Raw genomic sequence first — 71,815 nt, 5'->3', positions numbered from 1 at the left:
AAATTTTGTAAAAACCAAGGCTATCCCCTACCGAAACTTGTGAAATTCCGGCCTAATTTCTGCAATTTCATTATGGGTCCGTACTGCGCTGAAAAAAACTCACACAAGCACTTTCGTATGTTGTTTGCACCCAGGCAAGGAGGAACGTGGATCACAGAAAGAAGATACGGGGAAGAAAAGCCAGGACGTTTTGTTTTCGGAAAACCGGTTTTGTTCACTCTCAGTCTGGCACTTACTGCGCCTTACTCCTTGGGTATTTTGGTCTGAAATTTTTACCAGACACTCGTCACTGTGTCTATTGGGTTTTGGCTGAGGTTTGAGCCCCAGATTCGTCCCACAAGATTGGCAATAAATTTTTTATTCGTGACTGCCAGGGCTGAAAGGAAGGTTCGTCTGTGTGTGAAACTGTTTGATTTTTTTCGTGGGTGAATACTCATCCGTTTGACCTGAAATTTGTCCCGTTTTGTCCCAAATTCAGTGGAGATTCTTGGGTGGAATTTCAGGAAAAAACCATTCCGGAAGAATTTTTCAGAAATTTTGTAAAAACCAAGGCTATCCCCTACCGAAACTTGTGAAATTCCGGCCTAATTTCTGCAATTTCATTCTGGGTCCGTACTGCGCTGAAAAAAATTCACAAAAGCACTTTCGTATGTTGTTTGCACCCAGGCAAGGAGGAACATCCATAAACGAACCACTAAATGAAGATACGGGGAAGAAAAGCCAGGACGTTTTGTTTTCGGAAAACCGGTTTTGTTCACTCTCGGTCTGGGACTTACTGCGCCTTACTCCTTGGGTATTTTGGTCTGAAATTTTTACCAGACACTCGTCACTGTGTCTATTGAGTTTTGGCTGAGGTTTGAGCCCCAGATTCGTCCCACAAGATTGGCAATAAATTTTTTATTTGTCACTGCCAGGGCTGAAAGGAAGGTTAGTCTGTGTGTGAAACTTTTTTGTGGGTGAATACTCATCCGTTTGACCTGAAATTTGTCCCGTTTTGTCCCAAATTCAGTGGAGATTCTTGGGTGGAATTTCAGGAAAAAACCATTCCGGAAGAATTTTTCAGAAATTTTGTAAAAACCAAGGCTATCCCCTACCGAAACTTGTGAAATTCCGGCCTAATTTCTGCAATTTCATTATGGGTCCGTACTGCGCTGAAAAAAATTCACAAAAGCACTTTCGTATGTTGTTTGCACCCAGGCAAGGAGGAACGTCCATATACGAACCACTAAATGAAGATACGGGGAAGAAAAGCCAGGACGTTTTGTTTTCGAAAAACCGGTTTTGTTCACTCTCGGTCTGGGACTTACTGCGCCTTACTCCTTGGGTATTTTGGTCTGAAATTTTTACCAGACACTCCTCATTGTGTCTATTGAGTTTTGTCTGAGGTTTGAGCCCCAGATTCATAGCACAAGATTGGCAATAAATTTTTTATTCGTCACTGCCAGGGCTGAAAGGAAGGTTCGTCTGTGTGTGAAACTGTTTGATTTTTTTCTTGGGTGAATACTCATCCGTTTGACCTGAAATTTGTCCCATTTTGTCCCAAATTCAGTGGAGATTCTTGGGAGGAATTTCAGGAAAAAACCATTCCGGAAGAATTTTTCAGAAATTTTGTAAAAACCAAGGCTATGCTCTACCGAAACTTGTGAAATTCCGGCCTAATTTTGCAATTTCATTCTAGGTCCGTACTGCGCTGAAAAAAATTCAAACAAGCACTTTGGTATGTTGTTTCCACCCAGGCAAGGAGGAACGTCCATAAACGAACCACAAAAAGAAGATACGAGGAAGAAAAGCCAGGACGTTTTGTTTTCGGAAAACCGGTTTTGTTCACTCTCGGTCTGGGACTTACTGCGCCTTACTCCTTGGGTATTTTGGTCTGAAATTTTTACCAGACACTCGTCACTGTGTCTATTGAGTTTTGGCTGAGGTTTGAGGCCCAGATTCGTCCCACAAGATTGGCAATAAATTTTTTATTGATCACTGCCACGGCTGAAAGGAAGGTTCGTTTGTGTGCGAAGCTGTTTGATTCTTTTCGTGGGCGAATACTCATCCGTTTGACCTTTTCAGGTCGGTTTCACTTGATCGTGCGGTTATTCCATTTCTCGAGGTGTGACGTGCCCCTGGGGGAGATCAAATAAGTTGGATTGGGGCGGTCGGCCTTTTAATTGTGATTTTAATCGAACAAGAACGGGCGATGTTAATCGAGCAAGCGGGCAATCGGTCGGCCGAGAAGTCGGCCAAGCATTGAGACTTGGTGGCGCAAATTATGTCTCCTATAACCAGAAATAATCTATCTAGTATTATTTTACAAAGGCGCAAATTTACATATTTTCCCAGGACACTTCTCTCACGGAAGAAACTTGTAACTGTAACATACACTAGTTACTATAACCAGTAAACTCAGAAATGCACTGAACTCACAGAGAGAACAAATACCCTATGATTAGACGGATTAAAATTTAACCTAGAAGAATTCTGAGGCAACTTGTGATTGAACGCAAACAAGTTGCAAATAACCTGAAAAGTTTCAATGAGACACTAGTTGAAGGCCAAAATACCCAAAACTTTGATCTCGTTGAGACAAGAATTCATGCCATCGGAATCGGCAGTAGAGAATCGATCACCAACCATGAGTTTGTACTGTTCAAAGTCTCGGCCTCTCGGCCAAGTCTTCTGAGGTCTCCGCCCCTCGGTCGTCTCGGCCAACTCGTGTAAGGTCCCGGCCATACCGGTACACTTGCCCCCCAGGCTCAAGGGCAGATGTGTCCGGTGAGTCATCTAAAAATTCAAAATATTTTATGCTCGTGAAGGTTGCAAACAAATAATAGGTGAGTCATTTGTTCCATGTTCTCAATAAAATATTTGTGCCAGGTTCTTTAAAATTAATAAACCAAGTCTCTTTCATCACCTTTGAGAATACTCGTTGATAATTAATTTACTGTTTTTCCTTATCTTCCTTTTCTTATTACTAACCATGAATATTTTCAATATCCTACCAATCCTTAATCGAAATACTTTGTTGATACTAATATTCACATTCACTGATAACAACCTTTGATAATTATCGCCGTTGTGCTAAAAAGGGGAAAGAAGAAAAAAATTGCTCTAAGAAATAAAATCAGATGGCCACAAAACCAGAAAAATAAAAATAAAAAGCAATTAACTTACTAACTCACGAAGTTACATTTTTCAGACAACTATTCTAACGGATGATACAAGTTAATGGGCTTACATTAAAATATATCAATAAGCCAATGAAATGAGGCTCAAGACAACAGACTTTTCCATTCTCTCGATGATATCAAACTATCACAAAAATACTTCCATTTGTTTTGGTTGGGATGTGAGGAGAGGAAATTACATGATCTTCACTCAGTTTTAGAAGTATTGGTTGGTGCATCACCAACTTCGGCAGAAGAGGTGTCCATATCATTCAGACCTAATTCTTCATTTTGTTCCCATGACCTCTCGTAGTCCTCAACTGGAGAAATACCAATTGCAAAACAGAAAACCACAAAACATGAATATATTTACATGAAAAACTATGCACCATATTTAAACACAGCATTAAACAATCAGAATCATATTTACACATACAGCACATTAGACCGATTCATCACAAATCCAATTATGCAGGCTACTCAGGGCACACTGTAAAGCAAAAGGTTGAAACACGAGTCCCAACAAGGGGAAATGTCTGAAATAAACCTACTTCTGTTTGTTTGTTTATTTACATGATGGTCTATACTGGACTCGGGATCCCCAGCAACTCCGATAGTTGAATCGAATAAGATATTTTAAGGAACAAAAAATTGATGTTTCAACTTTCCATATGTATAGAAAAAGAATTGGCATCATGGAAATGGAATTCAGAATTTCAACTCAGAAAATGTGAACTTTATCTGCTCAAAGTATAGCTTGATGTCTGAGTTGGAAATCTTACAAGCTAATTGATTGTCCTCTTTCAGATCATCAGTTGCAGGTGCTACAAAAGAATTGGCTAATGCATCATCAAGAATTAGAGTCCAAGGTTCTTCCAAGCTAAGAAGCTGCATACAATGAAAGAATGCAGATAAAAAAAGTGGGATCCAAGACCTTGAACCAATAAGTTTAAATAGGTTAAGTCAAATCAAAGCCTTCAAATTCAAAGACACAAAGACCGATGCAGTCTATTAGTTGCTGGTATTAAAGAGGCATAATGTAGCCCAAAAGTAGCATGGAATATGACCACAGGTCTTTGTTGCTCAAAGTGACCCTTCTTGTTACAATGCATTTGGTTAAAATTCCGTGAACCCTATTCTCTTTGTCGTCCATTTCTTTTTTACTAAATTTTTCAAAGTGAGGTGTCGAAAGAGGTACAAAACGGGACAACATATCCTCCTAAAAGAGAACAAGAAATAAAGACAAGATTATTTTAGAAATACAAAAGAATATACAATGCCTGAAGTTATGTATTGCTCCTCTTCCCTCTTTTCCCAGTCAGCCACAAAACATTGTGTAAAGAATAAATATAAAAAATTGCAATAATAACCTGATAAATAGAATTATATAGTAAACATATATGGAGAAATTTAAACCAACTCTCATAAAATAGTCACGTATTACCTTGTTTAGCCTTGCTTTAAAGTCTATCCACTTGCTTCTACTATTTTCATCAAGACTGTCTCCAAAAGTAAAGCCATGGACCCTCTCAAGGCCTGTACATACAAATCACATAAAATTATATTCTACATTGATACATTCTAGCAAAAATAAATAGATTATATTAAAAATTAAATCACACCACGGGATCAGGAACATCATAAACATGACAAAAGAGAACAGTTTAAACTCCACCCATCCAAAACAGATACAAATTTGGCATTTAGAAGACTTTTAAAACATATTTGAGATAGATTATTTGGAATGAAAGAAATAAATAATGATGCTCAAGTGGTTGAAAATTGAAAGATCTATTGAAAAGAAAAATGTTTTCATCATTTTGTTACAATTGAAGCTGAACAAAGTGTATGGGTACTACGATGTCCTTTCCTTCCTCCTGTCTCATTAGGATGCTGCCTATATAGTTTGTGTGACTGATAGAAGGATACTTACTTTCACTAATTCTTGTAATTAAACCTTCAACAGTTGTAACTATTCCTCCAAGGGTTCCGCTTGCCAGCTCCAAGTCAACTTCCGGAACTTTTACACTTGCAGTATCAGACTAATCAAACCAAACTACTCAGTCAATAGATATAAAATGTATAGATCTCAGATTGCATAAAATAATGTTTAAATGGTCAGGCCTATATGGGTACCATCAGGACATATTTCACAGGTTAACTTAGCAAGACTGTGTGTGTATCATTACAACTTTTGATATATCATTGAAAACAGTACATGTTGGTGTTAACGTTTCTAGGTTATCTCTTGATGAAAAAATCATTTCAGGCTTATAAAAACCCCAAAATGCGAATTTGATTCCTTAAAATGCTATAGCTTCATGCAAGGGAGATGTCAAAATAAATTGCAAAACTTTAAAGTGGCACTGAAAGAGTACTCATGATTAGTTTTTATCCTTAGTTACTTTACACTTTCTGCAAAACAGGTTTGGAAGCTTACATTTTTCCCTACATTTGAGTAGCTCAATAACCAAAGTCCAAACTACCTTCTTTTCTAATGAGATTTCTTTTACTGATCCCAATTTGTAGTAATTACATACTAGAAACAAGAAAAAATATATGCTCTCTAAATGCAAGGATAAACTACAAGATCCATGATTCATCACTAAACATATACAAATTAAGAAACTGATGGGTTGAAATTAGTTAAGATCACAAAGAATTACAGACCTTTATTACATCACGGCTCAGGTCATTGACATTTTTCACAGAAAGAGTAATTATTTTTCCTTTTTCAGGAATTCGTCCACCAGGTTTCAACTGCAAGATGGAAAATTAATGTTTATTCCAGCCCTAAAAAGACAGAGCTACACTCAAGAAATCAGCATACCTCAGAGTTGCGGTAGCCACAAGCATCACATGTGGATGCCATAACAATTACTTCTTGGAAGTAAGGAATATCTGTCCATTGTTAAGATCAACAGCTTGTGGAAGAAATGCCGGAAATTGCTAAGCAATAATATAGAATATAAAATTGGCACATGGCATATTTTGAAGAGTATGACCGTTATCAAGCAAGCAAATAAATATTATCTAGTTTTTACCCTATCAGCAATCAGAATACATGCAACACTGTAGACAGATGTTTCATTTGAAATTAATGTTGTGTAGCTAGCATAAATCCATAGTCAAGTTTCTGAAATTTGAAAGTAGATCATGTTCAGGATTTTTAATAGAACACATGGTTATCCAAAAACTATTCAGCACCAAGTAGATGACACTAAGCTTCAAGTTTCAACTGAAATACATGAAACATAGAATCACAACGGAAGTTGAAATAAAGAAAAACTATCCCCTATTTTATGTAATTTCACTTTTTGCAGATCAAAAAGGTGCTAAAGCTCCAAATTTCAACTGAAATACAAACATGGAATAAAAAAAAATAAGCCCCAATAGTTTATATAATTTTATTTTACCCCACAAAGCTATGTACTCTTGCATACACAATATAAATCTTCTTTAACCCAATAAATTTTACATCGAGCTTAAAATGACAGAATCCTTCTAAAGAAATGTAACATAATCAAACAATATCCCAAGGGAAGTATGAAAAATGCTAAGAGGATACTGGTGACAAACATTCGAGTCTCACAACTAGCAGCACAGGCACCACAAGTAGAAGGGAAAGTCATCACCTGTCAAAAAAAGGCAGCAACTTGACATTGAATAAACAAACACATAAGGCCAAAGCTCAGTACACAGAACTATATAGTTCAGCAATTGTACCTCTTCTGGTGCAGTATATCGAAACAAGGCTTCAGCAATTTCTGCACTGTTACTCTGTGCAATGGCACGATGGCCAGCTGTTGCCCCTACTGATCCATGTGGTTCTCTCCTCACTTGATCAGTAGTCACAGCTTCTCCGCCTCCCGGGGCATCAACATGAGTTCCTTCAGCCTGTGCAGAATCAACAAGGTATCCCAATGATGCTTGCTGCTCAGGAGTTCTCTCATAAAACTTGATCGTCAACGATGGATCAGATGATGGTGCAAACCTATTCAATGTGTTCTGCATTTACTTAAAATAGTACTAGCTAAAACATTGGACTAATATTACCAAGTACCAAATGAAGGTACAAGTTTGCCTCACCAACAAATACATGTTTGTCTTGACCAATTTAAAATAAGTTAAAAGGTACAATATGGTGTGATTCATAAAAGAATGTATCCAATCCAAAGTCAAGCACAAGCACAATGTGACTAAATTTTAGCCCATACAGAGATCAGCACTTTACATACTAAACCACACTCCACTCTTGAGCAACAAATCCAGGAGGTTGCTAATTCATATGCTATCACTGAATACCTTTTGTCATTTACTTGTATGTGAGGATACCTTAGCCTCTATTGTTATAATCTCTTCTCTAATAAAAATACTTTTACTCATTTAAAAAAAATACTTCTACAAGGTATAATCTCTTACGGGTTTTCAATAAAGCTGTTTCCGACAGGATCATCAAGAATAAATGTGATGCATGATTCTCCTGTTGCACAGGCTCGCAGTTTCACCAAGAACTGATCAATTGCTCCAGCTGTCTCCGGAGCCACTTTCTAGAGGGTAGAAAGCATAACATTAATTAAGTTATTTAAAGAAGAATGCATGCATCAAATAAAAATATAGCGCAGAAACAAATAGTACTTTGCGTTCCTCTTGAAGGGCTTGAAGTTCATCAGTTGCTCTCATAAGTATCCCTTCCACCTATAATTACACAACAAAAGATATTGTTGAATCATTTGATTACAAATTTTCAACTGTTCAATGTTCATGAATTTTCACAAAAGAAAGTTAAGAGTTCTCTGATGCCCACGATTTACATTCCTTGTTGTTAGTAGGATATTAAATGTACTAGTAGAAGCTTCATGTTAGTAGGATATTAATGTACTGCTAGAAGTTGTTAGAAGTTGTAGAAGATTCTAGATATCTCTTTGTAATAATTACTCTAGGGTTAAAGTTTTCTATATATAAAGGTTGATGTCTTGTTTCAATTAATATAATTGAATAAAAATCTTCTTTCATTCATATTATTTCATTTAAGTTAGTATTAGAGCTCACAATGTTGGGGCCTATTTCTACGACCTTTCACTGTCACTGAAGTTTTTTGTGTTAATGTTTCATTATACTTACAAGGGAGACTAAGAAATTCTTACTATTTATCTTATCACGGCAACTCTACTAAGTAATGATGATCTTCCTTCATCCTCTTCAATTGACAATGGAATGCCTGCATTACATGCTGAAATTGAACGTTTAAAATCTCTCATGGAGTCTATCAGTAAGCCACCTTGTGGTACTTGCTTCGTAACCATGACTGGTAAGAACTCTAATTCCTCTTTTGATGTTTCTTAAAATTTATGCAAGGACTCTTGAGTTCTAGACTTTGGTGCGACAGACCATATGACACCTCACTCATCTCTTTTAATGTCATGTGTTTCTTTTCCTGGTAATTACATTACTCTTGCCAATGGGACTCGTATCCCAATAGTTGGACATGGTAATATTTATCTTATGTTTCTAACTATCCGACTCTTCTTCAATATTATCCAATGGGGCATATCCCCCGTCTTCCCCTTCAGAGAAACTCTAGTCAAAGTTAAGTAATTATTCAAACTCAAAATCAAAGCTATCATGCAATTCATTCCCAACCCCGATTTGAATCTTCCCTTTGCCCCTCCTTGTTGGGGATGGAGTTGCAGCTAGACCTTTCTTAGAAGCATGAGAAGATCCAATGACAATACCACAACCACTTGATGGTTGCTTTCTTTTACTGGTTACTTGTCTTGTGTAAATTATTAGTTCTCCAACATCTAAAGCTTCATAAGCAGTTGCCTAATTTAGAGTGGAATCATCATCAAAAACCAACTCATTTCCCCCCTCTTCATTATCATTATCATCATCATCATCTACTTGCCCCACTAACCACTCATCAATGTTATCGATATTGAATAACGGATCATATCGGAGACCCCATAAATCCTTTATAAAGTTATAACAGAAACCATAACGGGTTATGGCGGAAGGTGTTGTGGCGGAGATAAAAAAAATGTATTGTGGATTGCAATAAGTATAATGTTTTAAATGGGTCAAAAATGGGCCCAAAAAAAACTAATTTTAGGTAGGTTTTGAACTCTTAATTAGGTTTAACAGCTCATGTAGCCGCAACACATTCAAATTTTATTTGAATAATTAAGGTTTTATTAGTAGATGATTATACACATGCGGAGTAAATTTAGCCATCTTAAATAGAAATACAATGTTGAGACTCGAGATTTTCACTGACAAATGAAATAATGGGTAACCCCCTGCCCTACCCAGAAAAAAAAATTGAACAAGCAAACTTGTCATTGCCAGGAATGGGAAACAACAAAGTAAATTGAAATATGTATTAGAAGTACCGTTGACAAACTACCACGTTGAGCCTCTGGTGGAATCTCAAAATCCAGTTCAGGTATCTGCACAATCATATACATATAAGGTTGCCTTTTGAATAAATTTATTACAAAGCAGACTATAAATTTTTAATAATAGAAGCAGATTAGTCATTAAAATTTATAAGCAACATCTTAAATTACTTCTTTCATAAAAATATCTATCTTTCTAACTATCTATGTAAACAAATAGACATACAGATAAATAGGTATGTAGGTATGTAGGTAGATAATATCAGCTCAACTAAGACTATGTGGCTTAGCCCTAGACTTCAAAGAGACAAGAACCAAGGTGTTAATGAACTAAAGAATTTTGAAGATTACAATCTAAATAGGAAATAGGGTACACAAGTTTATATAAATATGAAGAAAATAAACAAAACAAATTTGAGTACCTTAATGGTAGCAGATTCTGATTTAACCACTTGACGATTTAGCATCTACATTCATTAAACTTGTTAGACACTTGTATAAACAAATCATCATAACGGCAAACCACAAAGACAAGTTTACAAATCAAAATAAGATAATCCCAAATAATCATACATTCACCATAACAAGTATTAGAGATAATATTTTATTTCTTAATTATTTGATGTAGTTTAAACTTATTTAGTAGAAATGTATTATTGACAACCCGAGATGCTTTACTTTTGTAGTTGACTGTATTGTTTTATTGCCAAGTTTTTGTTTTAACAATTGTTTTATTATGGAGTTCAAATGTATAATTACTATGTTATTTATTGTTAATATTTTTTATGGTAAGTAAACTCTTACAAGTTTGAGTCAAGTTTACAAAAGCCTTCACAAGTTTCTATGAACTCTCAAGTTTTACAATCTTGATTGCATGCATTTTGCTTCAAATAGTTTTATATCATTACATGATAGATGTCCTTTACAATGCTAAACTCAATATTCTACCTAGGATAAGGAGATTAAAAACTCGTAAATTGGGGATCTTAACTTGGATGGTAAGATCCTATGGTTTTACATAAAATGCAAAACTATACATATATAGTGCATATGCATAAGAATATCATAAACAAAGAAAATAACCTCCAAAATCACTACATTAAAACAAAATTAGATTTAAAAGTTATAACTATAGTAAGTCAGGTATCCAAATAGTATAATCAGAAATGTGAGAAAGAAATTCTTAATTCTATTTGTTTATTAGTTGACTAGAAAATTATGTTGTTGAACTATCTTAGTATTTAGGTTTAGGATTTAACCTAACCACACAATTTTCCAAGTTTTATGCGGGATTTATACTTACCCACTCACCTACCATAATGAAGGTGCACGTGGCTGCAAATTATGGTGGGCAAGGATTGTCCTTAATTAATATGCATTTGAACCAACACCCCCTATGCCAAGGACTATAAGTCTGGAATTGGTCAATGTAGGTGACCCAACAATTGATTTAGGATTGCCTTTGTTACCATCATAGAGTTTGAGCATAGGGTCAAGCTCAATCCCACAAAATTAACTTCTATGGTAAGGATTACTAAACTGAAAATGTTGCTACAGCCAAAGGAAGGTGCAATAATAAAAGTTATAGGTGGCAATACTCTAAGGCAACAATGGAATGACAAAGAAAAGGTTGAACAGTCCAAGATGGAGAAGATCACGAATGGATTGGGAAGGGCTTCATAAATAAGAAGAAAGGGATTTTCCAGGGTGTGTTCAACTCATAGCATAGTATGATCCTACATGGTAAATATTGACTTCAACAACAATGGTCTTCTAGCTAAACATGGATGCAAAAGTATGAAAAACCATCCTTCAAACTAGGTCATTGTTAGGTTCCTAGACAGAAAAACCAGAATTCCCTCCCAAACACAGCAAGAAGAAAGAAAACTCTGTTTTATTACAATGCAGAACAGAACACCCAAAAGGGTTACAAAGGAGAATAGCTCCTTTCACACAGGTTTAATCCTCCTTTCACACAGGTTTAATCCTGTCAACTTCTTACAACAATTCAGATATCCCCTCCCCCACAGCAGGTTGGTCTTTATTTAAAGACCCCCTCACCACAACTAACTAACCCAACAACTAACTAACCCGCTTAACCCTTATTTTTAAATTTCCTTCTATGATACACCCTCCAAGTGCTGTCTTTATTTTCCTGCCTAACATTACTCATTTCTGACAAAACAACCTTGTCCTCAAGGTTGAAATCAGGTCACTGCTCCTTGATGTTCTTTTTCCAAATCTTCCTCAATCTGTCCCCACCCAGAATGATTCACCTCTGTAGGGTCTCCCTCATCTTCTGCAAAAATGATAACCCTCAAATTCTTTTCAGGGCAGCGATGTCCGGGACCGTACGCCCCTCCACAATGGAAACATCTTCCCTCTTCCCTTCTTCTCACATATTCGGGATAGGGAAGGGTCCTGGACCCCCTGTTTCTGGATCCTTCTCCTGGCCGAAACTCTCTATTGGAAGAAGAAGACTCATTCCTTGCTGTGCTAGTCAAACTAGACGAGACTGGCCCACTATTCCCCTTATGCAAATTTGTGTGGCATGTTATCCCGGTGCTTCCTTGATAATGCAGAAAAGACGCATTATTCCTATGCCCAAAACTGCTAATTTTTTCTTCCCTGAAGGACTCCTCAACATCCAGCGCAATCTCCATGGCTCTCATCAATTCTTTGGGGTCATGCGGTCTGATTTGATTACGAATCTTGGACTGTAATCCAGCAAAAAAATACCCCAGCAGCTGTTCCTCCCCTGTCTGTGGTGCTTGTGACACTAACATCTCAAAATCTTGAATGTATTCATCAATTCTTCCATTCTGTTTGATCTTCGCCAGCTTCTCAAAAACAGAACTTCTCTCCTTTCCCCCAAACCTCCTATTCAGCGCCATGGAAAACTCTTCCCAAGAAGGATTCTTGGAGTTCTTTCTCCAAAAACTGAACCAAGGACTGGCGCTTCCCTCCATACTGATGAAGGCCAGTTTTAATCTTTCCCCTGCTATCACATTCTGCACCTCAAAGAATTTTTCAGCTCTGGCCAGCCAACCCATTGGGTCCTCGCCCTCAAACCCCGGTAACTCCACTCTCCTACCCCACGACTTCATCTCTCCTTCCTTCATCTTTTCCCATTGGCTATCCTGCCTTGATGGTTCCTCCACTCTTTCCTCACCATTCACCGAACTCTCTCCCCCTTCCGACCTTCTATCTCCTTTCTTGAGATCCCGCAACATTTCTTTGATTTCTTTTAACTCCAGCATGCCTTCTTTCAACCCCAGAATTTCTGCTCTTATTTCAAAATTCCATTTCAATTGTTCGCTGGTAAATTTCTCTACTGCTGCCATCCTCTGTTCCATCTTTTCTTCCTCACTCTCTGTTTTTTCAGATCCGGCAGGTCGGACCAACTGTTAGGTTCCTAGACAGAAAAACCAGAATTCCCTCCCAAACACAGCAAGAAGAAAGAAAACTCTGTTTTATTACAATGCAGAACAGAACACCCAAAAGGGTTACAAAGGAGAATAGCTCCTTTCACACAGGTTTAATCCTGTCAACTTCTTACAACAATTCAGATATCCCCTCCCCCACAGCAGGTTGGTCTTTATTTAAAGACCCCCTCACCACAACTAACTAACCCAACAACTAACTAACCCGCTTAACCCTTATTTTTAAATTTCCTTCTATGATACACCCTCCAAGTGCTGTCTTTATTTTCCTGCCTAACAGTCAGTCACTAGTGTCAAGAACCTCAGCATGGATGTTAACTGAATGGGAAGAAGATAGCTAATAGAGGCATTGGAGTACCTAGGCGCCATATATGTTTTCTTATGTTATATAAAATAATCATTTGGGGATGGGGAATTGAAATTTGAACAAACCAACCTTTTGCTCGCCTGATGGAATCTTCAAAGTGTAACAACAACCACGTGGTTGAATTTCACCAGCAAACTGTACTTCATTGTTCCTAACAGATAAAATCAATAATTATAAAAGAAAGAAAAATTAAGAGGAAGATCAAAGGAACTAATTATGTTCAACGCACACGGAGAGGGCATAGACTAAAGGGCCGTTTACCTCTCACCACAATGTGGACATTCAAAAGCTGATAACAAAATCTGCAGGAAAGGTAAATGTGACAATGAGTTATATTTCAGAAAACTAATGGACAGACAAAACAAAAGAAACAGCAGATAAAAATAATATGTATTACGATCCATTATGTAATTTGTGAATCAATAATGCTAATTCATTTAATTGAAATATGTAACAAATAACATCAGGGAGAAAAGTGAATGAGGCCTAAACATAAGGAAAGACAGAAATAAAGATGAAATTTAACTACATATATGATATATCCCAATACCTACTAACAGTAACCACTTGCCAATCACAAGAGCAAATGGAGCAATAGACAAGACATACCTTTCTGAAGTGGGGAATTAAAGTCAATAAAAATCTTGTAATCCCCTGACAAACATGACAGAAATTCAAGTCAGATGATAAAATTTAAATATTTTGGATGAAGATACAATATTAAGACTTAGGGTGAATTTGACTCATTTGTTGAGCGATAAATAATTGTTTCCTTGATTTTTAACATGGCCCTGGATAGAACAACACAAAAGACGAAACACACAAAAAATGTAAATATTCATTACTCAATTACTCGGGTAATAATGTTGCTTGTAAATAAAATAGTAAAAGAATGGAGAATTGAATCCCTGAATTAACCACGCCAAAGGTGCGCGAAAAAGTAGAAAGTGAATTCATTGAAAAGCCAAAGGAAAAGGAAAAGGTGGCGGAGAATGGGGAGAAGCTTACGTTTTCACCACATCGCATGCAAAGACTTTCGAGGCTGTAGAGAGGAGCATCACCGTCATCGGCTGAAACGGCCTCCACTACCGATCCTACATCCACGATTTGGTCGCTTTTCGCATTCCCTTCCATTACTCAATTCAACAAGTTTTACTGTGAGAACCTTCAATTTCAACCAGAGTGCAAAAGAAGTAGAATGCTGATTTCTATTAGCCTGTTTTGTGTTGGGGAAGACGCTGGAAGAAACTAGGGTACACGTCATCGGGTAAAGTTATTCTGGTCGGGTCATTGTATGGGTCCATTGCCCAAGTACTTGTTGGATTCAAAAAATCGAATTTATGCCGGACGAGGCATAAATAATTCTGATGCCGAACGAGACATAAATAATTCTGATTACATTAGTAATAAGATAATTTTGATGCCGAACGAGGCATAAATAATTCGGATTACATTAAAGTAATAAGATAATTCTGATGCCGAACGAGGCATAAATAATTCTGATTACATTAAATAAGATAACTCCGATGCCGAACGAGGCATAAATAATTCTGATTACATTAAAGTAATAAGATAATTCTGATGTTGAACGAGGCATAAATAATTCTGATTACATTAAAGTAATAAGATAATTCTGATGCCGAACGAGGCATAAATAATTCTGATTACATTATAGTAATAAGATAATTCTGATGCCGAACGAGGAATAAATAATTCTGATTACGTTAAAGTAATAAGATAATTCAGGTGCCGAACGAGGCATAGATAATTCTGATTACATTAAAGTAATAAGATAATTCCGATGCCGAACGAGGCATCAATATTTCTGATTACATTAAAGTAATAAGATAATTTTGATGCCGAACGAGGCATAAATAATTCAGAATAATTCTGATGCCGAACGAGGCATAAATAATTTCGATTACGTTAAAGTACTAAGATAATTCTGATGCCGGACGAGGCATAAATAATTCTGATTACATTAAAGTAATAAGATAATTCTCATGCCGAACGAGACATAAATAATTCTGATTACATTAGTAAAAAGGTAATTCTGATGCCGAACGAGGCATAAATAATTCTGATTACATTAAAGTAATAAGATAATTCTGATGCCGAAAGATAATTCTGATTCCGAACGAGGCATAAATAATTCTGATTACATTAAAGTAATAAGATAATTCTGATGCCGAACGAGGCAAAAATAATTCTGATTACATAAAAGTAATAAGATAATTCTGATGCCGAACGAGACATAATAAATTCTGATTACGTTAAAGTAATAAGATAATTTTGATGCCGAACGAGGCATAAATAATTCTGATTACATTAAAGTAATAAGATAATTCTGATGCCGAACGAGGCATAATAAATTCTAATTACGTTAAAGAAATAAGATAACTCTGATGCCGAACGAGGCATAAATAATTCTGATTACGTTAAAATAATGTACACGTCATCGGGTAAAGTTATTCCGGTCGGGTCATTGTATGGGTCCATTGCCCAAGTACTTGTTGGATTCAAAAAATCGAATTTACGCGGTTGACATTTAAACTGTTGGATGAGTTTTATTCAATCTAATGTGTTTAAAATAAATTGCATTTTACCTTGCAGGTTACTACGATGAATGTTTAATTTTATTTAATAAAAAAAAACAAGTTATGTTTTAGCATTAGTTTTAATTGTTTTAGGTGAAAAAATATTTAATTTTGTTAATAGTATTTAATAAAAAAAAATTATTAAGAAGGTAAATAAGTTAGATTGGACAAATTCATCGACAACTTAAAAAAAAATCTATCACAACGTTTCTGTATTTTTATTTATCCAACCTAATCCAGTCTTTGTAACAACCCATCCGGTCTTTCTAACAACGTAACTTTTTTAAAAACAAAACAGAAACCCCAGCACATGCTGACGGCCCTGCGTCCGGGGCCCTCTGCCGACAACCTGTGCATGAAGCCGGCCGACCGCCTGGACGAGCTGAGAAAGAGAGCTGCTAAGTACATGCAGCTGGAAGAGCTAGGAGAATTTCGTAACCAGGCCCGTGCCGAGGCCGGTGGGGAGAAAAACAAGGAAGAGAAGGATCGTCAGGGGCGGCCAGGTCAAAGGAACGACCGATCCGGTTCTCAAGGTATACACTCCTGACGACCGATCCGGTTCTCAAGGTATACACCCCTGACGACCGAGCGGGGGAGGATTCTGGACGAAGCCCTCAACGCTGAGCTAATCCCTCCCCCAAGGAAGGTGGCCAGCACAACTAACGCCGACCGGAGGAAGCAATGTCGGTACCACCAAAACACCGGACACTCAACCGACGAGTGTCAGGCCCTTAAGGATAAGATCGAGGAACTTATCCAGGCTGGGCATCTCCGCCGTTTCGTCAGGAATGGCCGAGACCCTCCAGGCCGGGCGGATCCACCCAGGCGGACGAGGTCATAAAAAACTTTTCCAGCAGATACTATTGTGTTTCGGAAATAAAAATCCAGAAAACTCACAATACAAAAAAATGTTTCTAAAAAAAACTGAACATATTCTGCAGAAGGAGTTCGGAAAACATATTCTACAAAAGGAATGTATTCCATTTTATTTAAGGGCATTTTCTTCTTTTTTTATACTGAAATTGGGAAGTAATTTTAAAACGTTTCATTGTAATTCAGTGTGTTGATTTTGTACAAACTATCAGCAACTGGAAGGAGAAGACCATTAAGCTCCATATACATGCATTGATAATGTGGGGCGTGAAGAATTTGCTGGTAAAAGACTAAATCGAGATACCATACATTCCACGCTCTGCATAACCTTGCTAAGACTGGACTTATATATTAGCATGGTTATAATGTTTATAACTACTCCTCTTTTACGAGTACTGGATAATTTTCTTACAGAGCTGGAATTTATGGATTAGTTTTTTGTCGTTATTTTTCTCACAATATCAAATGACAACTAATACATTTTGAATGACAATTATTACAAAACAAAAGTTATAATTATAGATTTAAATAATGGAAATCTTTTTATTCCTACGTGAAAAACATTATATTTGGTTTAAATCACTTTTCATTAAAAGTATTAAAAAAATTAGAACATTAATTTTCCACCAATCATGAGTAGATAGGTATGAGTGAAAAGAGAGAAAAAAAACTTTTGCAGGAAAAAATAAATAAATTAAATACCTTAGGGAAATTATTATTTATCTTTTATGGTAATTTTCCTCTACTACTTAAGAGCAAACGAAAGTTATAGATAAAATTTGAATCCATAATTTTTATAACAAAATAATAAATTTATTTTCATACAAAATTTAAGAAAGAAAAATATAGATACAAAAATGAAATCAACTTCTTAATTTAAGATTAACTTATACAAACTTAAAAATTAATTAAATAAACCATGAGAGCTTTTTAGGTATAATTTAAAGTAATATAATTTTAAGTAAAAAAATTACTTCTATAATTTTTAAAATTTTAATCTTTCAACTATTTCTGTCTAAATAACATTTTATCATAAAATATTTTGATCTTTTTTATGAAGATAAGGTACCCGTTTCATTCAAAATAAATTATCATCTAAAAATTCAAAATATTTTATGCTCGTGAAGGTTGCAAACAAATAATAGGTGAGTCATTTGTTCCATGTTCTCAATAAAATATTTGTGCCAGGTTCTTTAAAATTAATAAACCAAGTCTCTTTCATCACCTTTGAGAATACTCGTTGATAATTAATTTACTGTTTTTCCTTATCTTCCTTTTCTTATTACTAACCATGAATATTTTCAATATCCTACCAATCCTTAATCGAAATACTTTGTTGATACTAATATTCACATTCACTGATAACAACCTTTGATAATTATCGCCGCTGTGCTAAAAAGGGGAAAGAAGAAAAAAATTGCTCTAAGAAATAAAATCAGATGGCCACAAAACCAGAAAAATAAAAATAAAAAGCAATTAACTTACTAACTCACGAAGTTACATTTTTCAGACAACTATTCTAACGGATGATACAAGTTAATGGGCTTACATTAAAATATATCAATAAGCCAATGAAATGAGGCTCAAGACAACAGACTTTTCCATTCTCTCGATGATATCAAACTATCACAAAAATACTTCCATTTGTTTTGGTTGGGGTGTGAGGAGAGGAAATTACATGATCTTCACTCAGTTTTAGAAGTATTGGTTGGTGCATCACCAACTTCGGCAGAAGAGGTGTCCATATCATTCAGACCTAATTCTTCATTTTGTTCCCATGACCTCTCGTAGTCCTCAACTGGAGAAATACCAATTGCAAAACAGAAAACCACAAAACATGAATATATTTACATGAAAAACTATGCACCATATTTAAACACAGCATTAAACAATCAGAATCATATTTACACATACAGCACATTAGACCGATTCATCACAAATCCAATTATGCAGGCTACTCAGGCACACTGTAAAGCAAAAGGTTGAAACACGAGTCCCAACAAGGGGAAATGTCTGAAATAAACCTACTTCTGTTTGTTTGTTTATTTACATGATGGTCTATACTGGACTTGGGATCCCCAGCAACTCCGATAGTTGAATCGAATAAGATATTTTAAGGAACAAAAAATTGATGTTTCAACTTTCCATATGTATAGAAAAAGAATTGGCATCATGGAAATGGAATTCAGAATTTCAACTCAGAAAATGTGAACTTTATCTGCTCAAAGTATAGCTTGATGTCTGAGTTGGAAATCTTACAAGCTAATTGATTGTCCTCTTTCAGATCATCAGTTGCAGGTGCTACAAAAGAATTGGCTAATGCATCATCAAGAATTAGAGTCCAAGGTTCTTCCAAGCTAAGAAGCTGCATACAATGAAAGAATGCAGATAAAAAAAGTGGGATCCAAGACCTTGAACCAATAAGTTTAAATAGGTTAAGTCAAATCAAAGCCTTCAAATTCAAAGACACAAAGACCGATGCAGTCTATTAGTTGCTGGTATTAAAGAGGCATAATGTAGCCCAAAAGTAGCATGGAATATGACCACAGGTCTTTGTTGCTCAAAGTGACCCTTCTTGTTACAATGCATTTGGTTAAAATTCCGTGAACCCTATTCTCTTTGTCGTCCATTTCTTTTTTACTAAATTTTTCAAAGTGAGGTGTCGAAAGAGGTACAAAACGGGACAACATATCCTCCTAAAAGAGAACAAGAAATAAAGACAAGATTATTTTAGAAATACAAAAGAATATACAATGCCTGAAGTTATGTATTGCTCCTCTTCCCTCTTTTCCCAGTCAGCCACAAAACATTGTGTAAAGAATAAATATAAAAAATTGCAATAATAACCTGATAAATAGAATTATATAGTAAACATATATGGAGAAATTTAAACCAACTCTCATAAAATAGTCACGTATTACCTTGTTTAGCCTTGCTTTAAAGTCTATCCACTTGCTTCTACTATTTTCATCAAGACTGTCTCCAAAAGTAAAGCCATGGACCCTCTCAAGGCCTGTACATACAAATCACATAAAATTATATTCTACATTGATACATTCTAGCAAAAATAAATAGATTATATTAAAAATTAAATCACACCACGGGATCAGGAACATCATAAACATGACAAAAGAGAACAGTTTAAACTCCACCCATCCAAAACAGATACAAATTTGGCATTTAGAAGACTTTTAAAACATATTTGAGATAGATTATTTGGAATGAAAGAAATAAATAATGATGCTCAAGTGGTTGAAAATTGAAAGATCTATTGAAAAAAAAAATGTTTTCATCATTTTGTTACAATTGAAGCTGAACAAAGTGTATGGGTACTACGATGTCCTTTCCTTCCTCCTGTCTCATTAGGATGCTGCCTATATAGTTTGTGTGACTGATAGAAGGATACTTACTTTCACTAATTCTTGTAATTAAACCTTCAACAGTTGTAACTATTCCTCCAAGGGTTCCGCTTGCCAGCTCCAAGTCAACTTCCGGAACTTTTACACTTGCAGTATCAGACTAATCAAACCAAACTACTCAGTCAATAGATATAAAATGTATAGATCTCAGATTGCATAAAATAATGTTTAAATGGTCAGGCCTATATGGGTACCATCAGGACATATTTCACAGGTTAACTTAGCAAGACTGTGTGTGTATCATTACAACTTTTGATATATCATTGAAAACAGTACATGTTGGTGTTAACGTTTCTAGGTTATCTCTTGATGAAAAAATCATTTCAGGCTTCTAAAAACCCCAAAATGCGAATTTGATTCCTTAAAATGCTATAGCTTCATGCAAGGGAGATGTCAAAATAAATTGCAAAACTTTAAAGTGGCACTGAAAGAGTACTCATGATTAGTTTTTATCCTTAGTTACTTTACACTTTCTGCAAAACAGGTTTGGAAGCTTACATTTTTCCCTACATTTGAGTAGCTCAATAACCAAAGTCCAAACTACCTTCTTTTCTAATGAGATTTCTTTTACTGATCCCAATTTGTAGTAATTACATACTAGAAACAAGAAAAAATATATGCTCTCTAAATGCAAGGATAAACTACAAGATCCATGATTCATCACTAAACATATACAAATTAAGAAACTGATGGGTTGAAATTAGTTAAGATCACAAAGAATTACAGACCTTTATTACATCACGGCTCAGGTCATTGACATTTTTCACAGAAAGAGTAATTATTTTTCCTTTTTCAGGAATTCGTCCACCAGGTTTCAACTGCAAGATGGAAAATTAATGTTTATTCCAGCCCTAAAAAGACAGAGCTACACTCAAGAAATCAGCATACCTCAGAGTTGCGGTAGCCACAAGCATCACATGTGGATGCCATAACAATTACTTCTTGGAAGTAAGGAATATCTGTCCATTGTTAAGATCAACAGCTTGTGGAAGAAATGCCGGAAATTGCTAAGCAATAATATAGAATATAAAATTGGCACATGGCATATTTTGAAGAGTATGACCGTTATCAAGCAAGCAAATAAATATTATCTAGTTTTTACCCTATCAGCAATCAGAATACATGCAACACTGTAGACAGATGTTTCATTTGAAATTAATGTTGTGTAGCTAGCATAAATCCATAGTCAAGTTTCTGAAATTTGAAAGTAGATCATGTTCAGGATTTTTAATAGAACACATGGTTATCCAAAAACTATTCAGCACCAAGTAGATGACACTAAGCTTCAAGTTTCAACTGAAATACATGAAACATAGAATCACAACGGAAGTTGAAATAAAGAAAAACTATCCCCTATTTTATGTAATTTCACTTTTTGCAGATCAAAAAGGTGCTAAAGCTCCAAATTTCAACTGAAATACAAACATGGAATAAAAAAAAATAAGCCCCAATAGTTTATATAATTTTATTTTACCCCACAAAGCTATGTACTCTTGCATACACAATATAAATCTTCTTTAACCCAATAAATTTTACATCGAGCTTAAAATGACAGAATCCTTCTAAAGAAATGTAACATAATCAAACAATATCCCAAGGGAAGTATGAAAAATGCTAAGAGGATACTGGTGACAAACATTCGAGTCTCACAACTAGCAGCACAGGCACCACAAGTAGAAGGGAAAGTCATCACCTGTCAAAAAAAGGCAGCAACTTGACATTGAATAAACAAACACATAAGGCCAAAGCTCAGTACACAGAACTATATAGTTCAGCAATTGTACCTCTTCTGGTGCAGTATATCGAAACAAGGCTTCAGCAATTTCTGCACTGTTACTCTGTGCAATGGCACGATGGCCAGCTGTTGCCCCTACTGATCCATGTGGTTCTCTCCTCACTTGATCAGTAGTCACAGCTTCTCCGCCTCCCGGGGCATCAACATGAGTTCCTTCAGCCTGTGCAGAATCAACAAGGTATCCCAATGATGCTTGCTGCTCAGGAGTTCTCTCATAAAACTTGATCGTCAACGATGGATCAGATGATGGTGCAAACCTATTCAATGTGTTCTGCATTTACTTAAAATAGTACTAGCTAAAACATTGGACTAATATTACCAAGTACCAAATGAAGGTACAAGTTTGCCTCACCAACAAATACATGTTTGTCTTGACCAATTTAAAATAAGTTAAAAGGTACAATATGGTGTGATTCATAAAAGAATGTATCCAATCCAAAGTCAAGCACAAGCACAATGTGACTAAATTTTAGCCCATACAGAGATCAGCACTTTACATACTAAACCACACTCCACTCTTGAGCAACAAATCCAGGAGGTTGCTAATTCATATGCTATCACTGAATACCTTTTGTCATTTACTTGTATGTGAGGATACCTTAGCCTCTATTGTTATAATCTCTTCTCTAATAAAAATACTTTTACTCATTTAAAAAAAATACTTCTACAAGGTATAATCTCTTACGGGTTTTCAATAAAGCTGTTTCCGACAGGATCATCAAGAATAAATGTGATGCATGATTCTCCTGTTGCACAGGCTCGCAGTTTCACCAAGAACTGATCAATTGCTCCAGCTGTCTCCGGAGCCACTTTCTAGAGGGTAGAAAGCATAACATTAATTAAGTTATTTAAAGAAGAATGCATGCATCAAATAAAAATATAGCGCAGAAACAAATAGTACTTTGCGTTCCTCTTGAAGGGCTTGAAGTTCATCAGTTGCTCTCATAAGTATCCCTTCCACCTATAATTACACAACAAAAGATATTGTTGAATCATTTGATTACAAATTTTCAACTGTTCAATGTTCATGAATTTTCACAAAAGAAAGTTAAGAGTTCTCTGATGCCCACGATTTACATTCCTTGTTGTTAGTAGGATATTAAATGTACTAGTAGAAGCTTCATGTTAGTAGGATATTAATGTACTGCTAGAAGTTGTTAGAAGTTGTAGAAGATTCTAGATATCTCTTTGTAATAATTACTCTAGGGTTAAAGTTTTCTATATATAAAGGTTGATGTCTTGTTTCAATTAATATAATTGAATAAAAATCTTCTTTCATTCATATTATTTCATTTAAGTTAGTATTAGAGCTCACAATGTTGGGGCCTATTTCTACGACCTTTCACTGTCACTGAAGTTTTTTGTGTTAATGTTTCATTATACTTACAAGGGAGACTAAGAAATTCTTACTATTTATCTTATCACGGCAACTCTACTAAGTAATGATGATCTTCCTTCATCCTCTTCAATTGACAATGGAATGCCTGCATTACATGCTGAAATTGAACGTTTAAAATCTCTCATGGAGTCTATCAGTAAGCCACCTTGTGGTACTTGCTTCGTAACCATGACTGGTAAGAACTCTAATTCCTCTTTTGATGTTTCTTAAAATTTATGCAAGGACTCTTGAGTTCTAGACTTTGGTGCGACAGACCATATGACACCTCACTCATCTCTTTTAATGTCATGTGTTTCTTTTCCTGGTAATTACATTACTCTTGCCAATGGGACTCGTATCCCAATAGTTGGACATGGTAATATTTATCTTATGTTTCTAACTATCCGACTCTTCTTCAATATTATCCAATGGGGCATATCCCCCGTCTTCCCCTTCAGAGAAACTCTAGTCAAAGTTAAGTAATTATTCAAACTCAAAATCAAAGCTATCATGCAATTCATTCCCAACCCCGATTTGAATCTTCCCTTTGCCCCTCCTTGTTGGGGATGGAGTTGCAGCTAGACCTTTCTTAGAAGCATGAGAAGATCCAATGACAATACCACAACCACTTGATGGTTGCTTTCTTTTACTGGTTACTTGTCTTGTGTAAATTATTAGTTCTCCAACATCTAAAGCTTCATAAGCAGTTGCCTAATTTAGAGTGGAATCATCATCAAAAACCAACTCATTTCCCCCTTCTTCATTATCATTATCATCATCATCATCTACTTGCCCCACTAACCACTCATCAATGTTATCGATATTGAATAACGGATCATATCGGAGACCCCATAAATCCTTTATAAAGTTATAACAGAAACCATAACGGGTTATGGCGGAAGGTGTTGTGGCGGAGATAAAAAAATGTATTGTGGATTGCAATAAGTATAATGTTTTAAATGGGTCAAAAATGGGCCCAAAAAAAACTAATTTTAGGTAGGTTTTGAACTCTTAATTAGGTTTAACAGCTCATGTAGCCGCAACACATTCAAATTTTATTTGAATAATTAAGGTTTTATTAGTTAACCGTTGGAATGGGCCAAAGGCCCAAACTTAATTTAAGTAGGTTTTGAACTCTTAATTAGGTTAAATAACTGATGCAGCTGCAGCACATTCAAATTTTATTTTAATAATGAGGATTTTAGGGTTTTATTAGTTAAAAGTTGGAATGGGCCAAAGGCCCAAACTTATTAGGGTTTTTTCAAAATTAGGTTTAGGTGTTTTATCTTCTTCATGCGTCGAAGGTCCCTTCTTCATTTTTTGCTATCGTCGCAGCGTGCGCTGCCGCTGTTACTTTCGTCGTCGTTGTCACAGTGTTTTTCTCTGCCTTTTTCGATATTTCCGTTTTTCGTTAGCTTTCTGAGATGCCAAAAGCGACCTCCAAGGGAAAACCGCATCACCACCGCCTTGTTGTGGCGGTGGTCGGAAAATCCGCCACCGTCTTCCGCCATGGCGCCGCCATAACCGAAAAGTGATAACAATGACACTCATTGCACTCATCCATGCCATTGAATACAATAGGGTCTATTTTATCTCTAATATTGTATCTTTGAGCAAGTTGTTGGTTACGTAAACCAAATCATGCAACGTTTTGTACAGCCTATTCCTTTTTTTTCAATGAATCTACAAGTATAATGTGAATTAATTTATTTCTACATTCTACAAAATAATAATGAAATGAGTCATGTTATGAGAAATAATTATTACTTCCTCAAATAAACTCCAATTGCGCTCACATTCCGATGAACTACATATCAAACTTAAAATCGTAATTGCTAGCTTTTATAAGTTGGGAGCTACGTGCCCATAATTCTTCCACCATTGAGCTATAAAAGTAAAAAAACTTAGAATGTAACCATTATATGATATAATTTACATCTTAACCCAATTTAGATAGCGTTTAATTGTCTCACCTGGGGTTGTGGTCTTCCTTGATTCTTTGGCAGAGAACACTTCAACTTTTATAAAGAGGCAAGTCAAATAAATTTTTTTGTGCACATCTTTACTTGGCACCAACCTCTTAATGCAAGCATACAATCCATTTGTATCTTCCAAATCATATTCCATTTTTGGGTTAGGACAATAGAACTTTGGATTCAAAAAGTGACCAATTGCATGCAAGGGGCAACGAAATTGGCATGTCCATCTATTATCAATGATTGTAAATACATCCTTGTATTTACTTTCGTGGTTATTGAATGACTTCATTATTGTTTCCTTGACTTTCTCCATTGCTTCATATTTATAACGCATAGTTGCTTTTCTCTCTCTATCAATCAAACAAAGTACATGAAGAAGAGGAGTCATGACTTTGGCAGTAAATATAACATGATTCCGAAATGAAGGCATAAGAACAATTTGTGTAGGTTCTTTACCCTTAGCTTCCTTAGACAGCTTGTTCTTGCTCCATTCATTTCAAGTGAAAATCTTTCTCAAATTTCCCTTCTTTTGATACAACTTTTGTAATGATAAATAAGAGGTAGAAAACCTTGTAATTGCATGTCTTACCAATTCCCTCTTATTTGTAAATTATCTCAATAAACTCAAGGAACTACAAAGGAATTTTTCCAATGTCTTCAAGCATCAAATCTATACAATAGGCAGCACAAGGAGTCCAATAAAGATTATGTCTTTTTTCTTCCAATAATTTACCAACCAAGACATAATTAATACCATTATCTATGATAACTTCAACCACATTTTCTTCTAAAAATCTCCTCCAAAAGGGCATCAAGCATCTCGGAGAGTTTTTCTCCTGTCTTCACAAATTTAGAATCATCAATCGACTTGGCAAACATTGTCCCTACAAGAGAGCTCACCAAAAAGTTAATCAAACATCGTTGCTTCCAATCAATCCATGCATCTGACATGATAGAACAACCATGCTTAGTCCAGTGCAATTTATGATCTTTCAACAATTCTTCAGTGTACTCAATTTCCTTATTGAGGAGTGGAACTCTAATCTCATGGTAGGTAGGAGCTGGCAAATTAGGTCCATAAGCACCTATAGCAGCAATCATATCTTGAAAACTCTTCAATCTTACAAGATTAAATGACAAGCTTGCTTGATACCAAAATTGAGCAATATATTTATGCCTTTAAGAAGATGATGAACATGAGAAACAAATCTTGAAAAGAAAAGATTGCTACTCAGTTTGAAATGAAGGATCTAGGAAATTAAAGTACTTCCTTGGGATAGAAGTAGCTTACTCAATGTTGTTAAAATCATGATCTAGATCGTAAGATTGTACGATCTTGCAATTTTTTAGAAGAAATCGTGTCGGATCGCACGGTGGATCACTACCTAAATGGATCGGAGCGATCTAACGAGTCGGTAGCCGGATCAAAGAATCAAGGAGTCACGGCTCAGCCTATTGAAAAAAAAACTCTGAAAATGATGTCCGAGAATAACCCTAATATCAAACTCGCACCTCCGTTACCGCGCCTCTCTGCCACTCACCCCTCCATCACGCGCTCCTCCGTTGTTCACCTCTCCGTTGTCGCACCTCTTCGTCGTTGCGCCTCTCCCTCTCCCCACTGCCTTTTATATAGGCATGTTTTGTTCCTTCTTTATTTTCCCTTTCTTCTACTCCCTTGCCTTGTTAAAGGCACCATTGTTTACTAATATAAACACAAACCTAATGTGGAAGCAAGGCACAACAGTTTACTAATATAAAGACCTAACGTAGACAGATTATTTGTATTAAATATTTATTAATTTATTAATTATTTTATGCATTAATCTTGCGAATTATACTATATATGTCTAATTATTTTATATATTCAATATTATTTTTCATATTCACATTATTTTTCATATACCACTAACCCTTTATGGGTCGAGTTACAAAATTTTATCTCTTTTCCGATCCTCTTTCTATCCTCGAGTTTAACAACATTGAGCTTACTCGAAGAAAGGGATCTTTGTCTCCCAAAGAAAGTATGCTCTTAATCTTCTAAAATAAACAAGTAAGATTGATTGCAAGACCACTAGAGTTCCTATAGAACAAAGCCGTAAATTATAAATGATGAAGGCAGAACTACTGTGAATAAAGGTCAATATTAAAGACTTGTGGGGAAGCTCATTTACTTAGGTCACACTAGACCTGACATAGCCTATGTTGTAAGTGTAGTTAGTCAGTTTATGCCTAATCCAAGTGAGAGACATTTACAAGTTGTGAATAGAATCCCTCAATATTTGAAGACAATCCAGGAAGGGGATTATTGTTCAAAAGGAATGGAAAATTAAGAATGGAAGTGTATACTAATGTAAATTTTGAAGGGTGTCACAAATAGGAAATCCACCTTAGGATATTGCATGTTTTTTGCTAGAAATTTGGTGAGTAGAAGTAAGAAACAAAATGTTGTTGCAAGGTCTACTGTAGAGGCTAAATTCTGAGTTATGGCACAAGGGGAATGTGAATTATTATGGTTGAGAATTATTCTAAAAGATCTTAAAGTGGCATGTGAAGAGTATATGATTCTTTATTGTGATAATAAGTCAGCTATTAGCATTGCTCACAATCCAATTCAGCATGATAGGACCAAACATATAGAGATAGATCGACACTTTCTTAAAGAGAAACTAGATAGTGGCCTTATCATTACATCTTATGTGCCATCTTGTTAGCATACTTGTTTACAAAAGGTCTTCCCACTTAACAATTTCATGATCTCACATGCAAACTGGGAATGATAGATATCCATTCGCCAGCTTAAGGGGGAGTGTTGTTAGTAGGATATAAATGTACTACTAGAAGTTGTTAGAAGCTATAGAAGATTCTAGAGATCTCTTTGTAATAATTACTTTAGGGTTATAGTTCTCTATATATAGAAGTTGATGTACTGTTTCAATTAATTTAATTGAATAAAAATCTTCCTGGCTACTAAATAAAGGGTGCATATAGAAATTGCCAAACCTATGATATGATCAAGAGTCGAACCAAAAGCTTAAAAAATCTACACTAAATCAAACAAAAAAAAAAAGACAAAAAGGATAGCAATCTCTTCTTTTTAATTCAACAATTGTTTCGACCAAACAGAAAGGACACTGACATGTTTACTCACTAGATGATTATACACATGCGGAGTAAATTTAGCCATCTTAAATAGAAATACAATGTTGAGACTCGAGATTTTCACTGACAAATGAAATAATGGGTAACCCCCTGCCCTACCCAGAAAAAAAAAATTGAACAAGCAAACTTGTCATTGCCAGGAATGGGAAACAACAAAGTAAATTGAAATATGTATTAGAAGTACCGTTGACAAACTACCACGTTGAGCCTCTGGTGGAATCTCAAAATCCAGTTCAGGTATCTGCACAATCATATACATATAAGGTTGCCTTTTGAATAAATTTATTACAAAGCAGACTATAAATTTTGAATAATAGAACCAGATTAGTCATTAAAATTTATAAGCAACATCTTAAATTACTTCTTTCATAAAAATATCTATCTTTCTAACTATCTATGTAAACAAATAGACATACAGATAAATAGGTATGTAGGTATGTAGGTATGTAGGTAGATAATATCAGCTCAACTAAGACTATGTGGCTTAGCCCTAGACTTCAAAGAGACAAGAACCAAGGTGTTAATGAACTAAAGAATTTTGAAGATTACAATCTAAATAGGAAATAGGGTACACAGGTTTATATAAATATGAAGAAAATAAACAAAACAAATTTGAGTACCTTAATGGTAGCAGATTCTGATTTAACCACTTGACGATTTAGCATCTACATTCATTAAACTTGTTAGACACTTGTATAAACAAATCATCATAACGGCAAACCACAAAGACAAGTTTACAAATCAAAATAAGATAATCCCAAATAATCATACATTCACCATAACAAGTATTAGAGATAATATTTTATTTCTTAATTATTTGATGTAGTTTAAACTTATTTAGTAGAAATGTATTATTGACAACCCGAGATGCTTTACTTTTGTAGTTGACTGTATTGTTTTATTGCCAAGTTTTTGTTTTAACAATTGTTTTATTATGGAGTTCAAATGTATAATTACTATGTTATTTATTGTTAATATTTTTTATGGTAAGTAAACTCTTACAAGTTTGAGTCAAGTTTACAAAAGCCTTCACAAGTTTCTATGAACTCTCAAGTTTTACAATCTTGATTGCATGCATTTTGCTTCAAATAGTTTTATATCATTACATGATAGATGTCCTTTACAATGCTAAACTCAATATTCTACCTAGGATAAGGAGATTAAAAACTCGTAAATTGGGGATCTTAACTTGGATGGTAAGATCCTATGGTTTTACATAAAATGCAAAACTATACATATATAGTGCATATGCATAAGAATATCATAAACAAAGAAAATAACCTCCAAAATCACTACATTAAAACAAAATTAGATTTAAAAGTTATAACTATAGTAAGTCAGGTATCCAAATAGTATAATCAGAAATGTGAGAAAGAAATTCTTAATTCTATTTGTTTATTAGTTGACTAGAAAATTATGTTGTTGAACTATCTTAGTATTTAGGTTTAGGATTTAACCTAACCACACAATTTTCCAAGTTTTATGCGGGATTTATACTTACCCACTCACCTACCATAATGAAGGTGCACGTGGCTGCAAATTATGGTGGGCAAGGATTGTCCTTAATTAATATGCATTTGAACCAACACCCCCTATGCCAAGGACTATAAGTCTGGAATTGGTCAATGTAGGTGACCCAACAATTGATTTAGGATTGCCTTTGTTACCATCATAGAGTTTGAGCATAGGGTCAAGCTCAATCCCACAAAATTAACTTCTATGGTAAGGATTACTAAACTGAAAATGTTGCTACAGCCAAAGGAAGGTGCAATAATAAAAGTTATAGGTGGCAATACTCTAAGGCAACAATGGAATGACAAAGAAAAGGTTGAACAGTCCAAGATGGAGAAGATCACGAATGGATTGGGAAGGGCTTCATAAATAAGAAGAAAGGGATTTTCCAGGGTGTGTTCAACTCATAGCATAGTATGATCCTACATGGTAAATATTGACTTCAACAACAATGGTCTTCTAGCTAAACATGGATGCAAAAGTATGAAAAACCATCCTTCAAACTAGGTCATTGTTAGGTTCCTAGACAGAAAAACCAGAATTCCCTCCCAAACACAGCAAGAAGAAAGAAAACTCTGTTTTATTACAATGCAGAACAGAACACCCAAAAGGGTTACAAAGGAGAATAGCTCCTTTCACACAGGTTTAATCCTCCTTTCACACAGGTTTAATCCTGTCAACTTCTTACAACAATTCAGATATCCCCTCCCCCACAGCAGGTTGGTCTTTATTTAAAGACCCCCTCACCACAACTAACTAACCCAACAACTAACTAACCCGCTTAACCCTTATTTTTAAATTTCCTTCTATGATACACCCTCCAAGTGCTGTCTTTATTTTCCTGCCTAACATTACTCATTTCTGACAAAACAACCTTGTCCTCAAGGTTGAAATCAGGTCACTGCTCCTTGATGTTCTTTTTCCAAATCTTCCTCAATCTGTCCCCACCCAGAATGATTCACCTCTGTAGGGTCTCCCTCATCTTCTGCAAAAATGATAACCCTCAAATTCTTTTCAGGGCAGCGATGTCCGGGACCGTACGCCCCTCCACAATGGAAACATCTTCCCTCTTCCCTTCTTCTCACATATTCGGGATAGGGAAGGGTCCTGGACCCCCTGTTTCTGGATCCTTCTCCTGGCCGAAACTCTCTATTGGAAGAAGAAGACTCATTCCTTGCTGTGCTAGTCAAACTAGACGAGACTGGCCCACTATTCCCCTTATGCAAATTTGTGTGGCATGTTATCCCGGTGCTTCCTTGATAATGCAGAAAAGACGCATTATTCCTATGCCCAAAACTGCTAATTTTTTCTTCCCTGAAGGACTCCTCAACATCCAGCGCAATCTCCATGGCTCTCATCAATTCTTTGGGGTCATGCGGTCTGATTTGATTACGAATCTTGGACTGTAATCCAGCAAAAAAATACCCCAGCAGCTGTTCCTCCCCTGTCTGTGGTGCTTGTGACACTAACATCTCAAAATCTTGAATGTATTCATCAATTCTTCCATTCTGTTTGATCTTCGCCAGCTTCTCAAAAACAGAACTTCTCTCCTTTCCCCCAAACCTCCTATTCAGCGCCATGGAAAACTCTTCCCAAGAAGGATTCTTGGAGTTCTTTCTCCAAAAACTGAACCAAGGACTGGCGCTTCCCTCCATACTGATGAAGGCCAGTTTTAATCTTTCCCCTGCTATCACATTCTGCACCTCAAAGAATTTTTCAGCTCTGGCCAGCCAACCCATTGGGTCCTCGCCCTCAAACCCCGGTAACTCCACTCTCCTACCCCACGACTTCATCTCTCCTTCCTTCATCTTTTCCCATTGGCTATCCTGCCTTGATGGTTCCTCCACTCTTTCCTCACCATTCACCGAACTCTCTCCCCCTTCCGACCTTCTATCTCCTTTCTTGAGATCCCGCAACATTTCTTTGATTTCTTTTAACTCCAGCATGCCTTCTTTCAACCCCAGAATTTCTGCTCTTATTTCAAAATTCCATTTCAATTGTTCGCTGGTAAATTTCTCTACTGCTGCCATCCTCTGTTCCATCTTTTCTTCCTCACTCTCTGTTTTTTCAGATCCGGCAGGTCGGACCAACTGTTAGGTTCCTAGACAGAAAAACCAGAATTCCCTCCCAAACACAGCAAGAAGAAAGAAAACTCTGTTTTATTACAATGCAGAACAGAACACCCAAAAGGGTTACAAAGGAGAATAGCTCCTTTCACACAGGTTTAATCCTGTCAACTTCTTACAACAATTCAGATATCCCCTCCCCCACAGCAGGTTGGTCTTTATTTAAAGACCCCCTCACCACAACTAACTAACCCAACAACTAACTAACCCGCTTAACCCTTATTTTTAAATTTCCTTCTATGATACACCCTCCAAGTGCTGTCTTTATTTTCCTGCCTAACAGTCAGTCACTAGTGTCAAGAACCTCAGCATGGATGTTAACTGAATGGGAAGAAGATAGCTAATAGAGGCATTGGAGTACCTAGGCGCCATATATGTTTTCTTATGTTATATAAAATAATCATTTGGGGATGGGGAATTGAAATTTGAACAAACCAACCTTTTGCTCGCCTGATGGAATCTTCAAAGTGTAACAACAACCACGTGGTTGAATTTCACCAGCAAACTGTACTTCATTGTTCCTAACAGATAAAATCAATAATTATAAAAGAAAGAAAAATTAAGAGGAAGATCAAAGGAACTAATTATGTTCAACGCACACGGAGAGGGCATAGACTAAAGGGCCGTTTACCTCTCACCACAATGTGGACATTCAAAAGCTGATAACAAAATCTGCAGGAAAGGTAAATGTGACAATGAGTTATATTTCAGAAAACTAATGGACAGACAAAACAAAAGAAACAGCAGATAAAAATAATATGTATTACGATCCATTATGTAATTTGTGAATCAATAATGCTAATTCATTTAATTGAAATATGTAACAAATAACATCAGGGAGAAAAGTGAATGAGGCCTAAACATAAGGAAAGACAGAAATAAAGATGAAATTTAACTACATATATGATATATCCCAATACCTACTAACAGTAACCACTTGCCAATCACAAGAGCAAATGGAGCAATAGACAAGACATACCTTTCTGAAGTGGGGAATTAAAGTCAATAAAAATCTTGTAATCCCCTGACAAACATGACAGAAATTCAAGTCAGATGATAAAATTTAAATATTTTGGATGAAGATACAATATTAAGACTTAGGGTGAATTTGACTCATTTGTTGAGCGATAAATAATTGTTTCCTTGATTTTTAACATGGCCCTGGATAGAACAACACAAAAGACGAAACACACAAAAAATGTAAATATTCATTACTCAATTACTCGGGTAATAATGTTGCTTGTAAATAAAATAGTAAAAGAATGGAGAATTGAATCCCTGAATTAACCACGCCAAAGGTGCGCGAAAAAGTAGAAAGTGAATTCATTGAAAAGCCAAAGGAAAAGGAAAAGGTGGCGGAGAATGGGGAGAAGCTTACGTTTTCACCACATCGCATGCAAAGACTTTCGAGGCTGTAGAGAGGAGCATCACCGTCATCGGCTGAAACGGCCTCCACTACCGATCCTACATCCACGATTTGGTCGCTTTTCGCATTCCCTTCCATTACTCAATTCAACAAGTTTTACTGTGAGAACCTTCAATTTCAACCAGAGTGCAAAAGAAGTAGAATGCTGATTTCTATTAGCCTGTTTTGTGTTGGGGAAGACGCTGGAAGAAACTAGGGTACACGTCATCGGGTAAAGTTATTCTGGTCGGGTCATTGTATGGGTCCATTGCCCAAGTACTTGTTGGATTCAAAAAATCGAATTTATGCCGGACGAGGCATAAATAATTCTGATGCCGAACGAGACATAAATAATTCTGATTACATTAGTAATAAGATAATTTTGATGCCGAACGAGGCATAAATAATTCGGATTACATTAAAGTAATAAGATAATTCTGATGCCGAACGAGGCATAAATAATTCTGATTACATTAAATAAGATAACTCCGATGCCGAACGAGGCATAAATAATTCTGATTACATTAAAGTAATAAGATAATTCTGATGTTGAACGAGGCATAAATAATTCTGATTACATTAAAGTAATAAGATAATTCTGATGCCGAACGAGGCATAAATAATTCTGATTACATTATAGTAATAAGATAATTCTGATGCCGAACGAGGAATAAATAATTCTGATTACGTTAAAGTAATAAGATAATTCAGGTGCCGAACGAGGCATAGATAATTCTGATTACATTAAAGTAATAAGATAATTCTGATGCCGAACGAGGCATAAATAATTCTGATTACATTAAAGTAATAAGATAATTTTGATGCCGAACGAGGCATAAATAATTCAGAATAATTATGATGCCGAACGAGGCATAAATAATTTCGATTACGTTAAAGTACTAAGATAATTCTGATGCCGGACGAGGCATAAATAATTCTGATTACATTAAAGTAATAAGATAATTCTGATGCCGAACGAGGCAAAAATAATTCTGATTACATAAAAGTAATAAGATAATTCTGATGCCGAACGAGACATAATAAATTCTGATTACGTTAAAGTAATAAGATAATTTTGATGCCGAACGAGGCATAAATAATTCTGATTACATTAAAGTAATAAGATAATTCTGATTCCGAACGAGGCATAAATAATTCTGATTACATTAAAGTAATAAGATAATTCTGATGCCGAACGAGGCAAAAATAATTCTGATTACATAAAAGTAATAAGATAATTCTGATGCCGAACGAGACATAATAAATTCTGATTACGTTAAAGTAATAAGATAATTTTGATGCCGAACGAGGCATAAATAATTCTGATTACATTAAAGTAATAAGATAATTCTGATGCCGAACGAGGCATAATAAATTCTGATTACGTTAAAGAAATAAGATAACTCTGATGCCGAACGAGGCATAAATAATTCTGATTACGTTAAAATAATGTACACGTCATCGGGTAAAGTTATTCCGGTCGGGTCATTGTATGGGTCCATTGCCCAAGTACTTGTTGGATTCAAAAAATCGAATTTACGCGGTTGACATTTAAACTGTTGGATGAGTTTTATTCAATCTAATGTGTTTAAAATAAATTGCATTTTACCTTGCAGGTTACTACGATGAATGTTTAATTTTATTTAATAAAAAAAAACAAGTTATGTTTTAGCATTAGTTTTAATTGTTTTAGGTGAAAAAATATTTAATTTTGTTAATAGTATTTAATAAAAAAAAATTATTAAGAAGGTAAATAAGTTAGATTGGACAAATTCATCGACAACTTAAAAAAAAATCTATCACAACGTTTCTGTATTTTTATTTATCCAACCTAATCCAGTCTTTGTAACAACCCATCCGGTCTTTCTAACAACGTAACTTTTTTAAAAACAAAACAGAAACCCCAGCACATGCTGACGGCCCTGCGTCCGGGGCCCTTTGCCGACAACCTGTGCATGAAGCCGGCCGACAGCCTGGACGAGCTGAGAAAGAGAGCTGCTAAGTACATGCAGCTGGAAGAGCTAAGAGAATTTCGTAACCAGGCCCGTGCCGAGGCCGGTGGGGAGAAAAACAAGGAAGAGAAGGATCGTCAGGGGCGGCCAGGTCAAAGGAACGACCGATCCGGTTCTCAAGGTATACACCCCTGACGACCGAGCGGGGGAGGATTCTGGACGAAGCCCTCAACGCTGAGCTAATCCCTCCCCCAAGGAAGGTGGCCAGCACAACTAACGCCGACCGGAGGAAGCAATGTCGGTACCACCAAAACACCGGACACTCAACCGACGAGTGTCAGGCCCTTAAGGATAAGATCGAGGAACTTATCCAGGCTGGGCATCTCCGCCGTTTCGTCAGGAATGGCCGAGACCCTCCAGGCCGGGCGGATCCACCCAGGCGGACGAGGTCATAAAAAACTTTTCCAGCAGATACTATTGTGTTTCGGAAATAAAAATCCAGAAAACTCACAATACAAAAAAATGTTTCTAAAAAAAACTGAACATATTCTGCAGAAGGAGTTCGGAAAACATATTCTACAAAAGGAATGTATTCCATTTTATTTAAGGGCATTTTCTTCTTTTTTTATACTGAAATTGGGAAGTAATTTTAAAACGTTTCATTGTAATTCAGTGTGTTGATTTTGTACAAACTATCAGCAACTGGAAGGAGAAGACCATTAAGCTCCATATACATGCATTGATAATGTGGGGCGTGAAGAATTTGCTGGTAAAAGACTAAATCGAGATACCATACATTCCACGCTCTGCATAACCTTGCTAAGACTGGACTTATATATTAGCATGGTTATAATGTTTATAACTACTCCTCTTTTACGAGTACTGGATAATTTTCTTACAGAGCTGGAATTTATGGATTAGTTTTTTGTCGTTATTTTTCTCACAATATCAAATGACAACTAATACATTTTGAATGACAATTATTACAAAACAAAAGTTATAATTATAGATTTAAATAATGGAAATCTTTTTATTCCTACGTGAAAAACATTATATTTGGTTTAAATCACTTTTCATTAAAAGTATTAAAAAAATTAGAACATTAATTTTCCACCAATCATGAGTAGATAGGTATGAGTGAAAAGAGAGAAAAAAAACTTTTGCAGGAAAAAATAAATAAATTAAATACCTTAGGGAAATTATTATTTATCTTTTATGGTAATTTTCCTCTACTACTTAAGAGCAAACGAAAGTTATAGATAAAATTTGAATCCATAATTTTTATAACAAAATAATAAATTTATTTTCATACAAAATTTAAGAAAGAAAAATATAGATACAAAAATGAAATCAACTTCTTAATTTAAGATTAACTTATACAAACTTAAAAATTAATTAAATAAACCATGAGAGCTTTTTAGGTATAATTTAAAGTAATATAATTTTAAGTAAAAAAATTACTTCTATAATTTTTAAAATTTTAATCTTTCAACTATTTCTGTCTAAATAACATTTTATCATAAAATATTTTGATCTTTTTTATGAAGATAAGGTACCCGTTTCATTAAAAATAAATTATCATCTAAAAATTCAAAATATTTTATGCTCGTGAAGGTTGCAAACAAATAATAGGTGAGTCATTTGTTCCATGTTCTCAATAAAATATTTGTGCCAGGTTCTTTAAAATTAATAAACCAAGTCTCTTTCATCACTGTACTAGTAGCCTAAAACCGAGAACTATATGCCGAGAACTACATGTTCAATGAACAAAGTGTTAAACAAAAACTACATGCCGAGAACTATATGCCGAGAACTACATGTTCAATGAACAAAGTGTTAAAAAAAACCGAAAGGTCTGGACCGAAACCTAAAAGGATAATATAAGGAACTTGCACAAGGGGGTGTAAAAATAATAAAAAGGTGTGGGAAGAAAGTCCAAAAGTACTGTAGAAGGCCCATCAACGAAACCCTATAAATAGGAAGTCAACACAAGAAAAAGGTAAGCTTAGTTTTATCTGAAAAAACCATTACATTGTCTCTGACTTTGGCATCGGAGCAACTTGCAGGTACATCCCCCCACTCGTGAGGAACATCAACCGAAAGGAATAGCCGAAAGAAGCAGCCGAGAGGAACACAAGCAGTCCAGCCCAATAGCAAACCGAGAGTATAGCCCGAAATCAAAAGATCAAGAAGGAGGCCATCTTATCGTTTCGGTTCGAGTGTTCTTGGTCCCTTTTTTGTAAGAACATTTTGGCGCCCACCGTGGGGCCCGAGAACTAGTCAGAAGGAAAAGTAGAAGGCAAGATGAGCCAAGAGGGGGAACAGAGTGGAGATCGTGAAGATAATGCTAACATACCAATGACAATGTTGGTTCAACTAGAAAAAGAATTCGAGGCCCTAAAGAAGAGTAACGAAGAAGAGTTAAGTATCTTGAGAGCCGAAAATGCACGCATGAGGAGAAAAATACATGAAGACACGGTTTTGAATACATCCTTCGGAACCGTTCAACTAGGAACACCAGTGAACGAAAGGCTTTACCGCAACGAAAGTTCCCAAACCAAAAAAAAATGGCTTGAGAACTCTGGGGTCTCGGCAGGAACATCTTCTAGAAAACATCCGTTTTATGATGTTATAGTTGATACCCCGTTGCCCGCAATTGGAGGAATTTGACCATTGACAAATATGATGGGAGCATCGATCCCGATGAGCACATCGCAATATATACCACTCAAATTAGCTTGTACACATGGAATGATGCTATCATGTGCAGAGTGTTTCCTACGACTCTGAAGGGGGCAGCGCTGAGCTGGTTCACACGCCTCCCACCTTTGAGTATAGATTGTTTTGATACGCTGATAGAGAAGTTTGGCGCTCAGTTTGCAACTAGTCGTCCTCACCATTTAACATCAATTGCTTTGGTAAACATAAGACAGGAGAACGGAGAGTCCTTAAGGATGTTCATGGAACGTTTCGGGAGAGTTGCCCTAGGAATCCGAAATCTCAGCCCCGAAGTCACCATGCACCATATGATAACAGCATTAAAACCGGGGCCGTTTGCTGACAGCTTGTGCAAGAAACCTGCGACTAGCTTAGACGAATTGAGACAACGAGCGTCAAAGTTCATGCAAATGGAAGAACTGAGAGAGTTTCGGAATCACGTGAGGATTGATGGAAGTGAAAGAAAACAAACAGAGAAAGAAAGTAGACCTATGGTTAGAAGAGCCAGGGAAGAATTCAGAAGCCGGAGATTCCAGCAATACACACCCTTGAATACGAACAGAGCAAGGGTCTTACAAGAAGCCATGTCCACAGAAATTATACCACCACCTAGGAAAGCACGAACACCGGAAAATGCCGACCGTACCAAACATTGTGAGTATCATAAAAATCATGGCCATCATACAGAGGAATGTATCAGATTAAAAGACAGAATAGAGGAGTTGGTTCAAGCAGGGCAATTAAAACGCTTTGTTCAAGGAGGAAACGTAAGACTGAGGATGAGCCCGGGGAGAAGGGTGCAAGGGATAGAAGCAGGAGAAAGAAGGGTAGAGAGAGTCGAAAGAGAAAAAAGAATAGATAAAAAAGATGGCAGAAGAAGTGGGAGATCAGAAGAACGAAACAACAGAGTTTACCAAAACACACAACCAATGAGAAGAAGCAGGGAACGAAGTTTGGGAAGACCCGTCAGGGGGTTTATAAATACTATTTCTGGTGGTTTCTCTGGAAAGGAGTCGTCATCAGCAAGAAAACAACATTGGAGAAGCATCAGGACCATCAATCACATCTTCAAAAAAAGAACTTTGCCACCAATGCTTTTTACAGACGAGGATTTTCAAGACATTGATCCTGACCATGACGATCCCATGGTAATAACAGTCGAAATAGCCGAATACGCCATCATGAAAACCTTGGTCGATCAAGGGAGCTCAGTGGATATTCTGTTTTGGGATACTTTCAAAAGATTACATCTAAAAGAAGAAGACATTGTACCTTTCCGAGAACAAATCATCGGGTTTTCAGACGAAAGAGTTAGTACGAAAGGATATATTGACCTGATGACTACCTTTGGAAGAGGAACTAAGACCAAAAAGATCAAGATCAGATATTTGGTGGTAGATGCTTCCACGTCCTATAATGTGTTGTTAGGACGATCTTCTTTGAATGAGTTGGGAGCAATAGTCTCAACCCCGCATTTAGCAATGAAATTCCCAACCGAAAAGGGGGAGATCGCGACTGTTTATGTTAACCAAAGGGATGCTCGAGAATGTTATGCAATAGGTTTGAAGATGAACCTGAAAGAACACACAGATACCGAAAGAATGGTGGCGATGGCAGATCTAGATCCGAGAATCAATGATGAAAGACTAGAACCAAAAGAAGAGACTACGGCTGTAATACTCGGACAGGACGAGAAGCAATGCACTTATATAAGTGGCAGCCTACCCGAAGACTTGTTACACAAACTCATCACATTGTTACGTACTAACAAAGACTTATTTGCCTGGACGCCATCTGATATACCTGGAATTGATCCGAGGATAATTTGTCATAAATTTGCCGAGAAGCGAAACCGGTATCTCAGAAACGAAGAAAGTTGGGGGAGGAAAGACGACAAGCAGCAATAGCAGAGACCGAGAAGCTAATGCAGGCTGGTTTCATCCGGGAAGCTCAATACACAACATGGTTGTCCAATGTGGTACTCGTAAAAAAACCGAACGGAAGGTGGAGAATGTGTACAGACTATACGGACCTCAATAAGGCTTGTCCGAAAGATACATATCCATTACCCAACATAGACCGATTGGTGGATGGAGCGTCGGGACAGGAGATGATGAGTTTTCTCGATGCATACTCAGGGTATAACCAAATACAAATGTATGGCCCGGACGTGTCAAAAACAGCTTTCACCACAGATACAACGAATTATTGTTACAAAGTCATGCCTTTCGGTTTGAAAAATGCCGGGGCAACGTATCAAAGACTGATGGATAAGGTGTTCACAAATCAAATCGGAAGAATCATTGAAATATATGTGGACGATATGGTTGTGAAATCAAGCGAAGTGGAGAAACATTTAGAAAATCTTGAAGAGGTGTTTTCACGCATAAGAGAGTACAATCTACGCCTCAATCCAGAAAAATGCGTGTTTGGCGTCAAAGGTGGAAAATTTCTGGGTTTTATGCTAACCAACAGAGGCATTGAAGCCAATCCTGACAAATGTGAAGCAATTATGCAAATGGGAAGACCAAAAAATTTAAAAGAGGTCCAAAGATTAGTGGGGAAACTAAACTCATTGTCAAGGTTCTTACCAGTCCTAGCCGAAAAAACCAAACCAATAGTAAATTTGTTAAAGAAATCTGAAACCTTCGAGTGGAATGACCACTGCGAGCAAGCTTTCTCTCAAATCAAAAGCATGGTGGCACAACCACCAATCCTGGTCAAGCCTGATTGTACCCAACCCATCATAGTCTACCTCGCAACTTCCAATCAAGCCATAGGAGCGGCGTTAATCCAAGAAACTCCAGATCAAAAACCAATATACTTTGTAAGTAGATCCCTCCAGAGTGCTGAAACCCGATATCCCAAGGTGGAAAAAATTGCCTTAACTCTGGTATACGCCGCACGACGTCTTCGGCCATACTTTCAGAATCATCAGATAATTGTGAGGACGGATTATCCAATATCAAAAATCTTAAGAAAACCGGAGTTGGCCGGCAGAATGGTCACATGGTCCATGGAACTTTCAGAATATGGGATTCGGTATGAACCAAGAGGACCAATCAAAGCCCAATCCCTTGTGGATTTCATCATCCATATGCCGACAACAGTGCAGCAGGAGCGATGGATGTTGTATGTAGACGGCGCGTCAAGCAAAAAAGGAAGCGGGGCAGGAATAGTCCTTGAAGGACCAGACAACTTCCAAGTTGAGATGGCATTGCGGTTCGAGTTCAGGACATCTAACAACCAAGCCGAATACGAAGCTCTTATTGCCGGACTACTACTGGCAAGGGACATGGGAGTTGAAAATATCATTTGTAAAAGTGATTCCCAGCTTTCCGTGGGACAAGTACGAGGAGACTATCAGGTAAAAGACCCCTTACTGATGCAATATTATCATAAGGTATTAAATATCATGCAATGCTTCAATCAAGCTGAAATAAATTATATTCCGAGAGAGCTAAACATGAAAGCCGACTCCTTATCCAAACTAGCAAGTCAACAGCGGCCACTCCAACACAACTCCGTCATACAACAAACTCTTAGTCACCCATCGGTCGGCGTAGAGAAATGTTCCAATATTACCATCGCTAAGGACGAGTGGATAAAGACATACACCGAAGCCATAAAGAATCAGGAACAAGGTATTCAATTAGATACGAAAATATCCAAAAGATTAGCTAGTTTTGTATTAATTGGAGATCAGCTTTACAAGCGTGGCCATTCAACACCTCTGTTAAAATGTCTCTCCAAGGAGCAGGCCCAATATGTGGTAAAAGAGCTTCACGAAGGAGTATGTGGGTTACATTGTGGAGCTCGAACAATGGCAACCAAAGTATGCAGAGCCGGATATTATTGGCCAACACTCCGAGAAGACTGTGAGATTTATGTTAAAACATGCAGAAAATGTCAAGAGTTTGGAAGTTTAAATCATATACCGGCACAGGAGTTACAAGGAATTTTTTCTCCATGGCCGTTTGCAAAATGGGGTATTGATATCCTCGGCCCATTTCCACTTGGCCGCGGACAAACCAAATTCATGATAGTCGCTATAGATTATTTTACCAAGTGGATAGAAGCGGAAGCACTGACTACGATAACAGCTCAACAAGTCCAAACATTCATTTGGAAAAATATAATCTGTCGATTCGGAATCCCACACACCATAATAACCGATAATGGCCGGCAATTCATTGATAAAAAACTTATGGAATTTTATGCAGATTTGGGAATCAAGTCAACCCGCACCTCCGTTGAACACCCACAGAAAAATGGACAGGCAGAGGCCGCTAACAAAGTTATCCTAGGACAATTGAAAAAAAGGTTAGGAGACGCCAAGGGTTTGTGGGCAGAAAAATTACCAGAAATATTATGGGCATATCGGTGCACGCCACAAACCTCAACTGGCGAAACACCCTTCAACCTCACCTATGGAACGGATGCAATGCTGCCTATAGAAGTAACCGAGCCAACATTACGAAGCCAAATAGAAGACTGGAACATAAACAATGAATGTTTAAGAACCGACCTAGATCTCATTGAAGAACTTAGAGAGCGGGCGAAAATAAAAGAGGCAGCAGTAAAAAGAAGAGCAATGAAAAGGTTCAATGCGAAAGTAAAATTCAGGAATTTTAAGGAGGGGGATTTAGTATGGAGAATGCGCACTAATGCCCGAAAAGATCCGCGACATGGAAAATTAGCGTCTAACTGGGAAGGTCCATTCAGAATACTCGAAAATTTGCACAATGGAGCATACAGATTGGAAACTTTAGAAGAAAAAATAGTACCAAGCACATGGAATACAAGTCATTTAAAGTTTTATTTTAGTTGAATTTGCAGATGTACAAATAAGACTGTATATATATCTATCCATCCAAGGAGAAGCATTATCCATTATTAATGTGTTGTTTCTTTACATAACTTTCGGTCTTGGATGATTTCACAAGCCCACCCGAACAGACACATATTCATCAAACTTTCGGTCTTGGATGATTTCACTCTAAGTGAAAGCCCACCCGAAAAGAAATATATTCATCAAATTTTCGGTCTTGGATGATTTCACTCTAAGTGAAAGCCGACCCAAAAAGAAATATATTCATCAAATTTTCGGTCTTGGATGATTTCACTCTAAGTGAAAGCCCACCCGAAAAGAAATATATTCATCAAATTTTCGGTCTTGGATGATTTCACTCTAAGTGAAAGCCCACCCGAAAAGACATATATTCCTCAAACTTTCGGTCTTGGATGATTTCACTCTAAGTGAAAGCCCACCCGAAAAGAAATATATTCATCAAACTCTCGGTCTCGAATGATTTCACCCGAATTTTCGTTATGCATCCACCATTCATGATATTTTACAAAATCGTGACAATTACGTAGCATACGATCAATAATACAAAATCGTGACAATTGATAATCCAACCAACTATATGTATTAAAGTTCTCAAAAAAGACATTACATTTAGCAAAACGAATCTACTTTCGGCATGGATTACCATATCAAAAAGTATCCATACATGGATTCATAGTTCAAAATAAATCTACTTTCGGCAGATAAACCCACGCCCATCTAGCTCTCAATATTCACATCTTCAGCATCAGTGTCTGGGATTTCGTTAGCCGGCACCAATTCACCCTTGTAAAAATCCTTTTTAACATCAAAGTTGCCTTCGTCAAGTGGAATATTGTAAAAATATTTTGCTTGCTGAAGCGCTTTCTCAAAACCAAGTTGATGTTGTTCAAATGTAGCGCTTTCGGCTTCAAAAACGTTGGTCCTCAGCTGGCTTATCTCTTCATCCATTTCTTTGATGGCTTTCTTGTCGGCTTCGTTTGTAGACGATAACGCTAACACCTTCTCATTCAGCAGTTGATTCTCTTTACGTAGTTGAGCGTTTTCTTCATTAGACTTCAAGTTTTCATTCTTCAACTCAACGTTTTCTTTTTTAAACTCTTCCTTTGCAACTTCTTGTTCACCTTTCTGTTTCTTCATCTCTTCTAGTTGCTCGAACAAAGAGCTTGCTTTCTCCTTATATTCAGCAAGGTCAGTCTTCAACTTTTCAAATTCAGATAAAGCCACACTATTTACATTTTTCTCCTTCAACATTTTTCCAAGCAACAAACTTCTACTTGACAATTCAATAACGGAATCAGCTAATGAGGCAGCATCCATACTTTTCAACATATTATAAGATGATTCGTCAAAAGAAGTTTGGATAAACTTTGCATACTTAGTTGACGCACAAAAAATGGTTTCGGGCAGCGGTTCAGACGACACATTCTCAACGCGACGATGACGCCGAGAAGAAGAGTGCGATCTCTTGTTGCTTCTATCTCGTTTCTTTGATTTTTTCGAAGGCCCGACAACCTCCACATTGTGTGCAACTTCAACCACTTCAATAGGCGCAATACGCCCCGCTTCTTCCATTTCAACAACAGGGTTTACCACATTTTCACGCCGAGGGGTCACATCACCTACTTTGTTCAGAAGCTTCGAAAAATAAGACCGAGCTTTTGGATTTGTGCTTCCCATCAAAGCTGGAAATCAATAAAAAACTTAGCAAAGTTAAAAAACACATCCTATAAAACAAGAAAATGAAGAACAACCACCTACCAATAAGATCTTCTTGTGGATGGGACGAAGTATACAATTTTAGCAAGGCGCGAGTGGGAATTTGGTGCGAGAGGTGACTGAAAACTTCAATAACATACCAGTCGGCCGCCCCCATTGAGTGAAAAGATATTGAATTGAACTTAACGGGATCCCTTGTCCAGTAAAGAGGAAATTTTGGAGACTCTCCATTGAAAAAATATTCTTTCCCTATCGGCTCTACCAGAATTTTGAAAAAACCTCCCTTAAATTCCTTATATGATGACGTAAAAGGTTTAAGGAAGCAAACGTTGGATTTGCTAATAAGAGAAAGCCACCCTGATCGTTTACCAGGCCGAGAACAATAATAATACAAGAACGAAGCAGGACTAGGAGAAAGCGACAGTAATTTACACAAAATACTAAAAGCTTGCATGGCAGCCCACCCGTTAGGGTGAAGCTGAGTAGGGGCAACATTAAGAAAATTAAGTACGCCTATTTGAAAGTTATTCAAAGGCAATCGAATGTGAAGGTCTCTAAAAAAGCAAGCATAAAAATAGAAAAACTCATAGCTATCATCTTCTCGGCCATGGCAAACGTTATCAGCATCTCCAACACGCCGAAAAGAAATAATATCGTTCTCAATATCAGAATAATATATCTGAGAATGAGAAAGAAAATTACGCAGTTCCATAGCAGAACGATACTTCGAAAAATATTCCCGAACTCTAGGGTTAACCCACTGATAACCTGGACGAAGGTTTTTCCGAGCCGACATCAAATCAGTTTCTTGAGAAACATCAACAGTAGGGGCTGCATTAGAGTCATTCATGCAAGAAGGGGTAGCAGATGAAGACTTTGAGTCTGGATGATCCTCTGCCCGAACCACTCGCCCAGTTGATTCCCCACCCGCGCTCGAACAATCATCACTAGCAGAAAGGCTTGAAAGAGACATTACCTTTGCCAAAATCAACTGATGATGGAAAATGAGCTTCTGGCTTAAAAAAGCGAAAGGTTTCACAATCATAAAAAGGTTCAAAGGGGAACCTATTTATAACCCACGAGAACCCTAGAATTTGAAACGTTCTGATCAACAAAATTATTCAAAAATATTTGATCTAACGGTTCAGATAGGCATCTCGTGTCAAATCACATACTTTCAGAAAAGTGCATTACGAAAACCAAGGCATTAAATACCACATCAAATCAAAACTCAACAATTATATTTTATCAAGACAACAAATACTTTCAATATAAATAAATTATTTTTGTCTCGGGGGCCAGTGTACTAGTAGCCTAAAACCGAGAACTATATGCCGAGAACTACATGTTCAATGAACAAAGTGTTAAACAAAAACTACATGCCGAGAACTATATGCCGAGAACTACATGTTCAATGAACAAAGTGTTAAACAAAAACCGAAAGGTCTGGACCGAAACCTAAAAGGATAATATAAGGAACTTGCACAAGGGGGTGTAAAAATAATAAAAAGGTGTGGGAAGAAAGTCCAAAAGTACTGTAGAAGGCCCATCAACGAAACCCTATAAATAGGAAGTCAACACAAGAAAAAGGTAAGCTTAGTTTTATCTGAAAAAACCATTACATTGTCTCTGACTTTGGCATCGGAGCAACTTGCAGGTACATCCCCCCACTCGTGAGGAACATCAACCGAAAGGAATAGCCGAAAGAAGCAGCCGAGAGGAACACAAGCAGTCCAGCCCAATAGCAAACCGAGAGTATAGCCCGAAATGAGAAGATCAAGAAGGAGGCCATCTTATCGTTTCGGTTCGAGTGTTCTTGGTCCCTTTTTTGTAAGAACAATCACCTTTGAGAATACTCGTTGATAATTAATTTACTGTTTTTCCTTATCTTCCTTTTCTTATTACTAACCATGAATATTTTCAATATCCTACCAATCCTTAATCGAAATACTTTGTTGATACTAATATTCACATTCACTGATAACAACCTTTGATAATTATCGCCGCTGTGCTAAAAAGGGGAAAGAAGAAAAAAATTGCTCTAAGAAATAAAATCAGATGGCCACAAAACCAGAAAAATAAAAATAAAAAGCAATTAACTTACTAACTCACGAAGTTACATTTTTCAGACAACTATTCTAACGGATGATACAAGTTAATGGGCTTACATTAAAATATATCAATAAGCCAATGAAATGAGGCTCAAGACAACAGACTTTTCCATTCTCTCGATGATATCAAACTATCACAAAAATACTTCCATTTGTTTTGGTTGGGGTGTGAGGAGAGGAAATTACATGATCTTCACTCAGTTTTAGAAGTATTGGTTGGTGCATCACCAACTTCGGCAGAAGAGGTGTCCATATCATTCAGACCTAATTCTTCATTTTGTTCCCATGACCTCTCGTAGTCCTCAACTGGAGAAATACCAATTGCAAAACAGAAAACCACAAAACATGAATATATTTACATGAAAAACTATGCACCATATTTAAACACAGCATTAAACAATCAGAATCATATTTACACATACAGCACATTAGACCGATTCATCACAAATCCAATTATGCAGGCTACTCAGGGCACACTGTAAAGCAAAAGGTTGAAACACGAGTCCCAACAAGGGGAAATGTCTGAAATAAACCTACTTCTGTTTGTTTGTTTATTTACATGATGGTCTATACTGGACTCGGGATCCCCAGCAACTCCGATAGTTGAATCGAATAAGATATTTTAAGGAACAAAAAATTGATGTTTCAACTTTCCATATGTATAGAAAAAGAATTGGCATCATGGAAATGGAATTCAGAATTTCAACTCAGAAAATGTGAACTTTATCTGCTCAAAGTATAGCTTGATGTCTGAGTTGGAAATCTTACAAGCTAATTGATTGTCCTCTTTCAGATCATCAGTTGCAGGTGCTACAAAAGAATTGGCTAATGCATCATCAAGAATTAGAGTCCAAGGTTCTTCCAAGCTAAGAAGCTGCATACAATGAAAGAATGCAGATAAAAAAAGTGGGATCCAAGACCTTGAACCAATAAGTTTAAATAGGTTAAGTCAAATCAAAGCCTTCAAATTCAAAGACACAAAGACCGATGCAGTCTAATAGTTGCTGGTATTAAAGAGGCATAATGTAGCCCAAAAGTAGCATGGAATATGACCACAGGTCTTTGTTGCTCAAAGTGACCCTTCTTGTTACAATGCATTTGGTTAAAATTCCGTGAACCCTATTCTCTTTGTCGTCCATTTCTTTTTTACTAAATTTTTCAAAGTGAGGTGTCGAAAGAGGTACAAAACGGGACAACATATCCTCCTAAAAGAGAACAAGAAATAAAGACAAGATTATTTTAGAAATACAAAAGAATATACAATGCCTGAAGTTATGTATTGCTCCTCTTCCCTCTTTTCCCAGTCAGCCACAAAACATTGTGTAAAGAATAAATATAAAAAATTGCAATAATAACCTGATAAATAGAATTATATAGTAAACATATATGGAGAAATTTAAACCAACTCTCATAAAATAGTCACGTATTACCTTGTTTAGCCTTGCTTTAAAGTCTATCCACTTGCTTCTACTATTTTCATCAAGACTGTCTCCAAAAGTAAAGCCATGGACCCTCTCAAGGCCTGTACATACAAATCACATAAAATTATATTCTACATTGATACATTCTAGCAAAAATAAATAGATTATATTAAAAATTAAATCACACCACGGGATCAGGAACATCATAAACATGACAAAAGAGAACAGTTTAAACTCCACCCATCCAAAACAGATACAAATTTGGCATTTAGAAGACTTTTAAAACATATTTGAGATAGATTATTTGGAATGAAAGAAATAAATAATGATGCTCAAGTGGTTGAAAATTGAAAGATCTATTGAAAAAAAAAATGTTTTCATCATTTTGTTACAATTGAAGCTGAACAAAGTGTATGGGTACTACGATGTCCTTTCCTTCCTCCTGTCTCATTAGGATGCTGCCTATATAGTTTGTGTGACTGATAGAAGGATACTTACTTTCACTAATTCTTGTAATTAAACCTTCAACAGTTGTAACTATTCCTCCAAGGGTTCCGCTTGCCAGCTCCAAGTCAACTTCCGGAACTTTTACACTTGCAGTATCAGACTAATCAAACCAAACTACTCAGTCAATAGATATAAAATGTATAGATCTCAGATTGCATAAAATAATGTTTAAATGGTCAGGCCTATATGGGTACCATCAGGACATATTTCACAGGTTAACTTAGCAAGACTGTGTGTGTATCATTACAACTTTTGATATATCATTGAAAACAGTACATGTTGGTGTTAACGTTTCTAGGTTATCTCTTGATGAAAAAATCATTTCAGGCTTCTAAAAACCCCAAAATGCGAATTTGATTCCTTAAAATGCTATAGCTTCATGCAAGGGAGATGTCAAAATAAATTGCAAAACTTTAAAGTGGCACTGAAAGAGTACTCATGATTAGTTTTTATCCTTAGTTACTTTACACTTTCTGCAAAACAGGTTTGGAAGCTTACATTTTTCCCTACATTTGAGTAGCTCAATAACCAAAGTCCAAACTACCTTCTTTTCTAATGAGATTTCTTTTACTGATCCCAATTTGTAGTAATTACATACTAGAAACAAGAAAAAATATATGCTCTCTAAATGCAAGGATAAACTACAAGATCCATGATTCATCACTAAACATATACAAATTAAGAAACTGATGGGTTGAAATTAGTTAAGATCACAAAGAATTACAGACCTTTATTACATCACGGCTCAGGTCATTGACATTTTTCACAGAAAGAGTAATTATTTTTCCTTTTTCAGGAATTCGTCCACCAGGTTTCAACTGCAAGATGGAAAATTAATGTTTATTCCAGCCCTAAAAAGACAGAGCTACACTCAAGAAATCAGCATACCTCAGAGTTGCGGTAGCCACAAGCATCACATGTGGATGCCATAACAATTACTTCTTGGAAGTAAGGAATATCTGTCCATTGTTAAGATCAACAGCTTGTGGAAGAAATGCCGGAAATTGCTAAGCAATAATATAGAATATAAAATTGGCACATAGCATATTTTGAAGAGTATGACCGTTATCAAGCAAGCAAATAAATATTATCTAGTTTTTACCCTATCAGCAATCAGAATACATGCAACACTGTAGACAGATGTTTCATTTGAAATTAATGTTGTGTAGCTAGCATAAATCCATAGTCAAGTTTCTGAAATTTGAAAGTAGATCATGTTCAGGATTTTTAATAGAACACATGGTTATCCAAAAACTATTCAGCACCAAGTAGATGACACTAAGCTTCAAGTTTCAACTGAAATACATGAAACATAGAATCACAACGGAAGTTGAAATAAAGAAAAACTATCCCCTATTTTATGTAATTTCACTTTTTGCAGATCAAAAAGGTGCTAAAGCTCCAAATTTCAACTGAAATACAAACATGGAATAAAAAAAAATAAGCCCCAATAGTTTATATAATTTTATTTTACCCCACAAAGCTATGTACTCTTGCATACACAATATAAATCTTCTTTAACCCAATAAATTTTACATCGAGCTTAAAATGACAGAATCCTTCTAAAGAAATGTAACATAATCAAACAATATCCCAAGGGAAGTATGAAAAGTGCTAAGAGGATACTGGTGACAAACATTCGAGTCTCACAACTAGCAGCACAGGCACCACAAGTAGAAGGGAAAGTCATCACCTGTCAAAAAAAGGCAGCAACTTGACATTGAATAAACAAACACATAAGGCCAAAGCTCAGTACACAGAACTATATAGTTCAGCAATTGTACCTCTTCTGGTGCAGTATATCGAAACAAGGCTTCAGCAATTTCTGCACTGTTACTCTGTGCAATGGCACGATGGCCAGTTGTTGCCCCTACTGATCCATGTGGTTCTCTCCTCACTTGATCAGTAGTCACAGCTTCTCCGCCTCCCGGGGCATCAACATGAGTTCCTTCAGCCTGTGCAGAATCAACAAGGTATCCCAATGATGCTTGCTGCTCAGGAGTTCTCTCATAAAACTTGATCGTCAACGATGGATCAGATGATGGTGCAAACCTATTCAATGTGTTCTGCATTTACTTAAAATAGTACTAGCTAAAACATTGGACTAATATTACCAAGTACCAAATGAAGGTACAAGTTTGCCTCACCAACAAATACATGTTTGTCTTGACCAATTTAAAATAAGTTAAAAGGTACAATATGGTGTGATTCATAAAAGAATGTATCCAATCCAAAGTCAAGCACAAGCACAATGTGACTAAATTTTAGCCCATACAGAGATCAGCACTTTACATACTAAACCACACTCCACTCTTGAGCAACAAATCCAGGAGGTTGCTAATTCATATGCTATCACTGAATACCTTTTGTCATTTACTTGTGTGTGAGGATACCTTAGCCTCTATTGTTATAATCTCTTCTCTAATAAAAATACTTTTACTCATTTAAAAAAAATACTTCTACAAGGTATAATCTCTTACGGGTTTTCAATAAAGCTGTTTCCGACAGGATCATCAAGAATAATGTGATGCATGATTCTCCTGTTGCACAGGCTCGCAGTTTCACCAAGAACTGATCAATTGCTCCAGCTGTCTCCGGAGCCACTTTCTAGAGGGTAGAAAGCATAACATTAATTAAGTTATTTAAAGAAGAATGCATGCATCAAATAAAAATATAGCGCAGAAACAAATAGTACTTTGCGTTCCTCTTGAAGGGCTTGAAGTTCATCAGTTGCTCTCATAAGTATCCCTTCCACCTATAATTACACAACAAAAGATATTGTTGAATCATTTGATTACAAATTTTCAACTGTTCAATGTTCATGAATTTTCACAAAAGAAAGTTAAGAGTTCTCTGATGCCCACGATTTACATTCCTTGTTGTTAGTAGGATATTAAATGTACTAGTAGAAGCTTCATGTTAGTAGGATATTAATGTACTACTAGAAGTTGTAGAAGATTCTAGATATCTCTTTGTAATAATTACTCTAGGGTTAAAGTTTTCTATATATAAAGGTTGATGTCTTGTTTCAATTAATATAATTGAATAAAAATCTTCTTTCATTCATATTATTTCATTTAAGTTAGTATTAGAGCTCACAATGTTGGGGCCTATTTCTACGACCTTTCACTGTCACTGAAGTTTTTTGTGTTAATGTTTCATTATACTTACAAGGGAGACTAAGAAATTCTTACTATTTATCTTATCACGGCAACTCTACTAAGTAATGATGATCTTCTTTATCCTCTTCAATTGACAATGGAATGCCTGCATTACATGCTGAAATTGAACGTTTAAAATCTCTCATGGAGTCTATCAGTAAGCCACCTTGTGGTACTTGCTTCGTAACCATGACTGGTAAGAACTCTAATTCCTTTTTTGATGTTTCTTAAAATTTATGCAAGGACTCTTGAGTTCTAGACTTTGGTGCGACAGACCATATGACACCTCACTCATCTCTTTTAATGTCATGTGTTTCTTTTCCTGGTAATTACATTACTCTTGCCAATGGGACTCGTATCCCAATAGTTGGACATGGTAATATTTATCTTATGTTTCTAACTATTCGACTCTTCTTCAATATTATCCAATGGGACATATCCCCCGTCTTCCCCTTCAGAGAAACTCTAGTCAAAGTTAAGTAATTATTCAAACTCAAAATCAAAGCTATCATGCAATTCATTCCCAACCCCGATTTGAATCTTCCCTTTGCCCCTCCTTGTTGGGGATGGAGTTGCAGCTAGACCTTTCTTAGAAGCATGAGAAGATCCAATGACAATACCACAACCACTTGATGGTTGCTTTCTTTTACTGGTTACTTGTCTTGTGTAAATTATTAGTTCTCCAACATCTAAAGCTTCATAAGCAGTTGCCTAATTTAGAGTGGAATCATCATCAAAAACCAACTCATTTCCCCCCTCTTCATTATCATTATCATCATCATCATCTACTTGCCCCACTAACCACTCATCAATGTTATCGATATTGAATAACGGATCATATCGGAGACCTCATAAATCCTTTATAAAGTTATAACAGAAACCATAACGGGTTATGGCGGAAGGTGTTGTGGCGGAGATAAAAAAATGTATTGTGGATTGCAATAAGTATAATGTTTTAAATGGGTCAAAAATGGGCCCAAAAAAAACTAATTTTAGGTAGGTTTTGAACTCTTAATTAGGTTTAACAACTCATGTAGCCGCAACACATTCAAATTTTATTTGAATAATTAAGGTTTTATTAGTTAACCGTTGGAATGGGCCAAAGGCCCAAACTTAATTTAAGTAGGTTTTGAACTCTTAATTAGGTTAAATAACTGATGCAGCTGCAGCACATTCAAATTTTATTTTAATAATGAGGATTTTAGGGTTTTATTAGTTAAAAGTTGGAATGGGCCAAAGGCCCAAACTTATTAGGGTTTTTTCAAAATTAGGTTTAGGTGTTTTATCTTCTTCATGCGTCGAAGGTCCCTTCTTCATTTTTTGCTATCGTCGCAGCGTGCGCTGCCGCTGTTACTTTCGTGGTCGTTGTCACAGTGTTTTTCTCTGCCTTTTACGATATTTCCGTTTTTCGTTAGCTTTCTGAGATGCCAAAAGCGACCTCCAAGGGAAAACCGCATCACCACCGCCTTGTTGTGGCGGTGGTCGGAAAATCCGCCACCGTCTTCCGCCATGGCGCCGCCATAACCGAAAAGTGATAACAATGACACTCATTGCACTCATCCATGCCATTGAATACAATAGGGTCTATTTTATCTCTAATATTGTATCTTTGAGCAAGTTGTTGGTTACGTAAACCAAATCATGCAACGTTTTGTACAGCCTATTCCTTTTTTTCAATGAATCTACAAGTATAATGTGAATTAATTTATTTCTACATTCTACAAAATAATAATGAAATGAGTCATGTTATGAGAAATAATTATTACTTCCTCAAATAAACTCCAATTGCGCTCACATTCCGATGAACTACATATCAAACTTAAAATCGTAATTGCTAGCTTTTATAAGTTGGGAGCTACGTGCCCATAATTCTTCCACCATTGAGCTATAAAAGTAAAAAAACTTAGAATGTAACCATTATATGATATAATTTACATCTTAACCCAATTTAGATAGCGTTTAATTGTCTCACCTGGGGTTGTGGTCTTCCTTGATTCTTTGGCAGAGAACACTTCAACTTTTATAAAGAGGCAAGTCAAATAAATTTTTTTGTGCACATCTTTACTTGGCACCAACCTCTTAATGCAAGCATACAATCCATTTGTATCTTCCAAATCATATTCCATTTTTGGGTTAGGACAATAGAACTTTGGATTCAAAAAGTGACCAATTGCATGCAAGGGGCAACGAAATTGGCATGTCCATCTATTATCAATGATTGTAAATACATCCTTGTATTTACTTTCGTGGTTATTGAATGACTTCATTATTGTTTCCTTGACTTTCTCCATTGCTTCATATTTATAACGCATAGTTGCTTTTCTCTCTCTATCAATCAAACAAAGTACATGAAGAAGAGGAGTCATGACTTTGGCAGTAAATATAACATGATTCTGAAATGAAGGCATAAGAACAATTTGTGTAGGTTCTTTACCCTTAGCTTCCTTAGACAGCTTGTTCTTGCTCCATTCATTTCAAGTGAAAATCTTTCTCAAATTTCCCTTCTTTTGATACAACTTTTGTAATGATAAATAAGAGGTAGAAAACCTTGTAATTGCATGTCTTACCAATTCCCTCTTATTTGTAAATTATCTCAATAAACTCAAGGAACTACAAAGGAATTTTTCCAATGTCTTCAAGCATCAAATCTATACAATAGGCAGCACAAGGAGTCCAATAAAGATTATGTCTTTTTTCTTCCAATAATTTACCAACCAAGACATAATTAATACCATTATCTATGATAACTTCAACCACATTTTCTTCTAAAAATCTCCTCCAAAAGGGCATCAAGCATCTCGGAGAGTTTTTCTCCTGTCTTCACAAATTTAGAATCATCAATCGACTTGGCAAACATTGTCCCTACAAGAGAGCTCACCAAAAAGTTAATCAAACATCGTTGCTTCCAATCAATCCATGCATCTGACATGATAGAACAACCATGCTTAGTCCAGTGCAATTTATGATCTTTCAACAATTCTTCAGTGTACTCAATTTCCTTATTGAGGAGTGGAACTCTAATCTCATGGTAGGTAGGAGCTGGCAAATTAGGTCCATAAGCACCTATAGCAGCAATCATATCTTGAAAAATCTTCAATCTTACAAGATTAAATGACAAGCTTGCTTGATACCAAAATTGAGCAATATATTTATGCCTTTAAGAAGATGATGAACATGAGAAACAAATCTTGAAAAGAAAAGATTGCTACTCAGTTTGAAATGAAGGATCTAGGAAATTAAAGTACTTCCTTGGGATAGAAGTAGCTTACTCAATGTTGTTAAAATCATGATCTAGATCGTAAGATTGTACGATCTTGCAATTTTTTAGAAGAAATCGTGTCGGATCGCACGGTGGATCACTACCTAAATGGATCGGAGCGATCTAACGAGTCGGTAGCCGGATCAAAGAATCAAGGAGTCACGGCTCAGCCTATTGAAAAAAAAACTCTGAAAATGATGTCCGAGAATAACCCTAATATCAAACTCGCACCTCCGTTACCGCGCCTCTCTGCCACTCACCCCTCCATCACGCGCTCCTCCGTTGTTCACCTCTCCGTTGTCGCACCTCTTCGTCGTTGCGCCTCTCCCTCTCCCCACTGCCTTTTATATAGGCATGTTTTGTTCCTTCTTTATTTTCCCTTTCTTCTACTCCCTTGCCTTGTTAAAGGCACCATTGTTTACTAATATAAACACAAACCTAATGTGGAAGCAAGGCACAACAGTTTACTAATATAAAGACCTAACGTAGACAGATTATTTGTATTAAATATTTATTAATTTATTAATTATTTTATGCATTAATCTTGCGAATTATACTATATATGTCTAATTATTTTATATATTCAATATTATTTTTCATATTCACATTATTTTTCATATACCACTAACCCTTTATGGGTCGAGTTACAAAATTTTATCTCTTTTCCGATCCTCTTTCTATCCTCGAGTTTAACAACATTGAGCTTACTCGAAGAAAGGGATCTTTGTCTCCCAAAGAAAGTATGCTCTTAATCTTCTAAAATAAACAAGTAAGATTGATTGCAAGACCACTAGAGTTCCTATAGAACAAAGCCGTAAATTATAAATGATGAAGGCAGAACTACTGTGAATAAAGGTCAATATTAAAGACTTGTGGGGAAGCTCATTTACTTAGGTCACACTAGACCTGACATAGCCTATGTTGTAAGTGTAGTTAGTCAGTTTATGCCTAATCCAAGTGAGAGACATTTACAAGTTGTGAATAGAATCCCTCAATATTTGAAGACAATCCAGGAAGGGGATTATTGTTCAAAAGGAATGGAAAATTAAGAATGGAAGTGTATACTAATGTAAATTTTGAAGGGTGTCACAAATAGGAAATCCACCTTAGGATATTGCATGTTTTTTGCTAGAAATTTGGTGAGTAGAAGTAAGAAACAAAATGTTGTTGCAAGGTCTACTGTAGAGGCTAAATTCTGAGTTATGGCACAAGGGGAATGTGAATTATTATGGTTGAGAATTATTCTAAAAGATCTTAAAGTGGCATGTGAAGAGTATATGATTCTTTATTGTGATAATAAGTCAGCTATTAGCATTGCTCACAATCCAATTCAGCATGATAGGACCAAACATATAGAGATAGATCGACACTTTCTTAAAGAGAAACTAGATAGTGGCCTTATCATTACATCTTATGTGCCATCTTGTTAGCATACTTGTTTACAAAAGGTCTTCCCACTTAACAATTTCATGATCTCACATGCAAACTGGGAATGATAGATATCCATTCGCCAGCTTAAGGGGGAGTGTTGTTAGTAGGATATAAATGTACTACTAGAAGTTGTTAGAAGCTATAGAAGATTCTAGAGATCTCTTTGTAATAATTACTTTAGGGTTATAGTTCTCTATATATAGAAGTTGATGTACTGTTTCAATTAATTTAATTGAATAAAAATCTTCCTGGCTACTAAATAAAGGGTGCATATAGAAATTGCCAAACCTATGATATGATCAAGAGTCGAACCAAAAGCTTAAAAAATCTACACTAAATCAAACAAAAAAAAAAGACAAAAAGGATAGCAATCTCTTCTTTTTAATTCAACAATTGTTTCGACCAAACAGAAAGGACACTGACATGTTTACTCACTAGATGATTATACACATGCGGAGTAAATTTAGCCATCTTAAATAGAAATACAATGTTGAGACTCGAGATTTTCACTGACAAATGAAATAATGGGTAACCCCCTGCCCTACCCAGAAAAAAAAATTGAACAAGCAAACTTGTCATTGCCAGGAATGGGAAACAACAAAGTAAATTGAAATATGTATTAGAAGTACCGTTGACAAACTACCACGTTGAGCCTCTGGTGGAATCTCAAAATCCAGTTCAGGTATCTGCACAATCATATACATATAAGGTTGCCTTTTGAATAAATTTATTACAAAGCAGACTATAAATTTTGAATAATAGAACCAGATTAGTCATTAAAATTTATAAGCAACATCTTAAATTACTTCTTTCATAAAAATATCTATCTTTCTAACTATCTATGTAAACAAATAGACATACAGATAAATAGGTATGTAGGTATGTAGGTATGTAGGTAGATAATATCAGCTCAACTAAGACTATGTGGCTTAGCCCTAGACTTCAAAGAGACAAGAACCAAGGTGTTAATGAACTAAAGAATTTTGAAGATTACAATCTAAATAGGAAATAGGGTACACAGGTTTATATAAATATGAAGAAAATAAACAAAACAAATTTGAGTACCTTAATGGTAGCAGATTCTGATTTAACCACTTGACGATTTAGCATCTACATTCATTAAACTTGTTAGACACTTGTATAAACAAATCATCATAACGGCAAACCACAAAGACAAGTTTACAAATCAAAATAAGATAATCCCAAATAATCATACATTCACCATAACAAGTATTAGAGATAATATTTTATTTCTTAATTATTTGATGTAGTTTAAACTTATTTAGTAGAAATGTATTATTGACAACCCGAGATGCTTTACTTTTGTAGTTGACTGTATTGTTTTATTGCCAAGTTTTTGTTTTAACAATTGTTTTATTATGGAGTTCAAATGTATAATTACTATGTTATTTATTGTTAATATTTTTTATGGTAAGTAAACTCTTACAAGTTTGAGTCAAGTTTACAAAAGCCTTCACAAGTTTCTATGAACTCTCAAGTTTTACAATCTTGATTGCATGCATTTTGCTTCAAATAGTTTTATATCATTACATGATAGATGTCCTTTACAATGCTAAACTCAATATTCTACCTAGGATAAGGAGATTAAAAACTCGTAAATTGGGGATCTTAACTTGGATGGTAAGATCCTATGGTTTTACATAAAATGCAAAACTATACATATATAGTGCATATGCATAAGAATATCATAAACAAAGAAAATAACCTCCAAAATCACTACATTAAAACAAAATTAGATTTAAATTTATAACTATAGTAAGTCAGGTATCCAAATAGTATAATCAGAAATGTGAGAAAGAAATTCTTAATTCTATTTGTTTATTAGTTGACTAGAAAATTATGTTGTTGAACTATCTTAGTATTTAGGTTTAGGATTTAACCTAACCACACAATTTTCCAAGTTTTATGCGGGATTTATACTTACCCACTCACCTACCATAATGAAGGTGCACGTGGCTGCAAATTATGGTGGGCAAGGATTGTCCTTAATTAATATGCATTTGAACCAACACCCCCTATGCCAAGGACTATAAGTCTGGAATTGGTCAATGTAGGTGACCCAACAATTGATTTAGGATTGCCTTTGTTACCATCATAGAGTTTGAGCATAGGGTCAAGCTCAATCCCACAAAATTAACTTCTATGGTAAGGATTACTAAACTGAAAATGTTGCTACAGCCAAAGGAAGGTGCAATAATAAAAGTTATAGGTGGCAATACTCTAAGGCAACAATGGAATGACAAAGAAAAGGTTGAACAGTCCAAGATGGAGAAGATCACGAATGGATTGGGAAGGGCTTCATAAATAAGAAGAAAGGGATTTTCCAGGGTGTGTTCAACTCATAGCATAGTATGATCCTACATGGTAAATATTGACTTCAACAACAATGGTCTTCTAGCTAAACATGGATGCAAAAGTATGAAAAACCATCCTTCAAACTAGGTCATTGTTAGGTTCCTAGACAGAAAAACCAGAATTCCCTCCCAAACACAGCAAGAAGAAAGAAAACTCTGTTTTATTACAATGCAGAACAGAACACCCAAAAGGGTTACAAAGGAGAATAGCTCCTTTCACACAGGTTTAATCCTCCTTTCACACAGGTTTAATCCTGTCAACTTCTTACAACAATTCAGATATCCCCTCCCCCACAGCAGGTTGGTCTTTATTTAAAGACCCCCTCACCACAACTAACTAACCCAACAACTAACTAACCCGCTTAACCCTTATTTTCAAATTTCCTTCTATGATACACCCTCCAAGTGCTGTCTTTATTTTCCTGCCTAACATTACTCATTTCTGACAAAACAACCTTGTCCTCAAGGTTGAAATCAGGTCACTGCTCCTTGATGTTCTTTTTTCCAAATCTTCCTCAATCTGTCCCCACCCAGAATGATTCACCTCTGTAGGGTCTCCTTCATCTTCTGCAAAAATGATAACCCTCAAATTCTTTTCAGGGCAGCGATGTCCGGGACCGTACGCCCCTCCACAATGGAAACATCTTCCCTCTTCCCTTCTTCTCACATATTCGGGATAGGGAAGGGTCCTGGACCCCCTGTTTCTGGATCCTTCTCCTGGCCGAAACTCTCTATTGGAAGAAGAAGACTCATTCCTTGCTGTGCTAGTCAAACTAGACGAGACTGGCCCACTATTCCCCTTATGCAAATTTGTGTGGCATGTTATCCCGGTGCTTCCTTGATAATGCAGAAAAGACGCATTATTCCTATGCCCAAAACTGCTAATTTTTTCTTCCCTGAAGGACTCCTCAACATCCAGCGCAATCTCCATGGCTTTCATCAATTCTTTGGGGTCATGCGGTCTGATTTGATTACGAATCTTGGACTGTAATCCAGCAAAAAAATACCCCAGCAGCTGTTCCTCCCCTGTCTGTGGTGCTTGTGACACTAACATCTCAAAATCTTGAATGTATTCATCAATTCTTCCATTCTGTTTGATCTTCGCCAGCTTCTCAAAAACAGAACTTCTCTCCTTTCCCCCAAACCTCCTATTCAGCGCCATGGAAAACTCTTCCCAAGAAGGATTCTTGGAGTTCTTTCTCCAAAAACTGAACCAAGGACTGGCGCTTCCCTCCATACTGATGAAGGCCAGTTTTAATCTTTCCCCTGCTATCACATTCTGCACCTCAAAGAATTTTTCAGCTCTGGCCAGCCAACCCATTGGGTCCTCGCCCTCAAACCCCGGTAACTCCACTCTCCTACCCCACGACTTCATCTCTCCTTCCTTCATCTTTTCCCATTGGCTATCCTGCCTTGATGGTTCCTCCACTCTTTCCTCACCATTCACCGAACTCTCTCCCCCTTCCGACCTTCTATCTCCTTTCTTGAGATCCCGCAACATTTCTTTGATTTCTTTTAACTCCAGCATGCCTTCTTTCAACCCCAGAATTTCTGCTTTTATTTCAGAATTCCATTTCAATTGTTCGCTGGTAAATTTCTCTACTGCTGCCATCCTCTGTTCCATCTTTTCTTCCTCACTCTCTGTTTTTTCAGATCCGGCAGGTCGGACCAACTGTTAGGTTCCTAGACAGAAAAACCAGAATTCCCTCCCAAACACAGCAAGAAGAAAGAAAACTCTGTTTTATTACAATGCAGAATAGAACACCCAAAAGGGTTACAAAGGAGAATAGCTCCTTTCACACAGGTTTAATCCTGTCAACTTCTTACAACAATTCAGATATCCCCTCCCCCACAGCAGGTTGGTCTTTATTTAAAGACCCCCTCACCACAACTAACTAACCCGCTTAACCTTTATTTTTAAATTTCCTTCTATGATACACCCTCCAAGTGCTGTCTTTATTTTCCTGCCTAACAGTCAGTCACTAGTGTCAAGAACCTCAGCATGGATGTTAACTGAATGGGAAGAAGATAGCTAATAGAGGCATTGGAGTACCTAGGCGCCATATATGTTTTCTTATGTTATATAAAATAATCATTTGGGGATGGGGAATTGAAATTTGAACAAACCAACCTTTTGCTCGCCTGATGGAATCTTCAAAGTGTAACAACAACCACGTGGTTGAATTTCACCAGCAAACTGTACTTCATTGTTCCTAACAGATAAAATCAATAATTATAAAAGAAAGAAAAATTAAGAGGAAGATCAAAGGAACTAATTATGTTCAACGCACACGGAGAGGGCATAAACTAAAGGGCCGTTTACCTCTCACCACAATGTGGACATTCAAAAGCTGATAACAAAATCTGCAGGAAATGTAAATGTGACAATGAGTTATATTTCAGAAAACTAATGGACAGACAAAACAAAAGAAACAGCAGATAAAAATAATATGTATTACGATCCATTATGTAATTTGCGAATCAATAATGCTAATTCATTTAATTGAAATATGTAACAAATAACATCAGGGAGAAAAGTGAATGAGGCCTAAACATAAGGAAAGACAGAAATAAAGATGAAATTTAACTACATATATGATATATCCCAATACCTACTAACAGTAACCACTTGCCAATCACAAGAGCAAATGGAGCAATAGACAAGACATACCTTTCTGAAGTGGGGAATTAAAGTCAATAAAAATCTTGTAATCCCCTGACAAACATGACAGAAATTCAAGTCAGATGATAAAATTTAAATATTTTGGATGAAGATACAATATTAAGACTTAGGGTGAATTTGACTCATTTGTTGAGCGATAAATAATTGTTTCCTTGATTTTTAACATGGCCCTGGATAGAACAACACAAAAGACGAAACACACAAAAAATGTAAATATTCATTACTCAATTACTCGGGTAATAATGTTGCTTGTAAATAAATTAGTACCATGACATTATTGCTCCTTTATCCTAACTATTCGATTAGTACTCTAACAAAAAAATAAATTATTATTTCTTCAAAAAAAAAAGTTGAACTAAACGCAGGCAACTTCTACTTCCATGCACAAGACCACCCAAAGTCAGATATACCCTTCAACTAGATCTCATTAATACCGATAAAGAATAACCATCAACGCCTGCTCACCTCCAAAATGCTTGTGCAGCGCATCAACCCTGGTGCTAAGTGCTAACTATTCTACATGTGCAGTGCACCAACCTAATACAAAGACAATAAGTGCTACCAATTCAACATGTGCAGTGCATTGGCCATATACAATAAACAAACAAAAAAATTTGATTGTGCCCTGTACAAACCTAATGTAAAAGTGCAGTGCATCAACCTGATGAATAGACAAAAACAAAATTTTTGCTTGTGCCAACTGCAAACCAATTCTGCAGATGGAGTCTGTCGACCCGATACAATAGACAAAACAAAAAAGTTTTGCCTGCACTAATACGAACCAATACTACATGTGTAGTGCATCAAACCGATGCAATAGACAAAACCAAAAAGTTTTGTTTGTGCCGAATGTAAACCTATTCTACATGTGCAGTGCATTGATCCAACAGAATAGAGAAAGCAAAATGTTTAGGTAGTGAGTGCTAACGTATTCTAGGAGTGCAGTGCATCATCTAATTGTAACAGACAACAGTTTTGTTAGTGCCAAGTGCTAGCCTATTCCACTTGTGCAGTGTACCGACCCTGATACAATAGACAAAACAAAAAGATTTCCTTGTGACTTGGTTGCTTGGGCAAAGTGCTAACTATTCGTTTTGTCCAATCCTTCAATATGAACAAAACGTATCCTTAGTTCCCAACTCATACACGCAAACAATTTAATTAAGAGCTTAATTAAGTTCCCATTACATGAAACTTAACATCATAAATTTGATTATTATAATAAACTAGAAAATGGCTTATATTGATAAATTTCTCCTAAAAACTTATGCAAAACAAATAGTACTATTACAAGTCACATTCACAAACTTGAGTACTTTAATTTCCTAGATCCTTCATTTCAAACTGAGTAGCAATCTTTTCTTTTCAAGATTTGTTTCTCATGTTCATCATCTTCTTAAAGGCATAAATATATTGCTCAATTTTGGTATCAAGCAAGCTTGTCATTTAATCTTGTAAGATTGAAGAGTTTTCAAGATATGATTGCTGCTATAGGTGCTTATGGACCTAATTTGCCAGCTCCTACCTACCATGAGATTAGAGTTCCACTCCTCAATAAGGAAATTGAGTACACTGAAGAATTGTTGAAAGATCATAAATTGCACTGGACTAAGCATGGTTGTTCTATCATGTCAGATGCATGGATTGATTGGAAGCAACGATGTTTGATTAACTTTTTGGTGAGCTCTCTTGTAGGGACAATGTTTGCCAAGTCGATTGATGATTCTAAATTTGTGAAGACAGGAGAAAAACTCTCTGAGATGCTTGATGCCCTTTTGGAGGAGATTTTTAGAAGAAAATGTGGTTGAAGTTATCATAGATAATGGTATTAATTATGTCTTGGTTGGTAAATTATTGGAAGAAAAAAGACATAATCTTTATTGGACTCCTTGTGCTGCCTATTGTATAGATTTGATGCTTGAAGACATTGGAAAAATTCCTTTGTAGTTCCTTGAGTTTATTGAGATAATTTACAAATAAGAGGGAATTGGTAAGACATGCAATTACAAGGTTTTCTACCTCTTATTTATCATTACAAAAGTTGTATCAAAAGAAGGGAAATTTGAGAAAGATTTTCACTTGAAATGAATGGAGCAAGAACAAGCTGTCTAAGGAAGCTAAGGGTAAAGAACCTACACAAATTGTTCTTATGCCTTCATTTCGGAATCATGTTATATTTACTGCCAAAGTCATGACTCCTCTTCTTCATGTACTTTGTTTGATTGATAGAGAGAGAAAAGCAACTATGCGTTATAAATATGAAGCAATGGAGAAAGTCAAGGAAACAATAATGAAGTCATTCAATAACCACGAAAGTAAATACAAGGATGTATTTACAATCATTGATAATAGATGGACATGCCAATTTCGTTGCCCCTTGCATGCAATTGGTCACTTTTTGAATCCAAAGTTCTATTGTCCTAACCCAAAAATGGAATATGATTTGGAAGATACAAATGGATTGTATGCTTGCATTAAGAGGTTGGTGCCAAGTAAAGATGTGCACAAAAAAATTTATTTGACTTGCCTCTTTATAAAAGTTGAAGTGTTCTCTGCCAAAGAATCAAGGAAGACCACAACCCCAGGTGAGACAATTAAACGCTATCTAAATTGGGTTAAGATGTAAATTATATCATATAATGGTTACATTCTAAGTTTTTTTACTTTTATAGCTCAATGGTGGAAGAATTATGGGCACGTAGCTCCCAACTTATAAAAGCTAGCAATTACGATTTTAAGTTTGATATGTAGTTCATCGGAATGTGAGCGCAATTGGAGTTTATTTGAGGAAGTAATAATTATTTCTCATAACATGACTCATTTCATTATTATTTTGTAGAATGTAGAAATAAATTAATTCACATTATACTTGTAGATTCATTGAAAAAAAAGGAATAGGCTGTACAAAACGTTGCATGATTTGGTTTACGTAACCAACAACTTGCTAAAAGATACAATATTAGAGATAAAATAGACCCTATTGTATTCAATGGCATGGATGAGTGCAATGAGTGTCATTGTTATCACTTTTCGGTTATGGCGGCGCCATGGCGGAAGACGGTGGCGGATTTTCCGACCACCGCCACAACAAGGCGGTGGTGATGCGGTTTTCCCTTGGAGGTCGCTTTTGGCATCTCAGAAAGCTAACGAAAAACGGAAATATCGAAAAAGGCAGAGAAAAACACTGTGACAACGACGACGAAAGTAACAGCGGCAGCGCACGCTGCGACGATAGCAAAAAATGAAGAAGGGACCTTCGACACATGAAGAAGATAAAACACCTAAACCTAATTTTGAAAAAACCCTAATAAGTTTGGGCCTTTGGCCCATTCCAACTTTTAACTAATAAAACCCTAAAATCCTCATTATTAAAATAAAATTTGAATGTGCTGCAGCTGCATCAGTTATTTAACCTAATTAAGAGTTCAAAACCTACTTAAATTAAGTTTGGGCCTTTGGCCCATTCCAACGGTTAACTAATAAAACCTTAATTATTCAAATAAAATTTGAATGTGTTGCGGCTACATGAGCTGTTAAACCTAATTAAGAGTTCAAAACCTACCTAAAATTAGTTTTTTTTGGGCCCATTTTTGACCCATTTAAAACATTATACTTATTGCAATCCACAATACATTTTTTTATCTCCGCCACAACACCTTCCGCCATAACCCGTTATGGTTTCTGTTATAACTTTATAAAGGATTTATGGGGTCTCCGATATGATCCGTTATTCAATATCGATAACATTGATGAGTGGTTAGTGGGGCAAGTAGATGATGATGATGATAATGATAATGAAGAGGGGGGAAATGAGTTGGTTTTTGATGATGATTCCACTCTAAATTAGGCAACTGCTTATGAAGCTTTAGATGTTGGAGAACTAATAATTTACACAAGACAAGTAACCAGTAAAAGAAAGCAACCATCAAGTGGTTGTGGTATTGTCATTGGATCTTCTCATGCTTCTAAGAAAGGTCTAGCTGCAACTCCATCCCCAACAAGGAGGGGCAAAGGGAATATTCAAATCGGGGTTGGGAATGAATTGCATGATAGCTTTGATTTTGAGTTTGAATAATTACTTAACTTTGACTAGAGTTTCTCTGAAGGGGAAGACGGGGGATATGCCCCATTGGATAATATTGAAGAAGAGTCGGATAGTTAGAAACATAAGATAAATATTACCATGTCCAACTATTGGGATACGAGTCCCATTGGCAAGAGTAATGTAATTACCAGGAAAAGAAACACATGACATTAAAAGAGATGAGTGAGGTGTCATATGGTCTGTCGCACCAAAGTCTAGAACTCAAGAGTCCTTGCATAAATTTTAAGAAACATCAAAAGAGGAATTAGAGTTCTTACCAGTCATGGTTACGAAGCAAGTACCACAAGGTGGCTTACTGATAGACTCCATGAGAGATTTTAAACGTTCAATTTCAGCATGTAATGCAGGCATTCCATTGTCAATTGAAGAGGATGAAGGAAGATCATCATTACTTAGTAGAGTTGCCGTGATAAGATAAATAGTAAGAATTTCTTAGTCTCCCTTGTAAGTATAATGAAACATTAACACAAAAAACTTCAGTGACAGTGAAAGGTCGTAGAAATAGGCCCCAACATTGTGAGCTCTAATACTAACTTAAATGAAATAATATGAATGAAAGAAGATTTTTATTCAATTATATTAATTGAAACAAGACATCAACCTTTATATATAGAAAACTTTAACCCTAGAGTAATTATTACAAAGAGATATCTAGAATCTTCTACAACTTCTAACAACTTCTAGTAGTACATTAATATCCTACTAACATGAAGCTTCTACTAGTACATTTAATATCCTACTAACAACAAGGAATGTAAATCGTGGGCATCAGAGAACTCTTAACTTTCTTTTGTGAAAATTCATGAACATTGAACAGTTGAAAATTTGTAATCAAATGATTCAACAATATCTTTTGTTGTGTAATTATAGGTGGAAGGGATACTTATGAGAGCAACTGATGAACTTCAAGCCCTTCAAGAGGAACGCAAAGTACTATTTGTTTCTGCGCTATATTTTTATTTGATGCATGCATTCTTCTTTAAATAACTTAATTAATGTTATGCTTTCTACCCTCTAGAAAGTGGCTCCGGAGACAGCTGGAGCAATTGATCAGTTCTTGGTGAAACTGCGAGCCTTTGCAACAGGAGAATCATGCATCACATTTATTCTTGATGATCCTGTCGGAAACAGCTTTATTGAAAACCCGTAAGAGATTATACCTTGTAGAAGTATTTTTTTTAAATGAGTAAAAGTATTTTTATTAGAGAAGAGATTATAACAATAGAGGCTAAGGTATCCTCACATACAAGTAAATGACAAAAGGTATTCAGTGATAGCATATGAATTAGCAACCTCCTGGATTTGTTGCTCAAGAGTGGAGTGTGGTTTAGTATGTAAAGTGCTGATCTCTGTATGGGCTAAAATTTAGTCACATTGTGCTTGTGCTTGACTTTGGATTGGATACATTCTTTTATGAATCACACCATATTGTACCTTTTAACTTATTTTAAATTGGTCAAGACAAACATGTATTTGTTGGTGAGGCAAACTTGTACCTTCATTTGGTACTTGGTAATATTAGTCCAATGTTTTAGCTAGTACTATTTTAAGTAAATGCAGAACACATTGAATAGGTTTGCACCATCATCTGATCCATCGTTGACGATCAAGTTTTATGAGAGAACTCCTGAGCAGCAAGCATCATTGGGATACCTTGTTGATTCTGCACAGGCTGAAGGAACTCATGTTGATGCCCCGGGAGGCGGAGAAGCTGTGACTACTGATCAAGTGAGGAGAGAACCACATGGATCAGTAGGGGCAACAGCTGGCCATCGTGCCATTGCACAGAGTAACAGTGCAGAAATTGCTGAAGCCTTGTTTCGATATACTGCACCAGAAGAGGTACAATTGCTGAACTATATAGTTCTGTGTACTGAGCTTTGGCCTTATGTGTTTGTTTATTCAATGTCAAGTTGCTGCCTTTTTTTGACAGGTGATGACTTTCCCTTCTACTTGTGGTGCCTGTGCTGCTAGTTGTGAGACTCGAATGTTTGTCACCAGTATCCTCTTAGCACTTTTCATACTTCCCTTGGGATATTGTTTGATTATGTTACATTTCTTTAGAAGGATTCTGTCATTTTAAGCTCGATGTAAAATTTATTGGGTTAAAGAAGATTTATATTGTGTATGCAAGAGTACATAGCTTTGTGGGGTAAAATAAAATTATATAAACTATCGGGGCTTATTTTTTTTTATTCCATGTTTGTATTTCAGTTGAAATTTGGAGCTTTAGCACCTTTTTGATCTGCAAAAAGTGAAATTACATAAAATAGGGGATAGTTTTTCTTTATTTCAACTTCCGTTGTGATTCTATGTTTCATGTATTTCAGTTGAAACTTGAAGCTTAGTGTCATCTACTTGGTGCTGAATAGTTTTTGGATAACCATGTGTTCTATTAAAAATCCTGAACATGATCTATCTACTACATCATGAAGAAAATCATAATCAACTTGATCCACATCATCAAAGAGCACATGCAAAAATCCATGAGGTTAAGTGATTATCACTATCCCTATGTTGTTTTGATCTATAAATTTCTGCTTTATTTTGAAGTGAATCTGGAAGATGAGTCATCTGAGCTTGTCAAGTCAACACAAGAGATTAACAGTGGCTCTCTTAGCAAGATGGGATTCACCAAAATAAGTGGCAAATGGGTGAGCAAAGATGGTGATCATGGTGCTTCACCAAGTGCTGCAGCTGCTGATTTTGATGAAGAATATCAAGCTGCTGACATGGATTTTCATCAAGAAGAGCAACCTGAAACCAATCTAGGTGTTGGAACCAGTGTAGGGAATCAAGGAGATGAAATGTCATCCATGTCTTCTTTTGAAAGATATATGGTCAATAGGCTTGATGGATTTGCCGAGAATCAAAGAAATCTTCATGATTTATGTGTAAGCAACTTCCAGAGTATAGACAACAGATTCAACAGCATGGATACACGGTTCATGACCTTGGATGAATAGATAGAAGTTGTTCAGAATCAAATCTTTGAACTGCAGTATGGCAAGGAAGATTAAAGGAAAAACAACTGGTTGAATTCACGAAACAACCGATTGTTTTAGGTCTTGTAACAGTTTAATTGCTTTTGTTTTAAATTTCTGTATGATCTGGAATAATTATTTTTTTATCTCTTCTTTTTGTCTATTTGTCTTCACAAATAGGGGGAGATTTATGTTGTGTTTTCTTTCATTATCTTTTAATTTCTGCAAAACTCTATGTGGTTTATGGATGTTTAAGTAAGCCTTAGTTCTGCTAGTTTTACTGTTGATATATTGTTTCTGTTTTTAACTCTAACCCTATATCAGAGATACTGTGCTTTGCTTAAACTTTGTCTTGCAGGAACTTTTTCAGATTCAATCAAATCCAACACAAGCAACCAGGGATTTGTCTTCATCAAATAGGGGGAGATTGTTGAATCAAGTGTGTTCAAGCTTTGAAGAATCCAAACCCTTTGAAGGTTGATGGAAGGCTGGTTGTATATGCTTGTTGTTGCTGAGCTGTCTTTAGATAGGATCTGGGGTAGATTAACTGTATAAATCCACTCTTGATTGAATCCAAAGCTTAAGCATTCTCAAAAGATCTAGACTTAAAAGTTTGCGAAAACCCTCTTTAAACCATTCACCCCCTCTAATTTAAAGCCATACATTCTAACACAAAAGAGTCTAAGTCCTTGTGTTGTACCTGTTTTGTTGGTGCCTAAGAAAGATGGCAAGTGGAGAATGTGTTTTGATTGTAGAGCCATCAATAACATCACCATCAAATATAGGCATCCAAATCCTAAACTTGATGAATTGCATAGGTCCACTATATTTTCCAAGATTGATCTTAAAAGCGGATATCACCAAATAAGAATCATAGAAGGTGATGAGTGGAAAATTGCTTTTGAGACCAAATTTGGACTATATAAGTGGTTAGTGATGCCTTTTGGACTCACTAATGCACTTAGCACTTTCATGAGGCTTATGAATAATGCATAGGTAAATATGTAGTAGTTTATTTTGATGATATATTAGTATATAGTCAAAGTCTAAAGTCTTACCTAAGTCGCCTAAAAGAGGTTCTTTTAGTGCTTAGGAAAAATAGTTTGTTTGTTAATATATGTACCGACCAGGTCATCGGGTGTGATGACATGGACAAGAGAAAGGTAGGTGGTCAAGAAGTCAACGTAGTCGCCGTATGTAGAAGCGGCGTTCTGCAGTATAAATAATCGGTTATCGCCGAGATGTGTCACCGCCAAGAGAAGGACATCGCCTAAGCAAGACGCCGCTCAAGTAAGACATCGCCCGAAGAGTCAACCCGCGTGACATCACACGATGGAATAACCCTAAGTTGGGTGGCGGCGCTGTGGGACCCTCCGCACAGAATAAACGATCAAGTCAAAGGGGCACGTAACAATGCCCACGTGCCCATAAAAGATCTCCAAGGAAGGCTGCATGCATGAGACGTTATTAATTAGGGCACCTAAACAGTATGATGGCGTGAGAGATACAACGCTCAAGTTAGAGCCCAAGCGGCCACAAGGTTAATCATTGCACTCCAGATAAGGGAAGTCCATGGTCCAGATACGCTAAGGGCCAGATACGCTAAGATCCTAAGGATAGCGGCGTAAGGACATTCTCCAAGGAACCCTAGATAATAGCAGCAGCGCAAAGGTAAACCCTAGTTTTCACCTATATGAAGGGCGCGAAGAGCCCTAGTAAGGTACGTTTTCACAGTTACACGATTTTTAACCTAGTTCTCAGATAGACATATAGAGGAAAAACCCTAGTTGTTCTTGACGGCGCACCCACTGTGAGCACAAGGCAATTAGGGCAACATAGTTTTAGCCACACAGTTTCAGTCATTGAGATTAGCATACAGTTTCTAGTTACTTCGGTGTTTCTCGCCAGCTGACTTGATCGTCGGAGTGCAAACGGCCACGAGGGCGCCCCTTTGTTCTTCTTTTTCAGGTACTCACAGACGAAGCGGAACGAAGGTGCCCTAGCTCGTTAGAACAAGATACGCATAAAGACGACCCAGGTCAACCGGCCGGAACAATATAGATAAAATCACTTTTTGTGTAGATAGTGTAGTGTTTTTAGGTTTTATAGTCAACAAAAATCGGGTACATGTTCAACAACAAGTGTTCACCTATTCCAGTTGTTCGGAGATAGGGATCAATTTCACATGTCATTCCAATCGTCATTCCATCAACCACCTTTCAACTACTTAATATTTTCATCTCAACAACAATTTTTTGTTGGTCCATCAAATTCCTTTGCAACCTCTACCATAACCCCTCCATCTACCTACAATCCAATGTCATCCATGCAATATTATCGACCAACAATGCCTTCACAGGTGTCCATAAATCAAAGTGAGGACAATGAAGTCGAAGACACTTACGATGACATTCCACCTCCGCTCCTTCCTACCGTTCCATCCGAACAACAACCACAAGGACGACCACGAGGACAACGAAGAAGACCACCCTGTGGCACAGCTTCTCATAGATGACAACTTTTCCTACATTTCTATTTTCTAATCATGTATAAATTTTACTTATTTATTATTTTATAAATATTTTTTAAATGCTACCCCTTTTATTTATAATTATATAAATCATAAATGCTACTTCGTGAACATAATTTTAATTTTTTAAAACAACAAAAAATGTTTAATTTTAACAATATTTAAAAAGTGTTAAATATTTTGTATTTATTGCACAACCTATTTTTAACCCAACACAATTTTTTTTTGTCAAAACAAAATTTAGTTTTAACTTTTTTAATATTATTTATCTATAAAATACAAATTTTCACAACGTTGTTGTCCATTCATGTAATTTTAAATAATTTCTAAATTTTTTTATTTTAAACAAAATTAAATTTAAAAAAAAAATTCAACTGAAATTGTCAACAATTTAAATAAAA

The 71,815-nt window shown here is 36.3% G+C and overlaps 4 protein-coding genes and 4 pseudogenes across 8 annotated transcripts; 3 read left to right on the top strand and 5 right to left on the bottom strand.

Annotated features, from left to right (window-relative positions):
• Window positions 1-3,140: 3,140 nt before the first annotated feature.
• LOC137817550 (uncharacterized) lies at window positions 3,141-14,573 on the bottom strand. 2 transcript variants are annotated; one of them, XM_090300460.1, is made up of 16 exons: window positions 14,375-14,573; window positions 13,976-14,020; window positions 13,628-13,668; window positions 13,436-13,517; window positions 9,979-10,023; window positions 9,551-9,607; window positions 7,797-7,856; window positions 7,581-7,708; window positions 6,885-7,152; window positions 6,727-6,793; window positions 5,989-6,059; window positions 5,829-5,918; window positions 5,092-5,200; window positions 4,603-4,694; window positions 3,941-4,046; window positions 3,141-3,478 (listed from the first exon to the last, which is right to left on the bottom strand). In XM_090300460.1, the coding sequence occupies exons 1-16, from the start codon at window positions 14,498-14,500 to the stop codon at window positions 3,366-3,368; spliced, it is 1,500 nt and encodes a 499-aa protein (XP_090156586.1). In that variant the 5' UTR covers window positions 14,501-14,573; the 3' UTR covers window positions 3,141-3,365. The 2 variants fall into 2 exon arrangements, with proteins under 2 accessions (XP_090156586.1, XP_090156587.1); XM_090300461.1 differs by having other exon boundaries at window positions 13,976-14,157; window positions 14,375-14,550.
• A 3,723-nt stretch (window positions 14,574-18,296) lies between these two features.
• Window positions 18,297-33,781, bottom strand: LOC137808805 (uncharacterized). 2 transcript variants are annotated; one of them, XM_090300458.1, is made up of 16 exons: window positions 33,583-33,781; window positions 33,184-33,228; window positions 32,836-32,876; window positions 32,644-32,725; window positions 29,187-29,231; window positions 28,751-28,807; window positions 22,952-23,011; window positions 22,736-22,863; window positions 22,040-22,307; window positions 21,882-21,948; window positions 21,144-21,214; window positions 20,984-21,073; window positions 20,247-20,355; window positions 19,758-19,849; window positions 19,096-19,201; window positions 18,297-18,634 (listed from the first exon to the last, which is right to left on the bottom strand). In XM_090300458.1, exons 1-16 carry the CDS (start codon window positions 33,706-33,708, stop codon window positions 18,522-18,524), a joined length of 1,500 nt encoding a protein of 499 aa, XP_090156584.1. In that variant the 5' UTR covers window positions 33,709-33,781; the 3' UTR covers window positions 18,297-18,521. The 2 variants fall into 2 exon arrangements, with proteins under 2 accessions (XP_090156584.1, XP_090156585.1); XM_090300459.1 differs by having other exon boundaries at window positions 33,184-33,365; window positions 33,583-33,759.
• LOC150028615 (uncharacterized) lies at window positions 25,269-26,600 on the bottom strand (annotated as a pseudogene).
• A 4,542-nt stretch (window positions 33,782-38,323) lies between the features above and the next one.
• Window positions 38,324-40,186, top strand: LOC137808806 (uncharacterized). The gene has a single exon (XM_068610088.2). It carries the CDS (start codon window positions 38,324-38,326, stop codon window positions 40,184-40,186), a length of 1,863 nt encoding a protein of 620 aa, XP_068466189.2.
• A 6,740-nt stretch (window positions 40,187-46,926) lies between these two features.
• Window positions 46,927-61,867, bottom strand: LOC150028613 (uncharacterized; annotated as a pseudogene). The gene is made up of 15 exons (XR_016519732.1): window positions 61,784-61,867; window positions 61,436-61,476; window positions 61,244-61,325; window positions 57,803-57,847; window positions 57,367-57,423; window positions 51,582-51,641; window positions 51,367-51,493; window positions 50,671-50,938; window positions 50,513-50,579; window positions 49,775-49,845; window positions 49,615-49,704; window positions 48,878-48,986; window positions 48,389-48,480; window positions 47,727-47,832; window positions 46,927-47,264 (listed from the first exon to the last, which is right to left on the bottom strand). The product of XR_016519732.1 is annotated as an uncharacterized LOC150028613 (transcript).
• Window positions 53,887-55,126, bottom strand: LOC150028614 (uncharacterized; annotated as a pseudogene).
• Window positions 61,868-63,116: 1,249 nt separating the features above from the next.
• On the top strand, window positions 63,117-64,691 carry LOC150028612 (uncharacterized; annotated as a pseudogene).
• Window positions 64,692-66,683: 1,992 nt separating this feature from the next.
• On the top strand, window positions 66,684-68,033 carry LOC150028611 (uncharacterized). Of its 2 annotated transcripts, none has more exons than XR_016519834.1 (4): window positions 66,684-66,830; window positions 66,919-67,046; window positions 67,461-67,742; window positions 67,834-68,033. XR_016519834.1 is itself a non-coding variant. In XM_090300865.1 (4 exons), the coding sequence occupies exons 1-4, from the start codon at window positions 66,786-66,788 to the stop codon at window positions 67,981-67,983; spliced, it is 591 nt and encodes a 196-aa protein (XP_090156991.1). In that variant the 5' UTR covers window positions 66,685-66,785; the 3' UTR covers window positions 67,984-68,011. The 2 variants fall into 2 exon arrangements, 1 of the variants encoding a protein (XP_090156991.1); XM_090300865.1 differs by having other exon boundaries at window positions 66,685-66,830; window positions 67,475-67,742; window positions 67,834-68,011.
• Window positions 68,034-71,815: the final 3,782 nt, after the last annotated feature.

This window comes from Phaseolus vulgaris, chromosome 3 (genome assembly GCF_051622355.1).
Source record: "Phaseolus vulgaris cultivar YP4 chromosome 3, ASM5162235v1, whole genome shotgun sequence".
NCBI lineage: Eukaryota > Viridiplantae > Streptophyta > Magnoliopsida > Fabales > Fabaceae > Phaseolus > Phaseolus vulgaris.
This window is presented reverse-complemented; position numbering and strand designations above follow the sequence as displayed.

Excerpts from the sequence above, each read along its gene's own strand:
- LOC137817550 (XM_090300460.1), bottom strand. The coding sequence starts at position 14,500 with ATGGAAGGGAATGCGAAAAGCGACCAAATCGTGGATGTAGGATCGGTA. Across the intron at positions 7,709-7,796 it reads CCCTTCAAGAGGAACGCAAA|AAAGTGGCTCCGGAGACAGC; the intron begins GTACTATTTGTT and ends TCTACCCTCTAG. Across the intron at positions 4,047-4,602 it reads TTAAAGCAAGGCTAAACAAG|CTTCTTAGCTTGGAAGAACC; the intron begins GTAATACGTGAC and ends CATTGTATGCAG.
- LOC137808805 (XM_090300458.1), bottom strand. The coding sequence starts at position 33,708 with ATGGAAGGGAATGCGAAAAGCGACCAAATCGTGGATGTAGGATCGGTA. Across the intron at positions 29,232-32,643 it reads TTCCATCAGGCGAGCAAAAG|ATGCTAAATCGTCAAGTGGT; the intron begins GTTGGTTTGTTC and ends TAATGAATGTAG. Across the intron at positions 19,850-20,246 it reads AATTACAAGAATTAGTGAAA|GCCTTGAGAGGGTCCATGGC; the intron begins GTAAGTATCCTT and ends TTGTATGTACAG.
- LOC150028611 (XM_090300865.1), top strand. The coding sequence starts at position 66,786 with ATGAGAGCAACTGATGAACTTCAAGCCCTTCAAGAGGAACGCAAA. Across the intron at positions 66,831-66,918 it reads CCCTTCAAGAGGAACGCAAA|AAAGTGGCTCCGGAGACAGC; the intron begins GTACTATTTGTT and ends TCTACCCTCTAG. Across the intron at positions 67,047-67,474 it reads AACAGCTTTATTGAAAACCC|GTTTGCACCATCATCTGATC; the intron begins GTAAGAGATTAT and ends CACATTGAATAG.
- LOC137808806 (XM_068610088.2), top strand. The coding sequence starts at position 38,324 with ATGTGCAGAGTGTTTCCTACGACTCTGAAGGGGGCAGCGCTGAGCTGG.